Raw genomic sequence first — 69,707 nt, forward strand, 5'->3', positions numbered from 1 at the left:
ATGAGTGCGTCAGTGTGCGGACGTATGAGTGCGTCAGTGTGCGGACGTATGAGTGCGTCAGTGTGCGGACGTATGAGTGCGTCAGTGTGCGGACGTATGAGTGCGTCAGTGTGCGGACGTATGAGTGCGTCAGTGTGCGGACGTATGAGTGCGTCAGTGTGCGGACGTATGAGAGCGTCAGTGCGGACGTATGAGAGCGTCAGTGCGGACGTATGAGAGCGTCAGTGCGGACGTATGAGAGCGTCAGTGCGGACGTATGAGAGCGTCAGTGCGGACGTATGAGAGCGTCAGTGCGGACGTATGAGAGCGTCAGTGCGGACGTATGAGAGCGTCAGTGCGGACGTATGAGAGCGTCAGTGCGGACGTATGAGAGCGTCAGTATGCGGATGTATGAGAGCGTCAGTGAGCGGCTGTATGAATGTAAGAGCGTCAGCGTGCGGATGTATGAGAGCGTCAGCGTGCGGATGTATGAGCGCGTCAGCGTGCGGATGTATGGGAGAGTCAGCGTGCGGATGTATGAGAGCGTCAGCGTGCGGATGTATGAGAGAGTCAGCGTGCGGATGTATGAGAACGTCAGTGTGTGGATGTATGAGAGATGCAGTGTACGGATGCATGAGAGCGTCAGCGTGCGGATGCATGAGAGCGTCAGCGTGCGGATGCATGAGAGCGTCAGCGTGCGGATGTATGAGAGAGTCAGCGTACGGATGTATGAGAACGTCAGTGTGTGGATGTATGAGAGATGCAGTGTACGGATGTATGAGAGCGGCAGTGTACGGATGTATGAGAGCGGCAGTGTACGGATGTAGGGATGTACAGCAGCGCCGTAACTACGTGTGTGCCATTGGTAGTAGTGCCGCTGCAGCAGTCCCCTCTCCTTCAGCATTGGCTGCCCGGCGCTGCTGTGAATGCTGGGATGCGCTTCCCTCATCCCAGCATTCACAGCGGCGGCCAGCCAATACGGAAGGAGAGGGGACTGCTGCAGTGGTCTACTACCAATTACATAGCGCTGCAGCGGCTCCTGTCCCCCTCCCTCCTCCTCCTTCTTCCCAGCAGCTGCCCGGGATCTGCCACCACGAGGAGCCTGACTGCCAGCGAGGAGAGATGGTAAGTATTTATCTCTCTCTCTCTCTCTCATATGTCCTAGAGGATGCTGAGGACTCCAAAAGGACCATGGGGTATAGACGGGATCCGCAGGAGACATGGGCACTTTAAGACTTTAAATGGGTGTGAACTGGCTCCTCCCTCTATGCCTCAGTTAGATTCTGTACCCAGAGAGACTGGACACACACTAGGGGAACTTTACAGAGTTTCTCTAGAAAAGACTTTTGTTAGGTTTATTATTTTCAGGGAGCGCTATTGGCAACAGGCTCCCTGCATCGTGGAGCCGCGCCGCCGTCCCCCTCACAGAGCCTGAAGAAAGAAGCCGGGTGAGTAACAGAAGCAAAGAAGACTTCAGTGAAGGCGGCAGAAGACTTCAGATCTTCGGAGGTATCACGCAGCGGTCACGCTGCACGCCATTCCTCCCACACACAAGCGGCACTACATGGGTGCAGGGCGCAGGGGGGGCGCCCTGGGCAGCAATTAAACCTCTTTTAAGGACAGGCACAGCAGTATACAGTGCATAGCCAGTATAAATAAAAGGGGGACACTAGCGCGCCATTTAGGGGGCGGGGCTTCGTCCTCCAGCTCTAATCAGCGCCATTTTCTCTTCACAGCAAGCTGCAGAGACGCTGGTCATGGCCCTTCACTTCTGTCACAAGTAACAGGGTGCAAAAACAGGGGCGGTGCACAGCAAATTTGGTGTTGTATATATTTATATATAAAAGCGCTGCTAGGTCTGGGACATTGTATATTCCTTCAGACCGGGTGAGGCGCTGGTCGTCAGCTGGCATACTTTCTCTCTGAAGGACCTTACTGTGGGTCTGTCCCCTATAGCCCAGTGTGTTAGTGGGTGTCGGTACGTGTGTGTCGACATGTCTGAGGCTGAATGCTCTTCCCAGGAGGAAGCTGGTGTGGGGGCGGAACAGAATGTGGGAGTAAATCTGTCCGCACCGCCGACTGCTGATTGGGTAGATATCTGGAGTGTCTTAAATGCATGTGTGGCTTTGTTGCATAAAAGATTAGATAAATCTGAGTCTCAGAACCAAGCATGGAGACAATCAATGGGAGATGTTTTGTCACAAACTCAGACCCCCTCGGGGTCACAGAAACGATCGTTTACCCAGATAGCAGACACAGATACCGCCACGGATTCGGACTCCAGTGTCGACTATAGTGATGTCAAATTGAATCCTAAACTGGCTAAGAGCATTCAGTACATGATTGTGGCAATAAGGGACGTATTACATATCCCTGAGACAAGGGTCTGTATGTATAAGGGAAAGAAACCTGAGGTAACGTTTCCTCCCTCTCATGAACTGAACACTCTCTTTTTGAAAGGGCTTGGGAAACTCCTGACAAAAAGTTACTGATTCCCAAGAGAATTTCTATGGCATATACTTTTCCCTCTGAGGATAGGATAAGGTGGGAGTCAACACCCACGGTGGACAAAGCTCTAGCACGGTTGTCCAAGAAGGTGTTGCTACCGTCCCCTGACACTGCAGCCCTAAAGGATCCTGCGGATCGTAAGCAGGAAACTACCTTGAAATCTATTTATGTCACTATGGGTATGCTGCTCAGGCCGGCCGTGGCATCGGCATGGGTGAGTAGCGCTATTGAAAAGTGGGCAGATACCTTGTCATCTGAAATAGACACCATGGATAGGGATAGCGTGCATTTGAAGCTGGGTCATATTAGGGACGCAGCGGTCTATTTAAAGGAGGCTGCGAGAGATATTGGCCTCTTGGGATCAAGGGCCAATGCCATGGCAATCTCAGCTAGGAGAGCGTTGTGGACTCATCAATGGAATGGTGATGCTGACTCTAAAAAGGCTATGTAGGCTCTGCCCTATAAAGGTGGCGTTTTGTTTGGTGAAGGCCTCGCGGACCTGGTATCTACAGCTACTGCGGGTAAGTCATCTTTTCTACCTTTTGTCCCTCCACAGCAAAAGAAAACGCCTCCGTATCAGATGCAGTCCTTTCGGTCTAATAAATTCAAAAAAGGACGAGGGTCCTCCTTCCTTGCCGCTAGAGGTAAGGGAAGGGGAAAAAGATTGCCGGCTGTGGCAAGCCCCCAGGAGCAGAAGTCCTCCCTGGCTTTTACCAAGTCCACCGCATGACGCTGGGGATTCGCTGCGGGAGTCCACACCAGTGGGGGCACGTCTTCAGCTCTTCAGTCGGATCTGGGCTCACTCAGGCATGGATCCTTGGGTGCTGGAAATTGTGACCCAAGGGTACAAACTGGAGTTTCAAGACGTGCCCCCTCACCGATTTTTCAAATCGGTCTTGCCAGCTTCTCTTCTGGAAAGGGAAGTAGTGTGCGCTGCAATACAAAAGCTATGTCAACAACAAGTCATTGTCGCGGTACCCCCGTCACAACGGGGAGAAGGGTTTTATTCACGCCTGTTCGTGGTCCCAAAGCCGGATGGCTCGGTCAGACCGATTCTGAACTTAAAATCCCTCAATCTGTATTTGAAGGATTCAAATTCAAAATGGAATCTCTCCAAGCAGTGATATCCAGTCTGGAAGGGGGGATTTTATGGTGTCAGTCGATGTTAACCTACATGTCCACATATATCCTCCACATCAATCTTACCTGAGGTTTGCTGTTCAGGATTGTCATTACCAATTTCAGACGTTGCCGTTTGGGCTTTCCATGGCTCCGAGGATTTTCACTAAAGTAATGGCGGAAATGATGGTGCTCCTGCGAAAGCACGGTGTCACAATTATCCCGTACTTGGACGATCTCCTGATAAAGGCGAGATCAAAGGAGCAGTTACTAAGAAATGTTGCGCTCTCCCTGACAGTGCTGCAACAACATGGTTGGCTCCTGAATTTGCCAAAGTCACAGTTGGTTCTGACAACACGGCTGTCCTTCTTGGGCATGATTCTGGACACGGACCTGCAGAGAGTTTTTCTCCCGGTGGAAAAAGCTCTGGAAATCAAGAACATGGTCAAAGGGATTCTGAAACCGGCAAGAGTGTCGATTCATCAATGTACTCAGGTGCTGGGGAAGATGGTGGCGGCCTACGAGGCCATTCCGTTTGGCAGGTTCCATGCCAGGGTGTTTCAGTGGAACCTGTTGGACAAGTGGTCCGGGTCTCACCTGCACATGCACTGGAAAACAAGCCTATCTTCCAGGACCAGAGTTTCTCTCCTGTGGTGGCTCCAAAGTTCTCACCTCCTAGGGGGACGCAGGTTCGGGATCCAGGATTGGATCCTGGTGACCACGGATGCAAGTCTCCGAGGCTGGGGAGCGGTCACACAGAGGGAAATTTTCCATGGAAAATGGTCAAGCCAGGAAGCTTGTCTGCACATAAACATTCTGGAATTAAGAGCCATCTACAACGGCCTTCTACAAGCGGAACATCTCCTGTTGGACAACATAACAGCAGTGGCGTACATAAACCACCAAGGCGGAACAAGAAGCAGAGCAGCGATGGCGGAGGCCACAAGAGTTCTCCGCTGGGCGGAAAAACATACAGGCGCTCTCTCGGCGGTCTTCATTCGAGGCATGGACAACTGGGAAGCAGATTTCCTCAGCAGACACGATCTCCATCTGGAGAGTGGGGTCTTCATCAAGAGGTCTTTGCAGAAGTGACAAGTCATTGGGGAATTCCTCAAATAGACATGATGGCGTCTCGCCTCAACAAGAAACTTCAGAGATATTGTTCCAGGACGAGGGACCCTTAAGCCAGTGCGGTGGACGCCCTGGTGACGCCCTGGGTGTTTCAGTCGGTCTATGTGTTTCCTCCACTACCACTCATTCCAAAGGTGATAAGCCTCATAAGAAGAACAGGGGTTCAGGCGATACTCTTTGTTCCAGATTGGCCACGGAGGGCCTGGTATCCGGATCTTCAGGAACTGCTAATAGCAGATCCCTGGCCTCTTCCTCTAAGAGAGGATCTGTTACAGCAAGGGCCGGTTGCGTTTGACGGCATGGCGGTTGAACGCCAGATCTTAGCCCGGAAGGGTATTCCCGGTGAAGTCATCCCTACACTGCTTAAATCAAGAAAGGAGGTAACGACGAAGCATTATCACTGTATTTGGAGAAAATATGTGTCTTGGTGTGAAGCCAAGAAGGCTCTTACGGAAGAATTTTAGCTGGGTCGTTTTCTACATTTTTTGCAGGCCAGTGTGGATGCGGGCCTAAAGTTGGGCTCCATTAAAGTCCATATTTCGGCCTTATCGATTTCCTTTCAAAAAGAATTGGCCTCCCTTCCGGAAGTTCAGACTTTCGTGAAGGGTGTACTGCACATCCAACCTCCATTTGTGCCCCCGGTGGCACCATGGGACCTTAACGTGGTGTTGCAGTTCCTTATGTCACATTGGTTTGAACCTTTACAGAAGGTTGAGTTAAAATTCCTCACTTGGAAAGTGGTCATGCTATTGGCCTTGGCATCTGCAAGAATTAGTGGCCTTGTCTCACAAGAGTCCCTATTTGATCTGCCATGTGGATAGAGCGGAATTACGAACTCGTCAACAATTTCTACCAAAGGTGGTTTCTTCATTTCACATGAACCAACCTATTGTGGTGCTTGTGGCTACTGAAGCTTTGGCTGATTCAAATTCTCTCGATGTAGTCAGAGCTTTAAAGATTTATGTCGCCAGAATAGCTCGTATTAGGAAAACAGAGCCACTGTTTGTCCTGTATGCTCCCAACAAGATTGGGGCTCCTGCTTCTAAACAGACTATTGCACGTTGGATATGTAATACGATTCAGCATGCGCATTCTATGGATGGATTGCCGTTACCGAAATCGGTGAAGGGCCATTCTACCAGAAAGGTGAATTAGGATGGAGGCTGCGCTCACAATAGGAAAAAAGCTGCTATGAGTGCTGCTGGACCTGGAGGCGTCCTTCCTCCTATTGACTTGTATGATTTGGGATGGTCAGCGCGCTCTGGGGGGGATATAAGGGAAAAATGGGAATATAGGGTATTGCGGGATGGGAGTGGTACTTGGATAAGTGATTGTGTTGACTGTTTGCGTCTGATTGTAGGTTTTGCACCAATGATCAATCTGATATGGTTTCTATCTGAACTCTTTATTTGTAAATTAGATATGATTAGGTCAGCATCCTAATTTCAATATTGTGTTTGGTCCTTGTCCCACAGTTCCTTCACCACTGTCAGGTGTGTCCTGCAGACTACCCGTTGCAAGGTATACCTTCCTATTGGTATACCGATTGGACCCCAGCTCAGGTAAATGTCAGGTGTACCCTGTGGGTCACCTTTACCATAGGTGTGGTGGATGCCTATGTGCCCTCTGAACTGCGTCCTATTTGAATGTTTGGGGTATGACTAGTGCGGCGTCCCGCCTGTCAGTCCCCTCTCATGTGCGGCTCTGGGTTGTGTGGTCATAGGCTGTGTGTCTTACACTTACCGCCGGGGGCAGGTAACTACCTGCCGCCGGTGACCGCGTCTCTTCCTTCCACAACCTCAGGCCTGGTCCTCTGTGTCCGCGTCCTCCGTCTCCTTCAGTCCGCTGCGTCTTCCTTCTCCTTCAGTCCGCGCGCTTCTCCTGCAGCAGCCGGTCTCCTCCGTTCCCGGGTCCCGTTCTGCCACTTCCTGGTTCGCGCGTCACGTGCGATGTCACGTGAGCGCGCTGTCTGTGGTGAATGCCGCTGTGTCACCTTCTCCAGCCGGAGAAGGGAAGCTGTAAATGGTAATGGTGCGCGAACCAGGAAGTGGCAGAATGGGACCCGGGAACGGAGGAGACTGGCTGCTGCAGGAGAAGCGCGCGGACTGAAGGAGAAGGAAGACGCGGCAGACTGAAGGAGACGGAGGACGCGGACACAGAGGACCAGGCCTGAGGTTGTGGAAGGAAGAGACGCGGTCACCGGCGGCAGGTAGTTACCTGCCCCCGGCGGTAAGTGTAAGACACACAGCCTATGACCACACAACCCAGAGCCGCACATGAGAGGGGACTGACAGGCGGGACGCCGCACTAGTCATACCCCAAACATTCAAATAGGACGCAGTTCAGAGGGCACATAGGCATCCACCACACCTATGGTAAAGGTGACCCACAGGGTACACCTGACATTTACCTGAGCTGGGGTCCAATCGGTATACCAATAGGAAGGTATACCTTGCAACGGGTAGTCTGCAGGACACACCTGACAGTGGTGAAGGAACTGTGGGACAAGGACCAAACACAATATTGAAATTAGGATGCTGACCTAATCATATCTAATTTACAAATAAAGAGTTCAGATAGAAACCATATCAGATTGATCATTGGTGCAAAACCTACAATTAGACGCAAACAGTCAACACAATCACTTATCCAAGTACCACTCCCATCCCGCAAAACCCTATATTCCCATTTTTCCCTTATATCCCCCCCAGAGCGCGCTGACCATCCCAAATCATACCAGAAAGGTGGGCTCATCTTGGGCGGCTGCCCGAGGGGTCTCGGCGTTATAGCTTTGCCGAGTAGCTACTTGGTCGGGTTCAAACACTTTTGCAAAATTCTACAAGTTTGATACCCTGGCTGATGAGGACCTCGTGTTTGCTCAATCGGTGCTGCAGAGTCATCCGCACTCTCCCGCCCGTTCTGGAGCTTTGGTATAATCCCCATGGTCCTTTTGGAGTCCCCAGCATCCTCTAGGACATAGGAGAAAATAGGATTTTAATACCTACCGGTAAATCCTTTTCTCTTAGTCCATAGAGCATGCTGGGCGCCCGTCCCAGTGCGGACTCTGGGGGTCATTCCGAGTTGATCGCTCGTTGTTTTTTTTCCGCAACGGAGCGATCAGTCGCTAACGCGCATGCGCAATGTCCGCAGTGCGACTGCGCCAAGTAATTTTGCTATGCAGTTAGGTATTTTACTCACGGCATTACGAGGATTTCTCTTCGTTCTGATGATCGGAGTGTGATTGACAGGAAGTGGGTGTTACTGGGCGGAAACTGAGCGTTTTATGGGTGTGTGTGAAAAAACGCTGACGTATTTTTGAAAAACGCGGGAGTGGCTGGAGAAACGGGGGAGTGCCTGGGCGAACGCTGGGCGTATTTGTGACGTCAAACAGGTACGATACTGACTGAACTGATCGCAATGGCAGAGTAAGTCTCGAGCTACTCAAACTGCTAAGAAGTGTGCTAATCGCAATATTGCGAATCCGTCGTTCGCAATTCTAAGAAGCTAAGATTCACTCCCAGTAGGCGGCGGCTTAGCGTGTGCAATGCTGCTAAAAGCAGCTTGCGAGCGTACAACTCGGAATGACCTCCACTATCTGCAGTTCTTGCTATAGTTATTGCTTATGTTACACAAAAGTTGTGTTTCAGTTGTGATCAGCCTGTTGCTGATTTTGGTTCATTCCGTTAACTGGTATTTGGTTATGTAGTATACTGAGCACCACAAGACAATGAGCAGTGATACGGAGCACTGATGAGATTACTAGAACTGACACTGAGCAGCCAGATGCAGCACTGGACTATTAGTAATGTTCTGTAGTATACTGAGCACCACAATGCAGCACAAAACAATGAGCAGTGATACTGAGCACTGATGAGGATACTAGAACTGACACTGAGCAGCAAGATGCAGCACTGGACTATTAGTAATGTACTCTAGTATACTGAGCACCACAATGCAGCACAAGACAATGAGCAGTGATACTGGTCACTGATGAGGATACTACTGAGAACTGACACTGAGCAGGAGAGACACACTACAATTTCATCTTGCGCCTCTTTTTTTATTTATCTTTGCATCATGTGCTGTTTGGGGCTATTTTTTTAAGTGCCATCCTGTCTGACACTGCAGTGCCACTCCTAGATGGGCCAGGTGTTTGTGCTGCCCACTTGGGTCGCTTAGCTTAGTCATCCAGGGACCTTGGTGCAAATTTTAGGACTAAAAATAATATTGGGAGGTGTGAGGTGTTCAGAATAGACTGGAAAGGAGTAGAAATTATGGTTATTGAGCTTAATACTATAGGATCAAAATTACCCCAAAATTCTATGATTTTAGCTGTTTGAGGTTTTAAAAAAAAATCACCCGAATCCAAAACCCAAAAGGGTGGTTTTGCCAAAACGCGTCCGTATCCAAAACACAACTGCGGATCCGAAACCAAAACCAAAACATGAAACACGAAAAATGCCCGCTGCACATCTCTAGTTAGGGGAGAAGCATGTAGCCTTGTAGACTATGCACAGCTATATCTAGAAAAATATACGATCTAATCTTTAACCAACCAATGCAAGAAAGTATTTAATGTGAAAATACGAAACACTAGACTAATTGGAGGTGCGCCCTAAAGCAAATTACAATGTTAGGATTAGGGGGTTCGGAAAGACCTCTAGTGTATACTAGAGATGAGCGGGTTCGGTTTCTCTGAATCCGAACCCGCCAGAACTTCATGTTTTTTTTCACGGGTCCGAGCGACTCGGATCTTCCCGCCTTGCTCGGTTAACCCGAGCGCGCCCGAACGTCATCATGACGCTGTCGGATTCTCGCGAGGCTCGGATTCTATATAAGGAGCCGCGCGTCACCGCCATTTTCACACGTGCATTGAGATTGATAGGGAGAGGACGTGGCTGGCGTCCTCTCCGTTTAGACACTTGATTTACTAATTTTGGGGAGCATTAGGAGTACTCAGTAGTGTACAGTGCAGAGTTTTGCTGATAGTGACCAGTGACCACCACTTTTATTTATAATCCGTTCTCTGCCTGAAAAAAGCGATACACAGCACACAGTGACTCAGTCACATACCATATCTGTGTGCACTGCTCAGGCTCAGGCCAGTGTGCTGCATCATCTATATATATTATATATCTGTCTGACTGCTCAGCTCACACAGCTTATAATTGTGGGGGAGACTGGGGAGCACTACTGCAGTGCCAGTTATAGGTTATAGCAGGAGCCAGGAGTACATAATATATTATATAGTGAGTGACCACCAGACACACAGTGCAGTTTATTTAATATATCCGTTCTCTGCCTGAAAAAAGCGATACACACAGTGACTCAGTCAGTCACATACCATATCTGTGTGCACTGCTCAGGCTCAGGCCAGTGTGCTGCATCATCTATATATATTATATATCTGTCTGACTGCTCAGCTCACACAGCTTATAATTGTGGGGGAGACTGGGGAGCACTACTGCAGTGCCAGTTATAGGTTATAGCAGGAGCCAGGAGTACATAATATTATATTAAAATTAAACAGTGCACACTTTTGCTGCAGGAGTGCCACTGCCAGTGTGACTAGTGACCAGTGACCTGACCACCAGTATATAATATTAGTAGTATACTATCTCTTTATCAACCAGTCTATATTAGCAGCAGACACAGTACAGTGCGGTAGTTCACGGCTGTGGCTACCTCTGTGTCGGCACTCGGCAGCCCGTCCATAATTGTATATACCACCTAACCGTGGTTTTTTTTTCTTTCTTTATACATACATACTAGTTACGAGTATACTATCTCTTTATCAACCAGTCTATATATTAGCAGCAGACACAGTACAGTGCGGTAGTTCACGGCTGTGGCTACCTCTGTGTCGGCACTCGGCAGCCCGTCCATAATTGTATATACCACCTAACCGTGGTTTTTTTTTCTTTCTTTATACATACATACTAGTTACGAGTATACTATCTCTTTATCAACCAGTCTATATTAGCAGCAGACACAGTACAGTGCGGTAGTTCACGGCTGTGGCTACCTCTGTGTCGGCACTCGGCAGCCCGTCCATAATTGTATATACCACCTAACCGTGGTTTTTTTTTCTTTCTTTATACATACATACTAGTTACGAGTATACTATCTCTTTATCAACCAGTCTATATATTAGCAGCAGACACAGTACAGTGCGGTAGTTCACGGCTGTGGCTACCTCTGTGTCGGCACTCGGCAGCCCGTCCATAATTGTATATACCACCTAACCGTGGTTTTTTTTTTCTTTCTTTATACATACATACTAGTTACGAGTATACTATCTCTTTATCAACCAGTCTATATATTAGCAGCAGACACAGTACAGTGCGGTAGTTCACGGCTGTGGCTACCTCTGTGTCGGCACTCGGCAGCCCGTCCATAATTGTATATACCACCTAACCGTGGTTTTTTTTTCTTTCTTTATACATACATACTAGTTACGAGTATACTATCTCTTTATCAACCAGTCTATATATTAGCAGCAGACACAGTACAGTGCGGTAGTTCACGGCTGTGGCTACCTCTGTGTCGGCACTCGGCAGCCCGTCCATAATTGTATATACCACCTAACCGTGGTTTTTTTTTCTTTCTTTATACATACATACTAGTTACGAGTATACTATCTCTTTATCAACCAGTCTATATATTAGCAGCAGACACAGTACAGTGCGGTAGTTCACGGCTGTGGCTACCTCTGTGTCGGCACTCGGCAGCCCGTCCATAATTGTATATACCACCTAACCGTGGTTTTTTTTTCTTTCTTTATACATACATACTAGTTACGAGTATACTATCTCTTTATCAACCAGTCTATATATTAGCAGCAGACACAGTACAGTGCGGTAGTTCACGGCTGTGGCTACCTCTGTGTCGGCACTCGGCAGCCCGTCCATAATTGTATATACCACCTAACCGTGGTTTTTTTTCTTTCTTTATACATACATACTAGTTACGAGTATACTATCTCTTTATCAACCAGTCTATATATTAGCAGCAGACACAGTACAGTGCGGTAGTTCACGGCTGTGGCTACCTCTGTGTCGGCACTCGGCAGCCCGTCCATAATTGTATACTAGTATCCAATCCATCCATCTCCATTGTTTACCTGAGGTGCCTTTTAGTTGTGCCTATTAAAATATGGAGAACAAAAATGTTGAGGTTCCAAAATTAGGGAAAGATCAAGATCCACTTCCACCTCGTGCTGAAGCTGCTGCCACTAGTCATGGCCGAGACGATGAAATGCCAGCAACGTCGTCTGCCAAGGCCGATGCCCAATGGCATAGTACAGAGCATGTCAAAACCAAAACACCAAATATCAGTAAAAAAAGGACTCCAAAACCTAAAATAAAATTGTCGGAGGAGAAGCGTAAACTTGCCAATATGCCATTTACCACTCGGAGTGGCAAGGAACGGCTGAGGCCCTGGCCTATGTTCATGGCTAGTGGTTCAGCTTCACATGAGGATGGAAGCACTCAGCCTCTCGCTAGAAAAATGAAAAGACTCAAGCTGGCAAAAGCAGCACAGCAAAGAACTGTGCATTCTTCGAAATCCCAAATCCACAAGGAGAGTCCAATTGTGTCGGTTGCGATGCCTGACCTTCCCAACACTGGACGTGAAGAGCATGCGCCTTCCACCATTTGCACGCCCCCTGCAAGTGCTGGAAGGAGCACCCGCAGTCCAGTTCCTGATAGTCAGATTGAAGATGTCAGTGTTGAAGTACACCTGGATGAGGAGGATATGGGTGTTGCTGGCGCTGGGGAGGAAATTGACCAGGAGGATTCTGATGGTGAGGTGGTTTGTTTAAGTCAGGCACCCGGGGAGACACCTGTTGTCCGTGGGAGGAATATGGCCGTTGACATGCCAGGTGAAAATACCAAAAAAATCAGCTCTTCGGTGTGGAGGTATTTCACCAGAAATGCGGACAACAGGTGTCAAGCCGTGTGTTCCCTTTGTCAAGCTGTAATAAGTAGGGGTAAGGACGTTAACCACCTCGGAACATCCTCCCTTATACGTCACCTGCAGCGCATTCATAATAAGTCAGTGACAAGTTCAAAAACTTTGGGTGACAGCGGAAGCAGTCCACTGACCAGTAAATCCCTTCCTCTTGCAACCAAGCTCACGCAAACCACCCCACCAACTCCCTCAGTGTCAATTTCCTCCTTCCCCAGGAATGCCAATAGTCCTGCAGGCCATGTCACTGGCAAGTCTGACGAGTCCTTTCCTGCCTGGGATTCCTCCGATGCATCCTTGCGTGTAACGCCTACTGCTGCTGGCGCTGCTGTTGTTGCCGCTGGGAGTCGATGGTCATCCCAGAGGGGAAGTCGTAAGCCCACTTGTACTACTTCCAGTAAGCAATTGACTGTTCAACAGTCCTTTGCGAGGAAGATGAAATATCACAGCAGTCATCCTACTGCAAAGCGGATAACTGAGTCCTTGACAACTATGTTGGTGTTAGACGTGCGTCCGGTATCCGCCGTTAGTTCACAGGGAACTAGACAATTTATTGAGGCAGTGTGCCCCCGTTACCAAATACCATCTAGGTTCCACTTCTCTAGGCAGGCGATACCGAGAATGTACACGGACGTCAGAAAAAGACTCGCCAGTCTCCTAAAAAATGCAGTTGTACCCAATGTCCACTTAACCACGGACATGTGGACAAGTGGAGCAGGGCAGGGTCAGGACTATATGACTGTGACAGCCCACTGGGTAGATGTTTGGACTCCCGCCGCAAGAACAGCAGCGGCGGCACCAGTAGCAGCATCTCGCAAACGCCAACTCTTTCCTAGGCAGGCTACGCTTTGTATCACCGCTTTCCAGAATACGCACACAGCTGAAAACCTCTTACGGCAACTGAGGAAGATCATCGCGGAATGGCTTACCCCAATTGGACTCTCCTGTGGATTTGTGGCATCGGACAACGCCAGCAATATTGTGTGTGCATTAAATATGGGCAAATTCCAGCACGTCCCATGTTTTGCACATACCTTGAATTTGGTGGTGCAGAATTTTTTAAAAAACGACAGGGGCGTGCAAGAGATGCTGTCGGTGGCCAGAAAAATTGCGGGACACTTTCGGCGTACAGGCACCACGTACAGAAGACTGGAGCACCACCAAAAACTACTGAACCTGCCCTGCCATCATCTGAAGCAAGAAGTGGTAACGAGGTGGAATTCAACCCTCTATATGCTTCAGAGGTTGGAGGAGCAGCAAAAGGCCATTCAAGCCTATACAATTGAGCACGATATAGGAGATGGAATGCACCTGTCTCAAGTGCAGTGGAGAATGATTTCAACGTTGTGCAAGGTTCTGATGCCCTTTGAACTTGCCACACGTGAAGTCAGTTCAGACACTGCCAGCCTGAGTCAGGTCATTCCCCTCATCAGGCTTTTGCAGAAGAAGCTGGAGGCATTGAAGAAGGAGCTAAAAGGGAGCGATTCCGCTAGGCATGTGGGACTTGTGGATGCAGCCCTTAATTCGCTTAACAAGGATTCACGGGTGGTCAATCTGTTGAAATCAGAGCACTACATTTTGGCCACCGTGCTCGATCCTAGATTTAAAGCCTACCTTGGATCTCTCTTTCCGGCAGACACAGGTCTGCTGGGGTTGAAAGACCTGCTGGTGACAAAATTGTCAAGTCAAGCGGAACGCGACCTGTCAACATCTCCTCCTTCACATTCTCCCGCAACTGGGGGTGCGAGGAAAAGGCTCAGAATTCCGAGCCCACCCGCTGGCGGTGATGCAGGGCAGTCTGGAGTGACTGCTGATGCTGACATCTGGTCCGGACTGAAGGACCTGACAACGATTACGGACATGTCGTCTACTGTCACTGCATATGATTCTCTCAACATTGATAGAATGGTGGAGGATTATATGAGTGACCGCATCCAAGTAGGCACGTCACACAGTCCGTACTTATACTGGCAGGAAAAAGAGGCAATTTGGAGGCCCTTGCACAAACTGGCTTTATTCTACCTAAGTTGCCCTCCCACAAGTGTGTACTCCGAAAGAGTGTTTAGTGCCGCCGCTCACCTTGTCAGCAATCGGCGTACGAGGTTACATCCAGAAAATGTGGAGAAGATGATGTTCATTAAAATGAATTATAATCAATTCCTCCGCGGAGACATTGACCAGCAGCAATTGCCTCCACAAAGTACACAGGGAGCTGAGATGGTGGATTCCAGTGGGGACGAATTGATAATCTGTGAGGAGGGGGATGTACACGGTGATATATCGGAGGGTGAAGATGAGGTGGACATCTTGCCTCTGTAGAGCCAGTTTGTGCAAGGAGAGATTAATTGCTTCTTTTTTGGGGGGGGTCCAAACCAACCCGTCATATCAGTCACAGTCGTGTGGCAGACCCTGTCACTGAAATGATGGGTTGGTTAAAGTGTGCATGTCCTGTTTTGTTTATACAACATAAGGGTGGGTGGGAGGGCCCAAGGACAATTCCATCTTGCACCTCTTTTTTCTTTTCTTTTTCTTTGCATCATGTGCTGATTGGGGAGGGTTTTTTTGGAAGGGACATCCTGCGTGACACTGCAGTGCCACTCCTAGATGGGCCCGGTGTTTGTGTCGGCCACTAGGGTCGCTAATCTTACTCACACAGTCAGCTACCTCATTGCGCCTCTTTTTTTCTTTGCGTCATGTGCTGTTTGGGGAGGGTTTTTTGGAAGGGACATCCTGCGTGACACTGCAGTGCCACTCCTAGATGGGCCCGGTGTTTGTGTCGGCCACTAGGGTCGCTAATCTTACTCACACAGCTACCTCATTGCGCCTCTTTTTTTCTTTGCGTCATGTGCTGTTTGGGGAGGGTTTTTTGGAAGGGACATCCTGCGTGACACTGCAGTGCCACTCCTAGATGGGCCCGGTGTTTGTGTCGGCCACTAGGGTCGCTAATCTTACTCACACAGCTACCTCATTGCGCCTCTTTTTTTCTTTGCGTCATGTGCTGTTTGGGGAGGGTTTTTTGGAAGGGACATCCTGCGTGACACTGCAGTGCCACTCCTAGATGGGCCCGGTGTTTGTGTTGGCCACTAGGGTCGCTAATCTTACTCACACAGCTACCTCATTGCGCCTCTTTTTTTCTTTGCGTCATGTGCTGTTTGGGGAGGGTTTTTTGGAAGGGCCATCCTGCGTGACACTGCAGTGCCACTCCTAGATGGGCCCGGTGTTTGTATCGGCCACTAGGGTCGCTAATCTTACTCACACAGCTACCTCATTGCGCCTCTTTTTTTCTTTGCGTCATGTGCTGTTTGGGGAGGGTTTTTTGGAAGGGCCATCCTGCGTGACACTGCAGTGCCACTCCTAGATGGGCCCGGTGTTTGTGTCGGCCACTAGGGTCGCTAATCTTACTCACACAGCTACCTCATTGCGCCTCTTTTTTTCTTTGCGTCATGTGCTGTTTGGGGAGGGTTTTTTGGAAGGGACATCCTGCGTGACACTGCAGTGCCACTCCTAGATGGGCCCGGTGTTTGTGTCGGCCACTAGGGTCGCTTATCTTACTCACACAGCGACCTCGGTGCAAATTTTAGGACTAAAAATAATATTGTGAGGTATTCAGAATAGACTGAAAATGAGTGTAAATTATGGTTTTTGAGGTTAATAATACTTTGGGATCAAAATGACCCCCAAATTCTATGATTTAAGCTGTTTTTTAGTGTTTTTTGAAAAAAACACCCGAATCCAAAACACACCCGAATCCGACAAAAAAAATTCGGTGAGGTTTTGCCAAAACGCGTTCGAACCCAAAACACGGCCGCGGAACCGAACCCAAAACCAAAACACAAAACCCGAAAAATTTCAGGCGCTCATCTCTAGTGTATACACTACTATAATAAGAATTTACTCACCGGTAATTCTATTTCTCGTAGTCCGTAGTGGATGCTGGGAACTCCGTAAGGACCATGGGGAATAGCGGGCTCCGAAGGAGGCTGGGCACTCTAGAAAGATCTTAGACTACCTGGTGTGCACTGGCTCCTCCCACTATGACCCTCCTCCAAGCCTCAGTTAGGTACTGTGCCCGGACGAGCGTACACAATAAGGAAGGATTTTGAATCCCGGGTAAGACTCATACCAGCCACACCAATCACACCGTACAACTCGTGATATGAAACACAGTTAACAGTATGAAACAATAGAGCCTCTCAACAGATGGCTCAACAATAACCCGATTTAGTTAACAATAACTATGTACAAGTATTGCAGATAAACCGCACTTGGGATGGGCGCCCAGCATCCACTACGGACTACGAGAAATAGAATTACCGGTGAGTAAATTCTTATTTTCTCTAACGTCCTAGTGGATGCTGGGAACTCCGTAAGGACCATGGGGATTATACCAAAGCTCCCAAACGGGCGGGAGAGTGCGGATGACTCTGCAGCACTGAATGAGAGAACTCCAGGTCCTCCTCAGCCAGGGTATCAAATTTGTAGAATTTTGCAAACGTGTTTGCCCCTGACCAAGTAGCTGCTCGGCAAAGTTGTAAAGCCGAGACCCCTCGGGCAGCCGCCCAAGATGAGCCCACCTTCCTTGTGGAATGGGCATTGACAGATTTTGGCTGTGGCAGGCCTGCCACAGTATGTGCAAGCTGAATTGTACTACAAATCCAACGAGCAATAGTCTGCTTAGAAGCAGGAGCACCCAGCTTGTTAGGTGCATATAGGATAAACAGCGAGTCAGATTTTCTGACTCTAGCCATTCTGGAAACATATATTTTCAGTGCCCTGACAACGTCTAGCAACTTGGAGTCCTCCAAGTCCCTAGTAGCCTAGGCACCACAATAGGCTGGTTCAGGTGAAACGCTGACACCACCTTTGGGAGAAACTGGGGACGAGTCCTCAATTCTGCCCTATCCATATGGAAAATCAAATAAGGGCTATTACAAGACAAAGCCGCCAACTTTGATACTCGCCTGGCAGAAGCCAAGGCCAATAACATAACCACCTTCCACGTGAGATATTTCAGATCCACGGTTTTTAGTGGTTCAAACCAATGTGATTTTAAGAAACTCAACACCACGTTGAGATCCCAAGGTGCCACAGGAGGCACAAACGGGGGCTGACTCTGCAGCACTCCTTTTATAAATGTCTGAACTTCAGGTACTGAAGCTAGTTCTTTTTGAAAGAAAATCGACAGAGCCGAGATCTGTACCTTAATGGAACCCAATTTAAGGCCCATAGTCACTCCTGCTTGCAGGAAATGCAGAAATCGACCTAGTTGAAATTCCTCTGTTGGGGCCCTTTCGGCCTCACACCATGCAACATATTTTCGCCATATGCGGTGATAATGAGTTGCTGTAACCTCTTTCCTGGCTTTAGTAAGCGTAGGAATGACTTCCTCCGGAATGCCCTTTTCCTTCAGGATCCGGCGTTCAACCGCCATGCCGACAAACGCAGCCGCGGTAAGTCTTGGAACAGACAGGGCCCCTGCTGCCGCAGGTCCTGTCTGAGTGGCAGAGGCCATGGGTCCTCCGATATAAATTCTTGAAGTTCTGGGTACCAAGCTCTTCTTGGCCATCCACGAGAGAAGGCTGGTTACTGATAGTCTGGTGTGATGTGATGTCCTGACGTATGGAGTCAATTTTGGATGTGAAGTAAGTGGCAAAGTCAAGAGCAGAGAGTGAGGAAGGGAGACGAGGTGGAGGTGGGCAGAGGAGTGAGTTGAGAGTGGCAAAGAGGCGCCGGGGGTTGGAAGACTGGGAGGAGATGAGGTTCTTGAAGTATGACTGTTTAGCAAGAGAAAGGGCAGCACTGAAGGATGAGAGCATAAGTTTGAAATGGAGGAAGTCTGCCTTAGAGCGTGATTTCCTCCAGTGTCGCTCAGCCGTACGTGAGCATTTTTGCAGATATCTGGTGCATTTGGTGTGCCAGGGTTGAGGTGTTAATTTGTGAGGGTGAATAGTGGTTGGTGGAGCAACAGAGTCAAGAGCAGAAGTAAGGGAAGCATTGTATGTGGAAGTGGCTTGTTCACGGCATGAGAGAGAGAGAATAGGAGAGAGAAGTGAGTCAAACAGGGAGGAAAGGAATGTGGTGTCAATAGCTTCAATGTTACGCTTAGTGATGGTAGCCTTAGGAGGTAGAGATGGGGAAGTCGAGAGAGATAGGTTGAAGGAGAGCAGGTGGTGGTCAGAGAGGGGAAATGGGGAGTTGGAAAAATCAGAAATATCACAGCGGTGAGTGAAGACCAGATCCAGTGAGCTCCCATTCACATGGGAGGGTGAGGAGGTCCACTGGGAGAGACCAAGTGAAGAGGTGAGGTTAAGGAGTTTAGAGGCAGGGGATTGTGTGGGGATGTCAATAGGGATGTTGAAATCGCCTAGGATAATGGTGGGAATGTCAGAAGAGAGGAAGTGAGGAAGCCAGGAAGCAAAGTTGTCGATTAATTTGGAAGCAGTGCCAGGGGGGCGGTAAATGACAGCTACTCTAAGATGGACTGGTTGGAAGAGGCATATGGCGTGGACCTCAAATGTAGAGAATATAAGGGATGGTTCTGGTGGTATGAGTTGGTAGGAGTAACTAGAAGGTAAAAGGACCCCAACACCACCCCCATGGCGACCCCCAGGTCGGGGTGTGTGTGTGAATGTAAGGCCCCCAGCAGAGAGAGCAGCAGCAGAAGTAGTGTCAGAGGGCGTAATCCAAGTTTCAGTAATGGCTAGTAGGTGTAGGGAGTGGGAAATGAAAAGGTCATGAGTAGGGACCAGTTTGTTATAAACAGATCTGGCATTCCAGAGGGCACAGGATAGGGGGTATGAGTTTGTGGGAGAGATGTGAATTAGATTTTCAGGGTTGCTGTAGCGATGAGGTGGGATTAAGTTTGAGGGCAGGGATGATGAGAGAGTAGTGATGGTACGGGTGCCGGAGCTAGGAGGGGAAACTGCAGGAGGTGGGCAGGGAGGGAGGTCAGTGTGATGTGGATGGGGGTGTGGGGAGGTGACAGGGAAGGGAGAGAGGGAGCAGGGCTGAGTTGTGGGGTAGCAGGACCATGGGGCAGAGGTGAATGAAAGTGGGGTAACAGGAAAGGTGGGGGAAGGAAACAGAGGGATGGAGGGGAGACAGAGGAGGGGAGAGAGGAGGAGGTGGAGGAGACTAGGGGGGAAGGCTAAAGATACATTATTAGGTAGACACTGAGTGATGTGGGGAGTATAAGAAAACCTTGACATAGTGTTAAGTAGGTAAATAGGTTGAGGGAAAGTGGAAGTAGGAGAGGAGACTGTAAGGCAATCCGAGCAGAAGAATTGCAGAAATGCAGGTGAGAAAAGCAGTGTAGGCTCAAGGGGTGTAGATTTAGTATGAAATGAGTCAAAAGCGTAGATAAAGTGGGTGCAGAAAAGTATTTGGAGTGTAAGAAATGAAAGGATTGTGAGAGGTTTAAGAAGCAATGGTAATTATGTTAGATGTTTTAAGTGTTTGCAGGTAAAATTGCATTGGTGCAGCTGTGCTTAAAAAACAAAATTACAATAATACAGATACAGGCATTTGTAGGTGAAATGGATGGTTTATGAAATGTCCAAGTAAGGTAGTTCTGTGCTATGTAATCAGATGCAACAATCAGGAGGTGAGTGATCTGAGGAGTAAGTGACTCGCATTTGTTATTAGTTCTTCAGTTTTCTTTGTTTTGTTAGATTGGTGTGCTTCTGTTTTCCTTCTTTTTCACTTCGATTGAACGCTGATTGAACACTGCTGTTATGTGTCAATTTTATCACGCTTTGATAAAAATGCACGCTTAGATCAATAAATGCACAGCCAAATGGCTTTGCACAGCCTACACCATTGGACTTAAGTAGAAGACTATTACAAGTGAAACCAATAATTGAAATCTGTAACCACACCCCACCCCCTCAAATGCCAGGCAATAAATTACCTTAAAAACAACAACCAGGCATTCCACAAAGATTAAACTGGGTCTATATCATTCAAAACTTTAAAAAAGTACTTCAAAATCACATACTATGCAATAATGTTTCAATTTGCATTACCCAGCAGAATTAGCTTCGCATATATAGATATAGTGCAGCAGAATATATTGGTGGTTGTAGTCAATTGTAATTACTCAGCAGAATTAGCTTTGCATATATAGATATAGTGCAGCAGAATATATTGGTGGTTGTAGTCAATTGTAATTACCCAGCAGAATTAGCTTTGCAAATATATAGTGCAGCAGAATATATTGGTGGTTGTAGTCAGTTGTAATTACCCAGCAGAATTAGCTTTGCATATATATAGTGCAGCAGAATATATTGGTGGTTGTAGTCAATTGTAATTACCCAGCAGCAGCTCTACTGCACTCAACATCACCAGTGCTCACAATATATATAATGCTATATACTATGCCATAGTGGTGCTTACTATATAACACCTCCTACTGCGTTCCCCCTGGCAATGAGCATGACACCCAGAGAGTGAAACCCCTGGCAATGAGCATGACACCCAGCACGTGAAACTCTTGGCATTGAGCAGTTTTTGTAAAAGTAATTAGAAGCTTTACTGTAGGGCATAGTGTATCACAGATATTGTGGTGAGTGACATAATATGTTCCAAAGGGCATTAATGTGTGGGGCTTAACATGGTGGAAATTACTGTACTTTTTTCCCTGTGGTGGCCGAGGTCAGTTGGTGCAGGGTCAAGAACTGGGGTGTAAGGTAGTCTTTGCCTGCAAGGCTACGCCCATTTTATGGAGACCATACCCATTTTTGCGAGGTCACGCCCCCCCCCCATCCCGTCCGGAGCGCTCACGCAAATATAGTTTTTTTTATATATATATATATATATATATATATATATATATGGGGGAGGGGCACAATTTTTAATGCCAATGGTGGCGGGGGGCACGCATTTGAAGCCAAATTGTTTAGAAACACCCCTGCAAGAAAATATCTGTAAATCCAATGTTACCATAAGTGTGGCATATACCTGCGCTTGCTCGCGGGGTGAGAACATCTCCCTAATTGAATTCAGCGATATGAATAGAGGTTGTGCAGCAGCCACAGAAAGGGTTAATCTCTGCAGCTTGTCACTAAATTACATTGTTGCAATTTTAGCTGGGAGCTGCAATAATTACTCTAATATATAACACAGCCAACACTTCTATATTCACACAATATACTGCATGGTGAATATAGAAGTGGTGCTTACTAAACAGCACCTCCTACTGCATTCCACATCACCGCTGGTCACACTCATATCAGGCCCATAATGCTGTATACTATGCCATAGTGGTGCTTACTATATAACACCAGGTGCTGTGCAGTGGTCAAAACACACTAACTGGTCCCATGCTGTTGTTGAACTAAAGGCCTATACACACGATGAGATTCGGTCTATGCTAATAGGTTTAAAAAGGTTACATAAAAGCTACTTTATGTATTTATTCATTAAAGTTTTTAAGTTGTATTTTACAACCATACAATGATATGATATATAATGTATCGTATAATCATTACATAATGTTGATGGCATTGAATTGTCTCTGCCTTGACTAGTGGCAGCAGCTTCAGCACTAGGTGGAAGTGGATCTTGATCTTTCCCTATTTTACCCTCCACCTTTTTGTTCTCCATTTTTTAATGTGTGGAATTATATGCCAGTAATATATCTGGAATTAGACGGTGGTAATGTCTGGAATTAGATACCACTAGATAGATACCAGATATCACTGCATACCCTCCAACATTTTACACACAAAAATTGGTACAAATTAGAAAAAGGGGCGTGGTCATGGGTAAAGGGGGCGTGGTCACGCCCCTTTTCCTATACTTTCAATGGAAGTTTGGAGAGCCAAAAATAGGTACAGACCATGAAAAAAAGGTACTGTACCTATTAAAAAGGTACAGTTGGAGGGTATGTCACTGTGACTGGAATGATGACATATGCACAGTGACAGGACACTACCACAGCACCCTACAGCAGCCATATGCGGCACAAGACACTGGAGTATTAGTAATGTACTGTAGTATACTGAGCACCACAAGACAATGAGCAGTGATACGGAGCACTGATGAGATTACTAGAACTGACACTGAGCAGCCAGATGCAGCACTGGACTATTAGTAATGTTCTGTAGTATACTGAGCACCACAATGCAGCACAAAACAATGAGCAGTGATACTGAGCACTGATGAGGATACTAGAACTGACACTGAGCAGCAAGATGCAGCACTGGACTATTAGTAATGTACTCTAGTATACTGAGCACCACAATGCAGCACAAGACAATGAGCAGTGATACTGAGCACTGATGAGGATACTACTGAGAACTGACACTGAGCAGGAGAGACACACTACAATTTCATCTTGCGCCTCTTTTTTTATTTATCTTTGCATCATGTGCTGTTTGGGGCTATTTTTTTAAGTGCCATCCTGTCTGACACTGCAGTGCCACTCCTAGATGGGCCAGGTGTTTGTGCTGCCCACTTGGGTCGCTTAGCTTAGTCATCCAGGGACCTTGGTGCAAATTTTAGGACTAAAAATAATATTGAGAGGTGTGAGGTGTTCAGAATAGACTGGAAAGGAGTAGAAATTATGGTTATTGAGCTTAATACTATAGGATCAAAATTACCCCGAAATTCTATGATTTTAGCTGTTTGAGGTTTTAAAAAAAAATCACCCGAATCCAAAACCCAAAAGGGTGGTTTTGCCAAAACGCGTCCGTATCCAAAACACAACTGTGGATCCGAAACCAAAACCAAAACATGAAACACGAAAAATGCCCGCTGCACATCTCTAGTTAGGGGAGAAGCATGTAGCCTTGTAGACTATGCACAGCTATATCTAGAAAAATATACGATCTAATCTTTAACCAACCAATGCAAGAAAGTATTTAATGTGAAAATACGAAACACTAGACTAATTGGAGGTGCGCCCTAAAGCAAATTACAATGTTAGGATTAGGGGGTTCGGAAAGACCTCTAGTGTATACACTACTATAATAAGAATTTACTCACCGGTAATTCTATTTCTCGTAGTCCGTAGTGGATGCTGGGAACTCCGTAAGGACCATGGGGAATAGCGGGCTCCGAAGGAGGCTGGGCACTCTAGAAAGATCTTAGACTACCTGGTGTGCACTGGCTCCTCCCACTATGACCCTCCTCCAAGCCTCAGTTAGGTACTGTGCCCGGACGAGCGTACACAATAAGGAAGGATTTTGAATCCCGGGTAAGACTCATACCAGCCACACCAATCACACCGTACAACTCGTGATATGAAACACAGTTAACAGTATGAAACAATAGAGCCTCTCAACAGATGGCTCAACAATAACCCGATTTAGTTAACAATAACTGTACAAGTATTGCAGATAAACCGCACTTGGGATGGGCGCCCAGCATCCACTACGGACTACGAGAAATAGAATTACCGGTGAGTAAATTCTTATTTTCTCTAACGTCCTAGTGGATGCTGGGAACTCCGTAAGGACCATGGGGATTATACCAAAGCTCCCAAACGGGCGGGAGAGTGCGGATGACTCTGCAGCACTGAATGAGAGAACTCCAGGTCCTCCTCAGCCAGGGTATCAAATTTGTAGAATTTTGCAAACGTGTTTGCCCCTGACCAAGTAGCTGCTTGGCAAAGTTGTAAAGCCGAGACCCCTCGGGCAGCCGCCCAAGATGAGCCCACCTTCCTTGTGGAATGGGCATTGACAGATTTTGGCTGTGGCAGGCCTGCCACAGTATGTGCAAGCTGAATTGTACTACAAATCCAACGAGCAATAGTCTGCTTAGAAGCAGGAGCACCCAGCTTGTTAGGTGCATATAGGATAAACAGCGAGTCAGATTTTCTGACTCTAGCCATTCTGGAAACATATATTTTCAGTGCCCTGACAACGTCTAGCAACTTGGAGTCCTCCAAGTCCCTAGTAGCCTAGGCACCACAATAGGCTGGTTCAGGTGAAACGCTGACACCACCTTTGGGAGAAACTGGGGACGAGTCCTCAATTCTGCCCTATCCATATGGAAAATCAAATAAGGGCTTTTACAAGACAAAGCCGCCAACTTTGATACTCGCCTGGCAGAAGCCAAGGCCAATAACATAACCACCTTCCACGTGAGATATTTCAGATCCACGGTTTTTAGTGGTTTAAACCAATGTGATTTTAAGAAACTCAACACCACGTTGAGATCCCAAGGTGCCACAGGAGGCACAAACGGGGGCTGACTCTGCAGCACTCCTTTTATAAATGTCTGAACTTCAGGTACTGAAGCTAGTTCTTTTTGAAAGAAAATCGACAGAGCCGAGATCTGTACCTTAATGGAACCCAATTTAAGGCCCATAGTCACTCCTGCTTGCAGGAAATGCAGAAATCGACCTAGTTGAAATTCCTCTGTTGGGGCCCTTTCGGCCTCACACCATGCAACATATTTTCGCCATATGCGGTGATAATGAGTTGCTGTAACCTCTTTCCTGGCTTTAGTAAGCGTAGGAATGACTTCCTCCGGAATGCCCTTTTCCTTCAGGATCCGGCGTTCAACCGCCATGCCGACAAACGCAGCCGCGGTAAGTCTTGGAACAGACAGGGCCCCTGCTGCCGCAGGTCCTGTCTGAGTGGCAGAGGCCATGGGTCCTCCGATATAAATTCTTGAAGTTCTGGGTACCAAGCTCTTCTTGGCCATCCACGAGTATCGTTCTTACTCCTCGCCTTCTTATTATTCTCAGTACCTTTGGTATGAGAGGCAGAGGGGAGAACACATAAACCGACTGGTACACCCACGGTGTTACCAGAGCGTCCATAGCTATCGCCTGAGGGTCCCTTGACCCGGTGCAATATCTTTTATAGCTTTTTGTTGAGGCGGGACGCCATCATGTCCACCTGTGGCCTTTCCCAATGGTGTACAATCCTATTGGAAGACTTCTGGAGGAAGTCCCCATTCTCCCGGGTGGAGGTCGTGTCTGTTGAGAAGATCTGCTTCCCAGTTGTCCACTCCGGGAATGAACACTGCTGACAGTGCTAACACATGATTTTCCGCCTATCGGAGAATCCTTGTGGCTTCTGCCATCGCCATCCTGCTTCTTGTGCCGCCCTGTTGGTTTACATGGGCGACTGCCGTGATGTTGTCTGATTGGATCAGTACCGGCTGGTTTTGAAGCAGAGGACTTGCCGGCCTCAGGGCATTGTAAATGGCCCTCAGGTCCAGAATATTTATGTGTAGGGAAATAACCTGACTTGACCAAAGTCCCTGGAAATTTCTTCCCTGTGTGACTGCCTCCCAGCCTCAAAGGCTGGAATCCATGGTCACTAGGACCTAGTCCTGTATGCCGAACCTGCGGCCCTCTTGAAGATGGGCACTCTGCAGCCACCACAGTAGAGATACCCTGGTCCTTGGAGACAGGGTTATCAGCCTATGCATCGGAAGATGCGATCCGGACCACTTGTCCAACAGGTCCCTCTGAAAAGTTCTTGTATGGAACCTGCCTAATGGGATTGCTTCGTAGGAAGCTACCATTTTTCCCAGGACTCGCGTGCAATGATGCACCGCTACCTATTTTGGCTTCAGGAGGTCTCTGACTAGAGATGACAACTCCTTGGCTTTCTCCTCCGGGAGAAACACTATTTCTGGTTTATGTCCAGAACCATCCCCAGGAACAGTAGACGTGTCATAGGAACCAGCTGTGACTTTGGACTGTTTAGAATCCAACCATGCTGTTGTAGCACTTTCCAAAATAGTGCTACCCCGACTACCAACTGCTCCTTGGACCTCGCCCTTATAACGAGATTGTCCAAGTACGGGATAATTACAACTCCCTTTTTTTTGAAGGAGTATCAACATTTCGGCCATTACCTTAATAAAACACCCTCGGTGCAATGTACAGTCCAAACGGCAGTGTCTGGACTTGGTAATGGTAATCCTGTACCACAAATCTGAGGTACTCCTGGCGAGGATGGTAAATGGGGACATGCAGGTAAGCATCCTTGATGTCCCAGGATACCATGTAATCCCCCTCGTCCAGGCTTGGAATAACCGCCCTGAGCGATTCCATCTTGAACTTGAATTTTTTTGTTCAAGGATTTTAAATATAAAATGGGTCACACCGAACCATGCGGTTTCGGTACCCCAACCCGTGTGGAATAGTAACCCCGTCCTTATTGAAGTAGGGGCACCTTGAGTATTACCTGCTGGGAATACCGCTTATTAATTGCCTCTAGCACAGCCTCCCTGCCTGAGGGAGTTGTCAGCAAGGCATATTTTAGGAAACGGCTGGGGGGAGACATCTCGAATTCCAGCTTGTACCCCTGGGCGTGCAGGGCATGGCGGCCTTTTGCGGCAATTGGATGACCCCTAGTTCGCATTAAACACCTCCACCCTCCTTCGGTGTGGGGCTCATGTTGGCTATGCCCCAGCCCCTGAAGAATTCAAGCTGATTTCTTGCAGCAGCTAGGCACTGTAACAGCTCCAGAGCTGCTCTGTAAGGCAAGTAAAAGGGCTTGGGCCCTGCAGCACTACCTGTAGTTCGCATTGTGCGCTGGAAGGCACAAATTAAGCAGACGAGAGAAGTCAGGATAGTGCGCAAGGGCATAGAAGGGAGCGGCTCAAGAAAAAAGAAGTGTAAACAGACAGCAAACTAGGCTGGAGAGAGACATGAGACAAAGAGATCTGAATTATACGAGAGCCGACCAGGGGAAACACAAATTATGCAGTCAAGTTTCCCACATTTGGGGGAATCGCAGGAGCAGCACACCCAGAGTGCAATTGGTGAGCCTTGCCCTGGGAGAAGCACATTCATGATCATAGTATCTTACCTAGCAGGTAAGAAGGAGTTGGGCTAGAGCTGGGGAGGGTCGCTGCTCGGGCACCCCCCTGTCAAGTGAAGGAGATCCAACTGAGGCAGCACAAGGGAACTCTCGAAAGAAGAACAAGGCTAGAGGAAGATCTGAGACAAAGAAATCTGACTTTTACCAGAGCTGACCAGAGGAAAGCACAAACACAGTCCCCCACTACCACAAATAATGCTGTCAAGTTTACAACATTTGGGGAAATAACAGGGGTCAGCATACCCAGAATGCAATGAATGAACCTCACCCTGGGAGAACAATCTTCATGATCATGGTATCTCCTATGCAAAATAAGTATGATTTGGGATAGGGCTGGGGAGGGCCGCTGCTCAGGCACATCTCTGTCAAGTAAAGGAGATTCAACTGAGGCAGCACAAGGGAACTCTCATCTGGGGACAACAACTGCAGGAGGTACACATATTTTCAGATGAACATGGGAGGGCAGAAGGCTGCCTAATACTGAAGCACCCCCAAACAACAAACCAAATGCAACAACTAGTGCAAGCATTCCTGGGGGAAGGCCTGCAGCAGATGGATTTGCATATGGTGATGTCATCCAAGCAGTGGGTCAAAGTTGGCTTCAACCCTCGTCTGCATATGAAAAGAGAAAATTGGCATGCAGGGCATGGCGGCCTTTTGCGGTGCTTGGATGACCCCTAGTTCGCATTAAACACCTCCACCCTCCTTCGGTGTGGGGCTCATGATGGCTATGCCCCAGCCCCTGAAGCATTCAAGCTGATTTCTTGCAGCAGCTGGGCACTGTAACAGCTCCAGAGCTGCTCTGTAAGGCAAGTAAAAGGGTGTGGGCCCTGCAGCACTACCTGTAGTTTGCATTGTGCGTTGGAAGGCACAAAGTAAGCAGACGGGAGAAGTCAGGATAGTGCGCAAGGGCATAGAAGGGAGCAACTCAAGAAAAGAGAAGTGGAAACAGACTGCAAATTAGGCTGGAGAGTGACCTGAGACAAAGAGATCTGAATTATACGAGAGCCGACCAGGTGAAACACAAATTATGCAGTCAAGTGTCCAACATTTGGGGAAACCGCAGGAGTAGCACACCCAGAGTGCAATGGGTGAGCCTTGCCCTGGGAGAAGCACCTTCATGATCATAGTATCTCACCTGGCAGGTAAGTAGGAGCTGGGCTAGAGCTGGGGAGGGTCGCTGCTCGGGCACCCCCCTGTCAAGTGAAGGAAATCAAACTGAGGCAGCACAAGGGAACTCTTGAAAGAAGAACAAGGCTAGAGGAAGATCTGAGACAAAGAAATCTGACTTTTACCAGAGCTGACCAGAGGAAAGCACAAACACAGTCCCTCACTACCACAAATAATGCAGTCCAGTTTCCCACATTTGGGGAAATCACAGGGGTCAGCATACCCAGAATGCAATGAATGAACCTCACCCTGGGAAAACAATCTTCATGACCATGGTATCTCCTATGCAAAATAAGTATGATTTGGGATAGAGCTCGGGAGGGCCGCTGCTCAGGCACATCTCTGTCAAGTAAAGGAGATTCAACTGAGGCAGCACAAGGGAACTCTCATCTGGGGACAACAACTGCAGGGAGAACACATATTTTCAGATGAACATGGGAGGGCAGAGGCTGCCTAATACTGAAGCACCCCCAAACAACAAACTAAATGCAACAACTAGTGCAAGCATTCCTGGGGGAAGGCCTGCAGCAGATGGATTTGCATATGGTGATGTCATCCAAGCAGTGGGTCAAAGTTGGCTTCAACCCTCATCTGCATATGAATAGAGAAGAGGGGCGTGCAGGGCATGGCGGCCTTTTGCGGCGCTTGGATGACCCCTAGTTCGCATTAAACACCTCCACCCTCCTTCGGTGTGGGGCTCATGTTGGCTATGCCCCAGCCCCTGAAGCATTCAAGCTGATTTCTTGCAGCAGCTGGGTACTGTAACAGCTCCAGAGCTGCTCTGTAAGGCAAGTAAAAGGGTGTGGGCCCTGCAGCACTACCTGTAGTTTGCATTGTGCATTGTAAGGCACTAAGTAAGCAGACGGGAGGAGAAGTCAGGATAGTGCACTAGGGTATAGAAGGGAGGGGCTCAAGAAAAAAGAAGTGGAAACAGACAGCAAACTAGGCTGGAGAGAGACCTGAGACAAAGAGATCTGAATTATATGAGAGCTGACCACGGGAAACACAAATTATGCAGTCAAGTTTCCCACATTTGGGAAAATCGCAGGAGCAGCACACCCAGAGTGCAATGGGTGATCCTTGTCCTGGGAGAAGCAACTTCATGATCATAGTATCTCACCTGGCAGGTAAGTGGAGTTGGGCTAGAGCTGGGGAGGGTCGCTGCTCGGGCACCCCCCTGTCAAGTGAAGTAGATCCAACTGAGGCAGCACAAGGAAACTCTCGATAGAAGAACAAGGCTAGAGGAAGATCTAAGACAAATAAATCTGACTTTTACCAGAGCTGACCAGAGGAAAGAACAAACACAGTCCCCCACTACCACAAATAATGCAGTCGAGTTTCCCACATTTGTGGAAATCACAGGGGTCAGCAAACCCAGAATGCAATGAATGAACCTCACCCTGGGAGAACAATCTTCATGACCATGGTATCTCCTATGCAAAATAAGTATGATTTGGGATAGGGCTGGGGAGGGCCGCTGCTCAGGCACATCTCTGTCAAGAATTTATAAAGTCTATACATATATATAACCAAATGTCAATATATATATAGAACCCAGTGCTCCTATCAAAACTTATCTATTTCACCAATTTGTTGCTTATTTAATCTTTATACATCTATTAATTTTCACCATATATTATAAAATGGTGCTCCCATAGGTAGTACTGTTCTACTAATAATAAACCAAATTTTAAAGATAATCACACTTGTTATCAAGGGAGCGCAAAAAATAAAATATACAAGCTCTTTATTTTTAAAAAAATATATATAGACAGAAGAAACCCACATTCAATAAAATACAATGGAGTCAACATATATAGGCACCACTATCCATATCTAAATGTAATCAGGATCTATTTCATATTGCCCTTGATGACAACGGAATGTTTATTAAAGTGTCCAAAAAATCCTCCTGGATACAGCTGTTGTAATTTAATCGTTACTTTCCAATTGTAATTGATACATTAAATTCCTTCTTGTGGATGAACAGCAACAGTTGTAACCAACGCCTCTTATTTACTGCAGTTAAAGTTCATATGTAACTCACGTGAGTAATGAAAGAAAACAGGGGGAGAGCGCTGTGATGGTTGGTGAAACACAGCGGTATGCTACGACCCCCGTTAACCGTGGCTGGATCTTATTGGCACTCGCGGTCGGGATATTTCTTCCTGCCGTGGGTAGAGACCTCCTTTTGCTCGGTCTCAAATTGCTTTTTCCCCTTCACCGCTGTCTTTACATCAGACGTCCGCCGTGATGTAGCTCGTTCATGAACGGGCTTATATCTCAGCAATCAGAGTGTCCGGTAATCACCTTCCTTACGCGTTTCTCCGCTGTTATCCAAGAGCGGTTTCGTCAGAGGATACATCCGCAGCCTAGCAGGCTCTTTTTAAAATGCACCGGACCAATAGTATTACTAATTAGTTGATTGGATACATACATGTACTAATTGGATGCATACATGTAATGACTCACATATGGAACAACTTTCTAATTGCATTTGCACATATAAAGGCATTTCATAATATAAAAATAAGCAACATGGTGATTAAAAATAATAATAAAATAAGCAACAAGGTGGTTTAAAAAATAACAGAAAATATATAATCTATATACAGATTAACCTATAATCTTTCAATCAATACCTCATATCTATAATCACATATACATAATTCAGAGACTCAGCACTAAGGATCCCCATTTACTTATATAAAACCTTTTAGGGTAACATAAATCCAGGCCACTACTAAAGCAGTTCTTGTGGCGCAGGGGAAACATCACCTGCATTCTATGCAGCTAGTCCCATGTTCGAATCCAACCCGCTCAGCTTAACATCAATATTATTTATTTACTTTTAATGGGATCATTCTATCAATTCATTTTTACCTTTAATTTTTGTTAATATTATTTCTATATTTCATTATTTTAACCCCTGGAATAATTACATTGCTGTTTAAACAACAAAAAGAATTGAAGAAAAAATAAATATTAAACAGACAATTTAAGGATTCGAAGATTTAAATATTTAAAGATTTTAAAATTTAAAACAGGGAGGGGGGGGAGGGAGGGGGGCCTTTTGGGAGAAGGAGGGGAAAATAATAAAAATAGAAAAAAAAATATATATATAGAACCAAGAGAAAGTGTAAAAAGAGGATGGAGGAAGAAATCTGATGTTCATCATTACTAGTGGATTTTACTAAGGAACTTTAAAGAAATACACACAACAGGGTTATACAGTTTCATCCTAAGAGGAAAGCTGTTTCCAAAATAGCTACTTCTAATAATTTTGTTTATTTATTAAACATACAATAAATGGATATTCAATAAATAATATATTAGGTAAATCAATAGATAAAATCTTCAGAGACTGCCAATGTTGTTCTGTTCGATGCTCTCATTCAGACCATCAGGTGTAAGGGTACCCAAAGAAAAAATCCAAAATGCCTCCCTTGTCAAGTAAAGGAGATTCAACTGAGGCAGCACAAGGGAACTCTCATCTGGGGACAACAACTGCAGGGAGAACACATATTTTCAGATGAACATGGGAGGGCAGAAGGCTGCCTAATACTGAAGCACCCCCAAACAACAAACCAAATGCAACAACTAGTACAAGCATTCCTGGGGGAAGGCCTGCAGCAGATGGATTTGCATATGGTGATGTCATCCAAGCAGTGGGTCAAAGTTGGCTTCAACCCTCGTCTGCATATGAAAAGAGAAAAGGGGCGTGCAGGGCATGGCGGCCTTTTGCGGCGCTTGGATGACCCCTAGTTCGCATTAAACACCTCCACCCTACTTCGGTGTGGGGCTCATGTTGGCTATGCCCCAGCCCCTGAAGCATTCAAGCTGATTACTTGCAGCAGCTGGGCACTGTAATAGCTCCAGAGCTGCTCTGTAAGGCAACTAAAAGGGTGTGGGCCCTGCAGCACTACCTGTAGTTCGCATTGTGCGTTGGAAGGCACAAAGTAAGCAGACGGGAGAAGTCAAGATAGTGCGCAAGGGCATAGAAGGGAGTGGCTCAAGAAAAGAGAAGTGTAAACAGACAGCAAACTAGGCTGGAGAGAGACATGAGACAAAGAGATCTGAATTATACGAGAGCCAACCAGGGGAAACACAAATTATGCAGTCAAGTTTCCCACATTTGGGGAAATCGCAGGAGCAGCACACCCAGAGTGCAATTGGTGAGCCTTGCCCTGGGAGAAGCACCTTCATGATCATAGTATCTTACCTAGCAGGTAAGAAGGAGTTGGGCTAGAGCTGGGGAGGGTCGCTGCTCGGGCACCCCCCTGTCAAGTGAAGGAGATCCAACTGAGGCAGCACAAGGGAACTCTCGAAAGAAGAACAAGGCTAGAGGAAGATCTGAGACAAAGAAATCTGACTTTTACCAGAGCTGACCAGAGGAAAGCACAAACACAGTCCCCCACTACCACAAATAATGCTGTCAAGTTTACCACATTTGGGGAAATAACAGGGGTCAGCATACCCAGAATGCAATGAATGAACCTCACCCTGGGAGAACAATCTTCATGACCATGGTATCTCCTATGCAAAATAAGTATGATTTGGGATAGGGCTGGGGAGGACCGCTGCTCAGGCACTTCTCTGTCAAGTAAAGGAGATTCAACTGAGGCAGCACAAGGGAACTCTCATCTGGGGACAACAACTGCAGGAGGTACACATATTTTCAGATGAACATGGGAGGGCAGAAGGCTGCCTAATACTGAAGCAACCCCAAACAACAAACCAAATGCAACAACTAGTGCAAGCATTCCTGGGGGAAGGCCTGCAGCAGATGGATTTGCATATGGTGATGTCATCCAAGCAGTGGGTCAAAGTTGGCTTCAACCCTCGTCTGCATATGAAAAGAGAAAATTGGCATGCAGGGCATGGCGGCCTTTTGCGGTGCTTGGATGACCCCTAGTTCGCATTAAACACCTCCACCCTCCTTCGGTGTGGGGCTCATGATGGCTATGCCCCAGCCCCTGAAGCATTCAAGCTGATTTCTTGCAGCAGCTGGGCACTGTAACAGCTCCAGAGCTGCTCTGTAAGGCAAGTAATAGGGTGTGGGCCCTGCAGCACTACCTGTAGTTTGCATTGTGCGTTGGAAGGCACAAAGTAAGCAGACGGGAGGAGAAGTCAGGATAGTGCACAAGGGTATAGAAGGGAGGGGCTCAAGAAAAAAGAAGTGGAAACAGACAGCAAACTAGGCTGGAGAGAGACCTGAGACAAAGAGATCTGAATTATATGAGAGCCGACCAGAGGAAACACAAATTATGCAGTCAAGTTTCCCACATTTGGGGAAATCGCAGGGGCAGCACACCCAGAGTGCAATGGGTGAGCCTTGCCCTGGGAGAAGCAACTTCATGATCATAGTATCTCACCTGGCAGGTAAGTAGGAGTTGGGCTAGAGCTGGGGAGGGTCGCTGCTCGGGCACCCCCCTGTCAAGTGAAGGAGATCCAACTGAGGCAGCACAAGGGAACTCTCGAAAGAAGAACAAGGCTAGAGGAAGATCTGAGACAAAGAAATCTGACTTTTACCAGAGCTGACCAGAGGAAAGCACAAACACAGTCCCCCACTACCACAAATAATGCAGTCGAGTTTCCCACATTTGGGGAAATCACAGGGGTCAGCATACCCAGAATGCAATGAATGAACCTAACCCTGGGAGAACAATCTTCATGACCATGGTATCTCCTATGCAAAATAAGTATGATTTGGGATAGGGCTGGGGAGGGCCGCTGCTCAGGCACATCTCTGTCAAGTAAAGGAGATTCAACTGAGGCAGCACAAGGGAACTCTCATCTGGGGACAACAACTGCAGGGAGAACACATATTTTCAGATGAACATGGGAGGGCAGAAGGCTGCCTAATACTGATGCACCCCCAAACAACAAACCAAATGCAACAACTAGTGCAAGCATTTCTGGGGGAAGGCCTGCCGCAGATGGATTTGCATATGGTGATGTCATCCAATCAGTGGGTCAAAGTTGACTTCAACCCTTGTCTGCATATCAAAAGAGAAAAGGGGCGTGCAGGGCATGGCGGCCTTTTGCGGCGCTTGGCTGACCCCTAGTTTGCATTAAACACCTCCACCCTCCTTCGGTGTGGGGCTCATGTTGGCTATGCCCCAGCCCCTGAAGCATTTAAGCTGATTTCTTGCAGCAGCTGGGCACTGTAACAGCTCCAGAGCTGCTCTGTAAGGCAAGTAAAAGGGTATGGGCCCTGCAGCACTACCTGTAGTTTGCATTGTGCGTTGGAAGGCACAAAGTAAGCAGACGGGAGAAGTCAGGATAGTGCACAAGGGCATAGAAGGGAGCGGCTCAAGAAAAGAGAAGTGGATCAGACAGCAAACTAGGCTGGAGAGAGACCTGAGACAAAGAGATCTGAATTATACGAGAGCCGACCAGGTGAAACACAAATTATGCAGTCAAGTGTCCCACATTTGGGGAAATCGCAGGGACAGCACACCCAGAGTGCAATGGGTGAGCCTTGCCCTGGGAGAAGCAACTAAGTAGGAGTTGGGCTAGAGCTGGGGAGGGTCGCTGCTCGAGCAGCCCCCTGTCAAGTGAAGGAGATCCAACTGAGGCAGCACAAGGGAACTCTCGAAAGAAGAACAAGGCTAGAGGAAGATCTGAGACAAAGAAATCTGACTTTTACCAGAGCTGACCAGAGGAAAGCACAAACACAGTCCCCCACTACCACAAATAATGCAGTCGAGTTTCCCACATTTGGGGAAATCACAGGGGTCAGCATACCCAGAATGCAATGAATGCACCTAACCCTGGGAGAACAATCTTCATGACCATGGTATCTCCTATGCAAAATAAGTATGATTTGGGATAGGGCTGGGGAGGGCCGCTGCTCAGGCACATCTCTGTCAAGTAAAGGAGATTCAACTGAGGCAGCACAAGGGAACTCTCATCTGGGGACAACAACTGCAGGGAGAACACATATTTTCAGATGAACATGGGAGGGCAGAAGGCTGCCTAATACTGAAGCACCCCCAAACAACAAACCAAATGCAACAACTAGTGCAAGCATTCCTGGGGGAAGGCCTGCCGCAGATGGATTTGCATATGGTGATGTCATCCAAGCAGTGGGCCAAAGTTGGCTGGAACCCTCATCTGCATATGAAAAGAGAAAAGGGTTATGCAGGGCATGGCGGCCTTTTGCGGCGCTTGGATGACCCCTAGTTCGCATTAAACACCTCCACCCTCCTTCGGTGTGGGGCTCATGTTGGCTATGCCCCAGCCCCTGAAGCATTTAAGCTGATTTCTTGCAGCAGCTGGGCACTGTAACAGCTCCAGAGCTGCTCTGTAAGGCAAGTAAAAGGGTATGGGCCCTGCAGCACTACCTGTAGTTTGCATTGTGCGTTGGAAGGCACAAAGTAAGCAGACGGGAGAAGTCAGGATAGTGCACAAGGGCATAGAAGGGAGCGGCTCAAGAAAAGAGAAGTGGATCAGACAGCAAACTAGGCTGGAGAGAGACCTGAGACAAAGAGATCTGAATTATACGAGAGCCGACCAGGTGAAACACAAATTATGCAGTCAAGTGTCCCACATTTGGGGAAATCGCAGGGACAGCACACCCAGAGTGCAATGGGTGAGCCTTGCCCTGGGAGAAGCAACTAAGTAGGAGTTGGGCTAGAGCTGGGGAGGGTCGCTGCTCGAGCAGCCCCCTGTCAAGTGAAGGAGATCCAACTGAGGCAGCACAAGGGAACTCTCGAAAGAAGAACAAGGCTAGAGGAAGATCTGAGACAAAGAAATCTGACTTTTACCAGAGCTGACCAGAGGAAAGCACAAACACAGTCCCCCACTACCACAAATAATGCAGTCGAGTTTCCCACATTTGGGGAAATCACAGGGGTCAGCATACCCAGAATGCAATGAATGAACCTAACCCTGGGAGATCAATCTTCATGACCATGGTATCTCCTATGCAAAATAAGTATGATTTGGGATAGGGCTGGGGAGGGCCGCTGCTCAGGCACATCTCTGTCAAGTAAAGGAGATTCAACTGAGGCAGCACAAGGGAACTCTCATCTGGGGACAACAACTGCAGGGAGAACACATATTTTCAGATGAACATGGGAGGGCAGAAGGCTGCCTAATACTGAAGCACCCCCAAACAACAAACCAAATGCAACAACTAGTGCAAGCATTTCTGGGGGAAGGCCTGCCGCAGATGGATTTGCATATGGTGATGTCATCCAAGCAGTGGGTCAAAGTTGACTTCAACCCTTGTCTGCATATCAAAAGAGAAAAGGGGCGTGCAGGGCATGGCGGCCTTTTGCGGCGCTTGGCTGACCCCTAGTTTGCATTAAACACCTCCACCCTCCTTCGGTGTGGGGCTCATGTTGGCTATGCCCCAGCCCCTGAAGCATTTAAGCTGATTTCTTGCAGCAGCTGGGCACTGTAACAGCTCCAGAGCTGCTCTGTAAGGCAAGTAAAAGGGTATGGGCCCTGCAGCACTACCTGTAGTTTGCATTGTGCGTTGGAAGGCACAAAGTAAGCAGACGGGATAAGTCAGGATAGTGCACAAGGGCATAGAAGGGAGCGGCTCAAGAAAAAAGAAGTGGAAACAGACAGCAAACTAGGCTGGAGAGAGACCTGAGACAAAGAGATCTGAATTATACGAGAGCCGACCAGGTGAAACACAAATTATGCAGTCAAGTGTCCCACATTTGGGGAAATCGCAGGGGCAGCACACCCAGAGTGCAATGGGTGAGCCTTGCCCTGGGAGAAGCAACTTCATGATCATAGTATCTCACCTGGCAGGTAAGTAGGAGTTGGGCTAGAGCTGGGGAGGAGTCGCTGCTCGAGCAGCCCCCTGTCAAGTGAAGGAGATCCAACTGAGGCAGCACAAGGGAACTCTCGAAAGAAGAACAAGGCTAGAGGAAGATCTGAGACAAAGAAATCTGACTTTTACCAGAGCTGACCAGAGGAAAGCACAAACACAGTCCCCCACTACCACAAATAATGCAGTCGAGTTTCCCACATTTGGGGAAATCACAGGGGTCAGCATACCCAGAATGCAATGAATGCACCTAACCCTGGGAGAACAATCTTCATGACCATGGTATCTCCTATGCAAAATAAGTATGATTTGGGATAGGGCTGGGGAGGGCCGCTGCTCAGGCACATCTCTGTCAAGTAAAGGAGATTCAACTGAGGCAGCACAAGGGAACTCTCATCTGGGGACAACAACTGCAGGGAGAACACATATTTTCAGATGAACATGGGAGGGCAGAAGGCTGCCTAATACTGAAGCACCCCCAAACAACAAACCAAATGCAACAACTAGTGCAAGCATTCCTGGGGGAAGGCCTGCCGCAGATGGATTTGCATATGGTGATGTCATCCAAGCAGTGGGCCAAAGTTGGCTGGAACCCTCATCTGCATATGAAAAGAGGAAAGGGTTTTGCAGGGCATGGCGGCCTTTTGCGGCGCTTGGATGACCCCTAGTTCGCATTAAACACCTCCACCCTCCTTCGGTGTGGGGCTCATGTTGGCTATGCCCCAGCCCCTGAAGCATTCAAGCTGATTTCTTGCAGCAGCTGGGCACTGTAACAGCTCCAGAGCTGCTCTGTAAGGCAAGTAAAAAGGTGTGGGCCCTGCAGCACTACCTGTAGTTCGCATTGTGCGTTGGAAGGCACAAAGTAAGCAGACGGGAGAAGTTAGGATAGTGCGCAAGGGCATAGAAGGGAGCTGCTCAAGAAAAGAGAAGTGGAAACAGACAGCAAACTAGGCTGGAGAGAGACCTGAGACAAAGAGATCTGAATTATACGAGAGCCGACCAGGGGAAACACAAATTATGCCGTCAAGTGTCCCACATTTGGGGAAATCGCAGGAGCAGCACACCCAGAGTGCAATGGGTGAGCCTTTCCCTGGGAGAAGCACCTTCATAATCATAGTATCTCACCTGGCAGGTAAGTAGGAGTTGGGCTAGAGCTGGGGAGGGTCGCTGCTCGGGTACCCCCCTGTCAAATGAAGGAGATCCAACTGAGGCAGCACAAGGGAACTCTCGAAAAAAGAACAAGGCTAGAGGAAGATCTGAGACAAAGAAATCTGACTTTTACCAGAGCTGACCAGAGGAAAGCACAAACACAGTCCCCCACTACCACAAATAATGCAGTCGAGTTTCCCACATTTGGGGAAATCACAGGGGTCAGCATACCCTGAATGCAATGAATGAACCTCACCCTGGGAGAACAATCTTCATGACCATGGTATCTCCTATGCAAAATAAGTATGATTTGGGATAGGGCTGGGGAGGGCCGCTGCTCAGGCACATCTCTGTCAAGTAAAGGAGATTCAACTGAGGCAGCACAAGGGAACTCTCATCTGGGGACAACAACTGCAGGGAGAACACATATTTTCAGATGAATATGGGAGGGCAGAAGGCTGCCTAATACTGAAGCACCCCCAAACAACAAACCAAATGCAACAACTAGTACAAGCATTCCTGGGGGAAGGTCTGCAGAAGACGGATTTGCATACGGTGATGTCATCCAAGCAGTGGGCCAAAGTTGGCTGGAACCCTCATCTGCATATGAAAAGAGAAAAGGGGTATGCAGGGCATGGCGGCCTTTTGCGGCGCTTGGATGACCCTTAGTTCGCATTAAACACCCACACCCTCCTTCGGTGTGGGGCTCATGTTGGCCATGCCCCAGCCCCTGAAGCATTCAAGCTGATTTCTTGCAGCAGCTTGGCACTGTAACAGCTCCAGAGCTGCTCTGTAAGGCAAGTAAAAGGGTGTGGGCCCTGCAGCACTACCTGTAGTTTGCATTGTGCATTGTAAGGTACAAAGTAAGCGGATGGGAGGAGAAGTCAGGATAGTGCACAAGGGTATAGAAGGGAGGGGCTCAAGAAAAAAGAAGTGGAAACAGACAGCAAACTAGGCTGGAGAGAGACCTGAGACAAAGAGATCTGAATTATATGAGAACCGACCAGGGGAAACACAAATTATGCAGTCAAGTTTCCCACATTTGGGGAAATCGCAGGGGCAGCACACCCAGAGTGCAATGGGTGAGCCTTGCCCTGGGAGAAGCAACTTCATGATCATAGTATCTCACCTGGCAGGTAAGTAGGAGTTGGGCTAGAGCTGGGGAGGGTCGCTGCTCGGGCACCCCCCTGTCAAGAGAAGGAGATCCAACTGAGGCAGCACAAGGGAACTCTCGAAAGAAGAACAAGGCTAGAGGAAGATCTGAAACAAAGAAATCTGACTTTTACCAGAGCTGACCAGAGGAAAGCACAAACACAGGCCCCCACTACCACAAATAATGCAGTCAAGTTTCCCACATTTGGGGAAATCACAGGGGTCAGCATACCCAGAATGCAATGAATGAACCTAACCCTGGGAGAACAATCTTCATGACCATGGTATCTCCTATGCAAAATAAGTATGATTTGGGATAGGGCTGGGGAGGGCCGCTGCTCAGGCACATCTCTGTCAAGTAAAGGAGATTCAACTGAGGCAGCACAAGGGAACTCTCACCTGGGGACAACAACTGCAGGGAAAACACATATTTTCAGATGAACATGGGAGGGCAGAAGGCTGCCTAATACTGAAGCACCCCCAAACAACAAACCAAATGCAACAACTAGTGCAAGCATTCCTGGGGGAAGGCCTGCCGCAGATGGATTTGCATATGGTGATGTCATCCAAGCAGTTGGTCAAAGTTGGCTTCAACCCTCGTCTGCATATGAAAAGAGAAAAGGGGCGTGCATGGCATGGCGGCCTTTTGCGGAGCTTGGCTGACCCCTAGTTCGCATTGAACACCTCCACCCTCCTTCGGTGTGGGGCTCATGTTGGCAATGCCCCAGCCCCTGAAGCATTCAAGCTGATTTCTTGCTGCAGCTGGGCACTGTAACAGCTCCAGAGCTGCTCTGTAAGGCAAGTAAAAGGGTGTGGGTCCTGCAGCACTACCTGTAGTTTGCATTGTGCATTGGAAGGCACAAAGTAAGCAGACGGGAGGAGAAGTCAGGATAGTGTACAAGGGTATAAAAGGGAGGGGCTCAAGAAAAAAGAAGTGGAAACAGACAGCAAACTAGGCTGGAGAGAGACCTGAGACAAAGAGATCTGAATTATACGAGAGCCGACCAGGTGAAACACAAATTATGCAGTCAAGTGTCCCACATTTGGGGAAATCGCAGGGGCAGCACACCCAGAGTGCAATGGGTGAGCCTTGCCCTGGGAGAAGCAACTTCATGATCATAGTATCTCACCTGGCAGGTAAGTAGGAGTTGGGCTAGAGCTGGGGAGGGTCGCTGCTCGAGCAGCCTCCTGTCAAGTGAAGGAGATCCAACTGAGGCAGCACAAGGGAACTCTCGAAAGAAGAACAGGGCTAGAGGAAGATCTGAGACAAAGAAATCTGACTTTTACCAGAGCTGACCAGAGGAAAGCACAAACACAGTCCCCCACTACCACAAATAATGCAGTTGAGTTTCCCACATTTGGGGAAATCACAGGGGTCAGCATACCCAGAATGCAATGAATGAACCTAACCCTGGGAGAACAATCTTCATGACCATGGTATCTCCTATGCAAAATAAGTATGATTTGGGATAGGGCTGGGGAGGGCCGCTGCTCAGGCACATCTCTGTCAAGTAAAGGAGATTCAACTGAGGCAGCACAAGGGAACTCTCATCTGGGGACAACAACTGCAGGGAGAACACATATTTTCAGATGAACATGGGAAGGCAGAAGGCTGCCTAATACTGAAGCACCCCCAAACAACAAACCAAATGCAACAACTAGTGCAAGCATTCCTGGGGGATGGCCTGCCGCAGATGGATTTGCATATGGTGATGTCATCCAAGCAGTGGGTCAAAGTTGGCTTCAACCCTCGTCTGCATATGAAAAGAGAAAAGGGTTATGCAGGGCATGGCGGCCTTTTGCGGCGCTTGGCTGACCCCTAGTTTGCATTAAACACCTCCACCCTCCTTTGGTGTGGGGCTCATGTTGGCTATGCCCCAGCCCCTGAAGCATTCAAGCTGATTTCTTGCAGCAGCTGGGCACTGTAACAGCTCCAGAGCTGCTCTGTAAGGCAAGTAAAAGGGTGTGGGCCCTGCAGCACTACCTGTAGTTTGCATTGTGCGTTGGAAGGCACAAAGTAAGCAGACGGGAGAAGTCAGGATAGTGCGCAAGGGCATAGAAGGGAGCGGCTCAAGAAAAGAGAAGTGGAAACGGACAGCAAACTAGGCTGGAGAGAGACCTGAGACAAAGAGATCTGAATTATACGAGAGCCGACCAGGGGAAACACAAATTATGCAGTCAAGTTTCCCACATTTGGGGAAATCGCAGGAGCAGCACACCCAGAGTGCAATGGGTGAGCCTTGCCCTGGGAGAAGCACCTTCATGATCATAGTATCTCACCTGGCAGGTAAGTAGGAGTTGGGCTAGAGCTGGGGAGGGTCGCTGCTCGGGCACCCCCCTGTCAAGTGAAGGAGATCCAACTGAGGCAGCACAAGGGAACTCTCGAAAGAAAAACAAGGCTAGAGGAAGATCTGAGACAAAGAAATCTGACTTTTACCAGAGCTGACCAGAGGAAAGCACAAACACAGTCCCCCACTACCACAAATAATGCAGTCGAGTTTCCCACATTTGGGGAAATCACAGAGGTCAGCATACCCAGAATGCAATGAATGAACCTCACCCTGGGAGAACAATCTTCATGACCATGGTATCTCCTATGCAAAATAAGTATGATTTGGGATAGGGCTGGGGAGGGCCGCTGCTCAGGCACATCTCTGTCAAGTAAAGGAGATTCAACTGAGGCAGCACAAGGGAACTCTCATCTGGGGACAACAACTGCAGGGAGAACACATATTTTCAGATGAACATGGGAGGGCAGAAGGCTGCCTAATACTGAAGCACCCCCAAACAACAAACCAAATGCAACAACTAGTGCAAGCATTCCTGGGGGAAGGCCTGCAGCAGATGGGTTTGCATATGGTGATGTCATCCAAGCAGTGGGTCAAAGTTGGCTTCAACCCTCGTCTGCATATGAAAAGAGAAAAGGGGCGTGCAGGGCATGGCGGCCTTTTGCGGCGCTTGGCTGACCCCTAGTTTGCATTAAACACCTCCACCCTCCTTCGGTGTGGGGCTCATATTGGCTATGCCCCAGCCCCTGAAGCATTCAAGCTGATTTCTTGCAGTAGCTGGGCACTGTAACAGCTCCAGAGCTGCTCTGTACGGCAAGTAAAAGGGTGTGGGCCCTGCAGCACTACCTGTAGTTTGCATTGTGCATTGGAAGGCACAAAGTAAGCAGACGGGAGAAGTCAGGATCGTGCGCAAGGGCATAGAAGGGAACGGCTCAAGAAAAGAGAAGTGGAAACAGACAGCAAACTAGGCTGGAGAGAGACCTGAGACAAAGAGATCTGAATTATACGAGATCCGACCACGGGAAACACAAATTATGCAGTCAAGTTTCCCACATTTGGGGAAATCGCAGGAGCAGCACACCCAGAGTGCAATGGGTGAGCCTTGCCCTGGGAGAAGCACCTTCATGATCATAGTATCTCACCTGGCAGGTAAGTAGGAGTTGGGCTAGAGCTGGGGAGGGTCGCTGCTCGGGCACCCCCCTGTCAAGTGAAGGAGATCCAACTGAGGCAGCACAAGGGAACTCTCGAAAGAAAAACAAGGCTAGAGGAAGATCTGAGACAAAGAAATCTGACTTTTACCAGAGCTGACCAGAGGAAAGCACAAACACAGTCCCCCACTACCACAAATAATGCAGTCGAGTTTCCCCCATTTGGGGAAATCACAGGAGTCAGCATACCCAGAATGCAATGAATGAACCTCACCCTGGGAGAACAATCTTCATGACCATGGTATCTCCTATGCAAAATAAGTATGATTTGGGATAGGGCTGGGGAGGGCCGCTGCTCAGGCACATCTCTGTCAAGTAAAGGAGATTCAACTGAGGCAGCACAAGGGAACTCTCATCTGGGGACAACAACTGCAGGGAGAACACATCTTTTTTAGATGAACATGGGAGGGCAGAAGGCTGCCTAATACTGAAGCACCCCCAAACTAAAATTCTAGTTTCTCTAATGTCCTAGAGTATGCTGGGGACTCCGTAAGGACCATGGGGATAGACGGGCTCCGCAGGAGACATGGGCACTTTAAGAAAGACTTTAGTTCTGGGTGTGCACTGGCTCCTCCCTCTATGCCCCTCCTCCATACCTCAGTTTGATACTGTGCCCATTTGAAACTGGGTGCTTTTCAGGAGCTCTCCTGAGCTTTCTGACAGAAAGTATTTTGTTAGGTTTTTAATTTTCAGGGAGCACTGCTGGCAACAAACTCCCTGCATCGAGGGACTGAGGGGAGAGAAGCAGCCCTACTCTCTGAGTTGCAAGGTCCTGCTTCTTAGGCTACTGGACACAATTAGCTCCAGAGGGATTGGTACGCAGGATCTCACCCTCGCCGTCCGTCCCAGAGCCGCGCCGCCGTCCCCCTTGCAGATTCAGAAGATAGAAGCCGGGTGAGTATGAGAAGAAAAGAAGACTTCAGAGGCGGCAGAAGAGTTCATGATCTTCACTGAGGTAACGCACAGCACTGCAGCTGTGCACCATTGCTCCCATACACCTCACATACTCCGGTCACTGTAAGGGTGCAGGGCGCAGGGGGGGCGCCCTGGGCAGCAATATAAACCTCTTTTTGGCAAAAATATAACATATATACAGCTGGGCACTGTATATGTATGAGCCCCTGCCAATTTTACAGTTTAAGCGGGACAGAAGCCCGCCGCCGAGGGGGCGGGGCTTCTCCCTCAGCACTCACCAGCGCCATTTTTTCTCCACAGCACCGCAGAGAGGAAGCTGCCCGGACTCTCCCCTGCTTATACCATGGTAGACAAGAGGGTTGAAAAGAGAGGGGGGGCACATAATTCGGCGCAAATGACATACAGCAGCGCTACTGGACAAACATTAAGTTACTGTGTTATTCCTGGGTTATATAGCGCTGGGGTGTGTGCTGGCATGCTCTCTCTCTCTGTCTCTCCAATGGGCCTTGTGGGGAAACTGTCTTCAGAAAAGCATTCCCTGTGTGTGTGTGGTGTGTCGGTACACGTATGTCGACATGTCTGAGGAAGATGGCTATATTAGAGAGGAGCGGGAGCAAATGAATGTGGTGTCTCCGCCGACACCTGATTGGATGGATATGTGGAATGTTTTAAATGCTAGTGTAAACTCATTGCACAAAAGATTAGACAAGGCTGAAGCTTTGGGACAGTCAGGGTCTCAACCCATGCCTGATCATATGTCGCAGGGACTGTCAGGGTCTCATAAGTGCCCACTATCCCAGATTGTTGACACAGATACCGACACGGATTCTGACTCCAGTGTCGATTACGTTGATGCAAAGTTACAGCCAAAATTGGCAAAATCCATTCGATATAGGATTATGGCAATAAAAGATGTTTTGCACATCACAGAGGAACCCCCTGTCCCTGACAAGAGGGTACATATGTACAAGGGAAAGAAGCCTGAGGTAACCTTTCCCCCCTCACACGAGCTGAACGAGTTATGTGAAAAAGCTTGGGAATCTCCAGATAAAATACTGCAGATTTCCAGAAGGATTCTTATGGCGTATCCTTTCCCATCAACGGATAGGTTACGATGGGAATCCTCCCCTAGGATGGACAAAGCATTAACACGCACAGCTACAGCTGGAAAATCAAATTTTTTACCTTATGTTCCCTCACAGCATAAGAAAGCTCTGCATTATCAAATGCAGTCCTTTCGGTCACAAAGAAACAAGAAAGTGTGAGGTGCGTCCTTTCTTGCCAGAGGTAGGGGCAGAGGAAAAAAGATGCACAACACAGCTAGCTCCCAGGAACAGAAGTCCTCCCCGGCCTCTACAAAATCTACTGCATGACGCTGGGGCTCCACTGGCGGAGTCCGGCCCATGAGATGTCATGCAGCCGCTCTGACCACGCCTCCTGTTTCTCCGTTGCCGACCCAATATTGAAACCCTGCCCCCGCACCGCTCCATCTCTGACTTGGGAATGGAGTGTTGTTGACCCCCCTCCCCCCCCCTGCACCGATTGACTGGCAGAGGCGATCGCATTATCTGCAGGCGGATGCGTATGCTCTTAGCAATTTTTGCAGTTGGATTGCTTACTGCGATTGCAATCCAACCCGAATCAGGCCCTATTACCTATCACAATGCACTGCGGGTAGTACAATATGGGGTTAATATAGGAGAAAAACCCCCAGAGCTGTGCTCCTTAACTGTCCCTGGTGGCTAGTGGAGCAGCTGCCCAGTAATCAGTGTCCACGCCAGTGCGCACACGGCCCGCCCCCTACAGCCACGCTGGATCACAGTATAAAGCGGGCACAGAAGACCCTTACCACCCTTTCATCAGCGGCCTCGTGATCCCGGAGGGCGGTGTGTGTGTGACTGACCTTAGGAAGAAACCGGAGCCTCCGCTGCAGTGACCCAGCAACCGGGGCACTGGAGTATACTGTGCCGCTGGGAGTGATGGAGCTGCAGTAAATATGTCTATTAGACCTAGCCTGCTGCAGCCCTTGTAGATTCTTATTAAAAAAGTTCTTCTTTTCTTGTCAAAATTAATAGCTAAGAATAGGATGCCTGAGGCAGCCCCCTGTTAAGTGGCCTGCTACTGAAGGCACCAACTACAAACTGAGCTCCCTGTTCATGGAAGCGAGGTTATAGAGGAGGGGGCGCTGAGTATCTTGTGAACAGTCAAAAGCTTTGAGCTTGTTGGTGCCTCAGATCAAGATCCTACTCTACACCCCAATATGAATCCTTGTGGAGTCCAGTGTACCCCACAGAAGAAAAAAATGTGTCACAACCATTGGCAGCAACATAAGAATAGCTGCTGATGGGCACAATTGAGAAAGGAAGGGGGAAAACATTTGAATCCAGCACATATATGTAATTCGAATATGTAATTTGTACCTTCCTACTTTAAAATGTAATGGATGAACCTCACCCTGTGAGAACTATCTTCATGATCAAGAGATCTCATATGCAAGATAAGTATGTGTTGGGATAGGGCTGTGGAGGGCGGCTGCTCGGGCACACCCCCGTCAAGTTAAGGAGATTCAACTGAGGAAGCACAAGGGAACTCTCATCTGGGGACAACAACTGCAGGGAGAACACATTTTCAGATGAATGTGGGAGGGCAGAAGGCTGCCTAATACTGAAGCACCCCCAAACAACAAACCAAATGCAACAACTAGTGCAAGCATTCCTGGGGGAAGGCCTGCAGCAGATGGATCCAATAACAGCTCCAGAGTTGCTCTACAAGACAAGTAAAAGGGTGTGAGCCCTGCAGCACCACCTGTACTTTGCATACACACATATAGGACAGCATCTCTTATATGCCCCAGGGTCAATAAAATAGTATCCTTATCTAGGGTATCCATCCCCTCAGATAAGGTATCCGTCCATGCTGCTACAGCACTACACACCCAGGCCGACGCAATTGCCGGTCTGAGTAAGGTACCCGAATGTGTATAAATGGACTTCAGGGTTATCTCCTGTTTGCGGTCAGCAGACTCTTTGAGGGTAGCCGTATCCTGGGACGGGAGGGCTACCTTCTTGGATAAGCGTGTTAATGCTTTGTCCACCCTAGGGGAGGATTCCCATCTTAACCTATCCATTGATGGGAAAGGATACGCCATAAGAATCCTTCTGGAAATCTGCAGTCTTTTATCTGGAGATTCCCAAGCTTTTTCACATAACTCGTTCAGCTCGTGTGAGGGGGGAAAGGTTACCTCAGGCTTCTTTCCCTTGTACTTATGTACCCTCTTGTCAGGGACAGGGGGTTCCTCTGTGATGTGCAAAACATCTTTTATTGCCATAATCCTATATCGAATGGATTTTGCCAATTTTGGCTGTAACTTTGCATCATCGTAATCGACACTGGAGTCAGAATCCGTGTCAGTATCTGTGTCAACAATCTGGGATAGTGGGCGCTTATGAGACCCTGACAGTCCCTGCGACATAGGATCAGGCATGGGTTGAGACCCTGACTGTCCCGAAGCTTCAGCCTTGTCTAATCTTTTGTGCACTGAGTTTACACTAGCATTTAAAACATTCCACATATCCATCCAATCAGCTGTCGCAGAGACACCACATTAATTTGCTCCCGCTCCTCTCTAATATAGCCTTCTTCCTCAGACATGTCGACACACGTGTACCGACACACCACACACACAGGGAATGCTTTTTCTGAAAACAGTTTCCCCACAAGGCCCTTTGGAGAGACAGAGAGAGAGAGTATGCCAGCACACACCCCAGCGCTATATAACCCAGGAATAACACAGTAACTTAATGTTTGCCCAGTAGTGCTGCTGTATGTAATTTGCGCCGAATTATGTGCCCCCCCCCCTCTTTTCAACCCTCTTGTCTACCGTGGTTTCAGCAGGCGAGAGTCTGGGGAGCTGCCTCAGCGGTGCTGTGGAGAAAAAATGGCGCTGGTGAGTGCTGAGGGAGAAGCCCCGCCCCCTCGGCGGCGGGCTTCTGTCCCGCTTAAACTGTAAAATTGGCGGGGGCTCATACATATATACAGTGCTCAGCTGTATATATGTTATATTTTTGGCAAAAAGAGGTTTATATTGCTGCCCAGGGCGCCCTGCACCCTTACAGTGACCAGAGTATGTGAGGTGTATGGGAGCAATGGCGCACAGCTGCAGTGCTGTGCGTTACTTCAGTGAAGATCATGAAGTCTTCTGCCACCGCTGAAGTCTCTTTTCTTCTCATACTCACCCGGCTTCTATCTTCCGGCTCTGCGAGGGGGACGGCGGCGCGGCTCTGGGACGGACGGTGAGGGTGAGATCCTGCGTACCAATCCCGCTGGAGCTAATGGTGTCCAGTAGCCTAAGAAGCAGGACCTTGCAACTCAGAGAGTAGGGCTGCTTCTCTCCCCTCAGTCCCTCGATGCAGGGAGTCTGTTGCCAGCAGTGCTCCCTGAAAATTAAAAACCTAACAAAATACTTTCTGTCAGAAAGCTCAGGAGAGCTCCTGAAAAGCACACAGTTTCCACTGGGCACAGTATCAAACTGAGGTATGGAGTAGGGGCATAGAGGGAGGAGCCTCTGCACACCCAGAACTAAAGTCTTTCTTAAAGTGCCCATGTCTCCTGCGGAGCCCGTCTATCCCCATGGTCCTTACAGAGTCCCCAGCATCCTCTAGGACGTTAGAGAAAATAGGATTTTAATACCTACCGGTAAATCCTTTTCTCTTAGTCCGTAGAGGATGCTTGGCACCCGTCCCAGTGCGTACTGTGTCTGCAGTTATTAAATGGCCCTTAACTCCAGAACATTTATGTGGAGACAACTTTCCCGACTTGACCATCTTCCTTGGATGTTTTCCCCCTGTGTGACTGCTCCCCAGCCTCGGAGGGTTGCATCCGTGGTCCCTAGGATCCAGTCCTGGATCCCGAACCATCGCCCCTCTAGGAGGTGAGAACTGTGCAGCCGCCAATGGAGTGATATTCTGGTCTTGGAAGACAGGATTGTCCTCCGGTGCATGTGTAGGTGGGATCCGGACAACTTGTCCAACAGGTCCCACTGGAACACTCTAGCATGGAACCTGCCAAACTGAATGGCCTCGTAGGCCGCAACCATCTTCCCCAGCAACCGAATGCTATGGAGGCTATGGAGATCCAGAGTCTGGTCAAACAAATTCTGAAACCAGCAAGAGTGTTAATCCATCAATATGGATTAACACTCTTGCTGGTTTCAGAATTTGTTTGACCAGACTCTGGATCTCCATAGCCTTTCCACTGGAAGAAAACCTCTTCTGTGTCCAGTATCACTCCCAAAAACAACAACCGCGTCATTGGGACCAACTGCGATTTTGGCAAGTTTAGGAGCCAACCATGTTGTTGAAGAACGGTCAGGGAGAGTGCAATGTTTTGCAACAACTGGTCCCTGGGTCTCGCCTTTATCAAGAGATCATCCAAGTATGGGATAATTGTGACTCCTTGCTTGCGAAGGAGAACCATCATTTCCGCCATCACCCTGGTGAAAATCCTCGGAGCCGTGGACAGACCAAACGGCAACGTCTGAAATTGGTTTTGACAATACTGAATTGCAAACCTCAGGTAGCTTGATGCAGTGGCTAAACGGAACATGTAAGTAGGCATCCTTATGTCTACCAAAACCATGAAATCTCCTTCCTCCGGACTGGAGATCCCTACCCTGAGAGATTCCATCTTGAAATTGAATTTCTTTAGGTAGAAATTGAGGGATTTCAGATTTCAGATTGGTCTGACTGAGCCTTCCGGCTTCGGGACCACGAAGAGGCTTGAATAAAAGCCTTCTCCCTGCTGACTAAGGCCGATTTGAACAATCGGTGAGGGGGAACGTCTTGAAACCCCAGTTTGTACCCTTGGGACACTATTTGTAAAACCCACGAGTCCAGGTCCAAATTAATCCAGAACTGACTGAAGTGTTTTAGACGTGCCCCCACTGGTGTGGGCTCCTGCAAGAGAGCCCCAGCGTCATGCAGTGGATTTGGCAGAAGCAGAGGACGATCTCTGCTCCTGCGATCTTGAAGAGGCTACAGACCTCTTCTCCTTCCTCTACCTGCAAAGAAAGGGGAATCTTAACTTCTTGCATATCTATTGGGCCAAAATGACTGCGTTAGATAATGATGCGTCTTCATCCGTTGAGAGGGAACATAGGGCAAGAAGGTTGACTTACCTGCGGGAGCTGCCGAGATCAAATTAACTAGGCCGTCGCCAAACAAGGCTTCACCTTCATAGGGAAGAAACTCCCTTTCTTCTTGGAGTCAGCATCAGCATTCCCTTGGTGAATCCACAATGCCCTCCTATCCGAGACTGCCATGAAATTGGCCCGTGAACTCAAGAGTCCAATATCCCTTGCAGTCTCACACTGGTTGAGAAATCCCCTGCAGAATCTTGGAGATCCGTCAAATTTTGCTGGCGTTGGAAGATGAAGACGTGGAGCAGAAATGGGTAAGGTGGGTGGGGTTATAGCTGGAGTCACTGTGGTTGACGCACCAGACGCGCCTGATCCACGGAGAGTTGTCTGAATCCCATCCAGCCGAGTAGAGAGATCCTGGAGACAGCGGATGATGTGGCCCTGTGCAGCCTCCTGATGTTCTAGTCGGGCTGCCAGTTCTTGCATCAGCCTGGCAATGGGTGAGCCTTGCCCTGGGAGAAGCAACTTCATGATCATAGTATCTCACCTGGCAGGTGAGATGAACATGGGAGGGTAGAAGGCTGCCTAATACTGAAGCACCCCCAAACAACAAACCAAATGCAACAACTAGTAAAAGCATTCCTGGGAGAAGGTCTGCAGAAGACGGATTTGCATACGGTGATGTCATCCAAGCAGTGGGCCAAAGTTGGCTGGAACCCTCATCTGCATATGAAAAGAGAAAAGGGTTATGCAGGGCATGGCGGCCTTTTGCGGCGCTTGGATGACCCCTAGTTCGCATTAAACACCTCCACCCTCCTTCGGTGTGGGGCTCATGTTGGCTATGCCCCAGCCCCTGAAGCATTCAAGCTGATTTCTTGCAGCAGCTGGGCACTGTAACAGCTCCAGAGCTGCTCTGTAAGGCAAGTAAAAAGGTGTGGGCCCTGCAGCACTACCTGTAGTTCGCATTGTGCGTTGGAAGGCACAAAGTAAGCAGACGGGAGAAGTTAGGATAGTGCGCAAGGGCATAGAAGGGAGCGGCTCAAGAAAAGAGAAGTGGAAACAGACAGCAAACTATTATCCAAGTACGGGATAATTGTGACTCCTTGCTTGCGAAGGAGAACCATCATTTCCGCCATCACCCTGGTGAAAATCCTCGGAGCCGTGGACAGACCAAATGGCAACGTCTGAAATTAGTAATGACAATCCTGAATTGCAAACCTCAGGTAGCTTGATGCAGTGGCTAAATGGGAACATGTAAGTAGGCATCCTTTAAGTTTACCAAAACCATGAAATCTCCTTCCTCCGGACTGGAGATCACTACCGTGAGAGATTCCATCTTGAAATTGAATTTCTTTAGGTAGAAATTGAGGGATTTCAGATTTCAGATTGGTCTGACTGAGCCGTCCGGCTTCGGGACCACGAAGTGGCTTGAATAAAAACCTTCTCCCTGCTGTCTAAGGCTGATTTGAACAATCGGTGAGGGGGAACGTCTTGAAACCCCAGTTTGTACCCTTGGGACACTATTTATAAAACCCACGAGTCCAGGTCCGAATGAATCCCGAACTGACTGAAGAGTTTTAGACGTGCCCCCACTGGTGCGGGCTCCTGCAAGAAAGCCCTAGCGTCATGCAGTTGATTTGGCAGAAGCAGAGGACAATCTCTGCTCCTGCAATCTTGAAGAGGCTACAGACCTCTTCCCTCTTCTTCTTCCTCTACCTGCAAAGAAAGGGGAATCTTAACTTCTTGCATATCTATTGGGCCGAAATGACTGCATCAGATAATGATGCGTCTTTATCCGTTGAGAGGGAACATAGTGCAAGAAGGTTGACTTACCTGCGGGAGCTGCCGAGATCAAATTAACTAGGCCGTCGCCAAACAAGGCTTCACCTTCATAGGGAAGAGACTCCCTTTCTTCTTGGAGTCAGTATCAGCATTTCCTTGGTGAATCCAGATATACAGGGAATGGGGGGAAGGGGATGTGTTCTGCACCAGCTATTAAATTCTAAATATTTGTATGAAGAGGCCCCAATAAATGTCCATCAGTTATATTAAATATTAATTGTAGGACGTTCGGGGGTGCTACCAGAGACAAGTAATGTTATGCAGGAAAGGAGAAGAGAAAAGAATGTCTCTTTTGCTGGCGCACAAATGATGATTTAAAAATTTACTTTTAATAAATTCGTTAAAATTGTCTAAACACGAGATAAAGTACAATAAGTTTGTATAATGTAATTACCATATATAATAAATGGAAATACATTTATTAATATCAAGGTTCGCTACCTGTGTTGTGTCTTTATTATTGATCCAAATTGACTTTATCAATTAGTCTGATACTGAATTACTGGACACTATGTAATATTAGTTGAATGTATATTAGTAATTCACTTGACAAATGTCAGAACCTGGCAATAGTTCTACATATCATACACTTACAGCACTCTTTCCACAATATTTTCCCTTTATTCCAGATCAAATGGTATAATCCCCCACAGTAATTATTCCTGTTGTAGTATAGTACAGTATGGTTGCTGGGGACGTCTTTAATGAAAAGAGAGGGAACATCTAATGTGTCTTCTTATGGGTAAAATACTTGCAAGCTAAGTGCTATGAATAGCATCAGCATGTAGATAAATGCTGAGTGTTAGGTGAGTAATGCAGATAAATAGGGATATCTAATAATTCTATAGAATAGTGGGTGAATTATTAGATATCCCTATTTATCTGCACCTCTAAGCACACTATTTGACTGTCCACACCCTGCTGTGCCTATTACCCATCTCCTCCACCACCCTCAACACTGACCCACACATCATTCACCCACAAAGATACAATAAAGGTAGTTTGGATAAATTAGCTAAATGAAATGGATTTAACCAATTTATCTAAATGACCATTTTTGGATGTTTTCCAGTGTTTGGGAGCAAATGGTCAATTGTCATTTGCTGCCACATATTAGCATAATTTTGTTTCAACTAGAAAAAAAAATTGGACAGATAATCTAAGTGTGGATCCAGTTTAATGCTGATTTCAGAGCCAACTATAGACTTGATTGAGGTACTGTGTCCCCGGTACCAAATACCAATTAAAATAATATTGTGAGGTGTTCAAAAAAGACTGAAAATGAGTGGAAATTATGGTTATTGAGGTTAATAATACTATGGGATCAAAATGACCCCCAAATTCTATGATTTAAGCTGTTTTTTAGGGTTTTTTGAAAAAAACACCCGAATCCAAAACACACCCGAATCCGACAAAAAAATTTCGGTGAGGTTTTGCCAAAACGCGTCCGAACCCAAAACACGGCCGCGGAACCGAACCCAAAACCCGAAAAATTTCCGGTGCACATCACTACTTAATTAGAACTTCGGTCAATGTGAATTAATTATTGGACTCAACCATGGTTATCCTTAAAACCCAGGGGTCTATTTAAGATCGATCTTAATCGATGTTGGGCTTCCAGGTTGAAAAAAACACACATTTACTAACATTTTAAAATTTATATAAAAAATCATCTGTTCGTAAATGCAGTGCACATGGTTTTGCCCAACTGCTAACAAAATTCCTGCTGCGATCAACTTGGAATTACCCCCATCGATTGATGTTTTCACACTGCTCGTTCCAACCCCAAAAACTATGAAGAGGATGGGGGCATATACGCAGGGTCCATCCTGTGCATGTGCCTACATTTTCTCCGGGTGCTCCGCAGAAAATGCGAATGCCTCTGCCTGTCAATCAATAGAGGGCGTACCTTCGCAGGTATATCGCGATCATGAGCCATGTCTCCCATTTTTGTCATTATAGGTGCTCTGTGAGCTGCTGACCATACCCCAGCCCCTCTGTCTCCCGTGAATAGACATTGGGGCTTATTCAGACCAGATCGCTTCAATTTATTTTCACCCAGCGGGCAATCAGGTCTGCACTGCACATGCGTATGCGCCACAATGCGTAGGTGCGACGGTCCGGAGATCACAAGAAGATTGACAAGAAGAGGGTGTTTGTGTGGGTGGCAACTGAATGTTTCTAGGGAGTGTCCGGAAAAACACTGGAGGGACCCGGCGTTTTGTGGGAGGATTTGTGACGTCACCTCAATGGCTGAGTAAGTGCTGAGCTGTGCAGCTCTTGTGCACATGTGATCACACACCTGCACAGCAAATTTTCCCTTCCGCTGTAGGCGGCAACCACCTGATCACAGGGATGCAAAAAACACACCCTAGCGATCAGGTCTGAATTACCCACAATGTGCATATTTGCAGAGCAACAAGCTACAGGGAGCCTTCCACCCCCCCCTTCCCCATGACTATGGGACACTGGGGGGGGGGGGTTATTTGGGTTAGCTGGACATTCCCAAAAAAAGTGACTGTCCTGCAAAAATTGGGTTAGTTTGGAGGTATGTGCAAATACATTTATTGTTTTGCATGCAGGGTAAATACTGGCTTCTTTGACATTTAGCCACAAATGCTGCACAGTTGAATTACAGTATTACACTGCAATTAACAGTTATGCTAGGACATTCCTTCTCCCAAAATCTACCTCTCTCTGCATGTTACATCTGTCCCACAGTGGCGTGCGGTGAGGTCAGTGGCTAGTGAGGCACTACAGCCATAATGTCCGCCGAATCCTGCCGATGACCCTTAGCCAATGCCCGCTACAGCCTCTGAGCCGATACCCACTGCCACCGCCAATGGCTTACAAACTCTCCCACAATCAACTGACCCAGCCCTCCACCACTAATTTCTATATCAGTCCGATGCCGCCAATGCCCGCTGCCTGCCTGCTCATTGTTCTTGTGATATATTATAAATTTTTAAAGAAAAAAAAATGAGTGTTTGGGACTGGGAAGGGTGAGGGAGGAGGACATGAATGCAATTTTGTTGTCCAGGGCTTCCATTAACTTAAAGGAGAAGGGTCTGAATGGGTTAAAAAAAATGTGTGCGGTCCCCCCTCCTTAGTATAACCAGCCTCTTTGAGCCGGTCCTGGTTATTTAAATACTTGGGGAAAAATTGGACAGAGGTTCCCCGTATTTAGACAACCAGCACCGGGCTCTTAGACGGGTCCTGGTTCCAAAAAATACGTGGGACAAAAGATGTAGGGGTCCCCCATATTTTTAAAACCAGCACCGGGCTCCACTAGCCAGAGAGATAATGCCACAGCCAGGGGACACTTTTATGTAGGTCCCTGCGGCCCTGGCATTACCCCTCCAACTAGTCACCCCTGGCCGGGGTTCCCTGGAGGAGTGGGGATCCCTTAAATCAAGAGGTTCCTCCCCTCGAGGCACCCAAGGGCCAGGGGTGAAGCCCGAGGCTGTCCCCAGCACCCCTGTGTGGTGGGTGCCGGGCTGATAGCCATATGTGTAAAAAAAGAATATTGTTTTTTTGTTGTGGAACTACAAGGCCCAGCAAGCCTCCCCCACTTGCTGGTACTTGGAGAACCTCAAGTACCAGCAGGCGGGGAAATAACGGGCTCGCTGGTACCTGTAGTTCTACAACAACAAAAAATACCCAAATAAAAACACAAACACACACACCGTGACAGTAAAATTATTGAGACAGGCTGTAGCATGTGGATGCATGTAACCCTATAAAAGTGATGGATTGGGTGACTATTACAATACCCACTGTTGCTGTCTGAAAAATGATGGATATATAGATTGCTCTGCCGAGATATGTTTTTTTTCTAAAATGCACCACAGGTATGGATGGATAGTATACTTGACGACACAGAGGTAGGTAGAGCAGTGGCCTACTGTACCGTACTGCTATATAATATATTATTTATTATTATTATCCTTTATTTATATGGCGCCACAAGGGTTCCGCAGCACCAAATTACAGAGTACATAAACAAATAATCAAACAGGAAAACAGCAACTTACAGTTGATGACAATATAGGACAAGTACAGGGTAAATAAACATAGCTACATCAGCAGATGACACTGGAATAAGTATCAGGTGGCAGAAGACTGCTGGATTTGGTGCAGCTGAAGATTATTAAAGTAAGAAAAGAGTAAGCACATGAGGGAAGAGGGCCCTGCTCATGAGAGCTTACATTCTAAAGGGGAGGGGTAGACAGACAGGGGTGAGACAGATGGGGTACATAGAGAGCGTGGAACAGAGGTTTAGGATGAGATTTGGCTGGGTTTGGTGAAGAAGTGGGTCTTGAGAGCCCATTTGAAGTTTTGTAGAGAGGTGGAGAGTCTGAGGGGGAGAGGTAGGGAATTCCAGAGAAGTGGTGCAGCACGTGAAAAATCTTGGAGGTAGGAGTGGGAGGAAGTAATCCGTAGGCAGGAGAGTCGGCGTGCATTAGCAGAGCGAAGAGGACGGGTGGGAGTGTAAAGCGAGATAAGATCAGAGATGTAGATGGGAGAGGAGTGGGTGAGGGTTTTGTAAGCAAGTGTGAGAAGCTTGAAATGGATTCTGAAAGGGAAGGGGAGCCAGTGAAGGACTAGTAAGAGAGGAGAGGTGGACGTAGTGCATTTGGTGAGGAAAATTAGCCGGGCAGCAGCATTGAGGATAGATTGGAGTGGAGAGAGGTATTTGTCAGGAATGCCAGTCAGGAGGAGATTACAGTAGTCCAGTCTGGAGATGACCAGTGAGTGGATAAGAGTCTTAGTAGCATCCTGGGTCAGAAAGGGTCTGATCCTGGAAATATTTTTTAGATGAAAACGGCAGGTTTGTGAGAGGTGCTGAATGTGTGGTTTGAAGGAGAGGGAGGAGTCAAGGATTACTCCAAGACAGCGCACTTGGGGGGTAGAGGAGATAGTAGTGCCATCAATAGATAATGAGATTGTAGGAGGTGAGGTTATGCGGGAGGGAGGGAAGATGATCAGCTCGGTCTTAGACATGTTAAGTTTAAGAAAGAGCTGGGACATCCAGGAAGAGATAGCAGAGACAGTTGGAGATACGAGTGAGGAGAGTAGGGGAGAGGTCTGGAGAGGAAAGATAGATTTGAGTGTCATCAGCATAGAGATGATATTGGAAACCAAAAGAACTAATGAGCTTACCTAGTGAGGACGTATAGAGAGAGAAGAGGACCAAGGACAGAACCTTGGGGTACCCCTACAGTTAGTGGAAGTGAGGGGGAGGTGGAGTCATGAGAGGAGACAGAGAATGAACGGTCAGAAAGGTAGGACGACAACCAAGAGAGGGCAGTGTTACGCAGACCAATGGAGTGAAGGATTTGCAGTAGGAGAGGATGGTCCACAGTGTCAAAAGCAGCAGAGAGATCAAGTAGAATAAGTAGAGAGTAGTGTCCCTTAGATTTAGCAGCATGGAGGTCATTGCATACTTTTGTAAGGGCAGTTTCAGTGGAGTGGAGAGGACGGAAGCCAGACTGGAATGGGTCAAGCAGTGAGTGTGAGGAAAGAAAGGAAGTAAGGCGGTTGTAGACAATACGCTCAAGGAGTTTGGAGGCAAAAGGGAGAAGAGAGATGGGTCGGTAGTTAAAGAGAGAGTTTGGATCAAGGGTAGGTTTTTTAAGAATAGGAGAGATGAGAGCGTGCTTGAAGGCAGAGGGGACAGTGCCTGATGAGAGGGAGAGATTGAGAAGGTGGGAAAGATGTGAACAAGCAGAAGAAGAGATGTGGCAGAGGAGGCGGGGGGGTTAGGGTCAAGTGGGGAGGTGGTGAGGGAACAGGAACGAATGAGGGCCATGACTTCCTCTCCAGATGCATGGGAGAAAGATGACAGAGTTGGTGCGAGGGATGGGGAGGGTTGGTAAGGGATGGGAGAAGGCTGGTTTCTGATAGTCTGGTGTGATGTGATGTCCTGACGTATGGAGTCAATTTTGGATGTGAAGTAAGTGGCAAAGTCAAGAGCAGAGAGTGAGGAAGGGAGATGAGGTGGAGGTGGGCAGAGGAGTGAGTTGAGAGTGGCAAAGAGGCGCCGGGGGTTGGAAGACTGGGAGGAGATGAGGTTCTTGAAGTATGACTGTTTAGCAAGAGAAAGGGCAGCACTGAAGGATGAGAGCATAAGTTTGAAATGGAGGAAGTCTGCCTTAGAGCGTGATTTCCTCCAGTGTCGCTCAGCAGTACGTGAGCATTTTTGCAGATATCTGGTGCATTTGGTGTGCCAGGGTTGAGGTGTTAATTTGCGAGGGTGAACAGTGGTTGGTGGAGCAACAGAGTCAAGAGCAGAAGTAAGGGAAGCATTGTATGTGGAAGTGGCTTGTTCAGGGCATGAGAGAGAGAGAGAATAGGAGAGAGAAGTGAGTCAAACAGGGAGGAAAGGAATGTGGTGTCAATAGCTTCAATGTTACGCTTAGTGATGGTAGCCTTAGGAGGTTGAGATGGGGAAGTCGAGAGAGATAGGTTGAAGGAGAGCAGGTGGTGGTCAGAGAGGGGAAATGGGGAGTTGGAAAAATCAGAAATATCACAGCGGTGAGTGAAGACCAGATCCAGTGAGCTCCCATTCACATGGGAGGGTGAGGAGGTCCACTGGGAGAGACCAAGTGAAGAGGTGAGGTTAAGGAGTTTAGAGGCAGGGGATTGTGTGGGGATGTCAATAGGGATGTTGAAATCGCCTAGGATAATGGTGGGAATGTCAGAAGAGAGGAAGTGAGGAAGCCAGGAAGCAAAGTTGTCGATGAATTTGGAAGCAGTGCCAGGGGGGCGGTAAATGACAGCTACTCTAAGATGGACTGGTTGGAAGAGACATATGGAGTGGACCTCAAATGTAGATAATATAAGGGATGGTTCTGGTGGTATGAGTTGGTAGGAGTAACTAGAAGGTAAAAGGACCCCAACACCACCCCCATGGCGACCCCCAGGTCGGGGGGTGTGTGTGAATGTAAGGCCCCCAGCAGAGAGAGCAGCAGCAGAAGTAGTGTCAGAGGGCGTAATCCAAGTTTCAGTAATGGCTAGTAGGTGTAGGGAGTTGGAAATGAAAAGGTCATGAGTGGGGACCAGTTTGTTACAAACGGATCTGGCATTCCAGAGGGCACAGGATAGGGGGTATGAGTTTGTGGGAGAGATGTGAATTAGATTTTCAGGGTTGCTGTAGCGATGAGGTGGGATTAACTTTGAGGGCAGGGATGAGAGAGTAGTGATGGTACGGGTGCCTGAGATAGGAGGGGAAACTGCAGGAGGTGGGCAGGGAGGGAGGTCAGTGTGATGTGGATGGGGTGTGGGGAGGTGACAGGGAAGGGAGAGAGGGAGCAGGGCTGAGTTGTGGGGTAGCAGGACCATGGGGCAGAGGTGAATGAAAGTGGGGTAACAGGAAAGGTGGGGGAAGGAAACAGAGGGATGGAGGGGAGACAGAGGAGGAGGTGGAGGAGACTAGGGGGGAAGGATAAAGATACATTATTAGGTAGACACTGAGTGATGTGGGGAGTATAAGAAAGCATTCACATAGTGTTAAGTAGGTAAATAGGTTGAGGGAAAGTGGAAGTAGGAGAGGAGACTGTAAGGGAATCCGAGCAGAAGAATTGTAGAAATGCAGGTGAGAAAAGCAGTGTAGGCTCAAGGGGTGTAGATTTAGTATGAAATGAGTCAAAAGCGTAGATAAAGTGGGTGCAGAAATGTATTTGGAGTGTAAGAAATGAAAGGATTGTGAGAGGTTTAAGAAGCAATGGTAATTATGTTAGATGTTTTAAGTGTTTGCAGGTAAAATTGCATTGGTGCAGCTGTGCTTAAAAAACAAAATTACAATAATACAGATACAGGCATTTGTAGGTGAAATGGATGGTTTATGAAATGTCCAAGTAAGGTAGTTCTGTGCTATGTAATCAGATGCAACAATCAGGAGGTGAGTGATCTGAGGAGTAAGTGACTCACATTTGTTATTAGTTCTTCAGTTTTCTTTGTTTTGTTAGATTGGTGTGCTTCTGTTTTCCTTCTTTTTTCACTTCGATTGAACGCTAATTGAACACTGCTGTTATGTGTCAATTTTATCACGCTTTTATAAAAATGCACGCTTAGATCAATAAATGCACAGCCAAATGGCTTTGCACAGCCTACACCATTGGACTTTAGTAGAAGACTATTACAAGTGAAACCAATAATTGAAATCTGTAACCACACCCCACCCCCTCAAATGCCAGGCAATAAATTACCTTAAAAACAACAACCAGGCATTCCACAAAGATTAAACTGGGTCTATATCATTCAAAACTTTAAAAAAGTACTTCAAAATAACATACTATGCAATAATGTTTCAATTTGCATTACCCAGCAGAATTAGCTTTGCATATATAGATATAGTGCAGCAGAATAGATTGGTGGTTGTAGTCAATTGTAATTACCCAGCAGAATTAGCTTTGCATATATAGATATAGTGCAGCAGAATAGATTGGTGGTTGTAGTCAATTGTAATTACCTGTAGGTGACAAGAAGAGAAGAAACGTCAATTCGCAATCGATATCAGCTGAAGATAAATTAACGCTGATTGAACGCTGCGTTGTGTCAATTTTATCACGCTTTGATAAAAATGCATGCTTAGATCAATAAATGCACAGCCAAACAGCTTTGCACATCCTACACCATTGGACTTAAGTAGAAGTCTGGTGGTCAGCAAAATTTTGCACTGTCCTCCTACTATATATAGTGCGCACAACTACTAAAATACACCACAGGTATGGATGGATAGTATACTTGACGACAGAGGTAGGTAGAGCAGTGGCCTACTGTACCGTATTGCTATATATGATATACTGGTGGTCAGCAAAATTCTGCCCTGTCCTCCTACTATATATACTGCGCACAACTACTAAAATACACCACAGGTATGGATGGATAGTATACTTGACGACACAGAGGTAGGTAGAGCAGTGGCCTACTGTACCGTACTGCTATATATTATATACTGGTGGTCAGCAAAATTCTGCCCTGTCCTCATACTATATAATACAATGCAGCACAGATATGGAGCATTTTTCAGGCAGAGAACGTAGATATTTTCAGCACACTGAGCACAGATATTTGCAAGCACACTGAGCACAGATATTTGCAGCACACTGAACACAGAAACTGAGAAAACGCTGCACGTCCTCTCCCTATCATCTCCAATGCACAAGTGAAAATGGTGGCGACTCGTGGCTCCTTATATAGAATAGAATAGCTGCTGACGGGCACGATTGAGGGAGGAAAGGGACATTTGAATCCAGCCCATAGATGCAATGTGAATATGTAATTTGTACCTTCCTATCTTAAAATGTATATACAGTGTATATGTCACAACTGAGGGCCTGAGCTGACTGGAGGCAGCCTCAGTTGTAGGGGCTGAGGTGTAGTGGAACCTGGGAGGTTGTATCAGACCCCTGGACATGTAAGTTAAATGTAGAAGAATTGCCCGAAGGCGTGCCCACGACAACCAGGATAAAAGTCAATGATGTTTATTTTGACAAACTCCATGCATCACAGCAGTAATAAAAGAGAAACATAAAATCAGCAGAGAAATAATACAGTTCCTGGGTACTACAGGAGGACAAGGACCACAGGGCTCTGGTAGTATGAGACAGTTCTTATTATCTTCTAGTTGGAAAGTCCTTACCAGGCCCGACTGTAGCAATGGAGATAGCCCAGGATCATACTAGCTGGTGTTCCAGGAAAAGCTGGGCTGCTGTGGATAAAATGGCTGCTGTGGGTACTGGCTGAAACCAAACTGATGTAAGCACGGAGTGGATTGCTGGATGGAACCAGCCAAATAATAAATGAAGCTTGAGAGCGATGAAATATGATTGATATATGGCGTTTGAGAGCGGTGAAATAATAGTGCCGGTGGTGAGTGGTAATCTGCGGAAATGATACCGGCACTTTAAGAAGAGCTGATCTCTGCTGGAAGCTAGGCTGGAAGCAGGTAAATCTGTAACTGGAAACAGATGAGTCCCAGAGGACTGGAGAGTCAGGCTGCACCGCAGGTGGTAGACTAGAGCGGGTCTCTTTAGTGGAGGTTTGGAGATGGTAACTGGAACCTGGAAAACAACCACGGGAGAGAGACAAACTGGAACTAGGTTTGACAACCAAATCACTGACGCCTTCCTTGCTCAGGCACAGAATACTTATACCTGCAGCAAGGAAGGGATTGGCTAGGCAATTATGCAGATTACAATGGAAACAGCGGATTGGTGGAAATGAACAGGTGACAGAATCCAACATGGCTGCGCCCATGCAGACACTTGGAGGGAAGATTGGTTTGATAATCCATGTGGGAACTTTAACAGCAATGGCGGCGCCGGCCACAGTAAACAGGAGACGCCAGACTGATGAGTGCACATTTGAACCACGCGGGCAACAGCGGAGGCCGCGGCTGACATAAGCGCCACTCTGACATCCTGCATGCAGAAACTCAGGGATGGCGGCGGAGGCCGCGGGAGATGCCATTCAAGATGTAACATGGCGCCGCTGTGACAGCGTCTCAGAGTGACAGGAGAGGAGGCAGGAATGGGGACATCAGAATAACAGATGGGATCCGGTCCTGGAGCGCTGAGCCAGCCTTAGGAGGCATCTGAAAGGTAAGTTATGGCGTCCAGATACCCGGATCGTGACAGTATACACTAGAGGTCTTTCCGAACCCCCTAATCCTAACATTGTACTTTGCTTTAGGGCGCACCTCCAATTAGTCTAGTGTTTCTTGCTGCCTTTCCAATGAAGCAAGTTTAATTTAGTAATAGGTGAAAAACCATCCCTACAAAGGTGTTAATCAGAGACTTGGCTTTGTGGACACTTTTCAGAGAACAACTTTGTTAGCATAAAAGTAAAGCCAGAAAATGAAGAGCTGTTTAATCACTCAATTGGATTTTTTTGCCAGCATATTTCTTTTTCTCTGCAACCCACTGCTAAATTGTGCTTCCTAGCTGTTTTTATAAAATCACTGAATCAAATCTAACTCTGATTACATCAGAGAAGGCCAGGTACCCTACACCATAACAGGGGGTTTGAAATTTTGACTTGTCTACTTAAAGATCACCAAAATCTGATCACAAGGTCAATTACGTCCCTGGGTGGGATTGAACCACCAACCTTTTGGTTAATAGCCGAACACACTAACCGATTGCGCCACAGAGACACTTTGCAAAAAGTACATACTGACAAAGGCTAATAAGCATTTATCTAGAACGTTTCCTAGAAAAACTTTAAAAAGTCAATAATCTGGAGAGTTTTTGTAAGATGTTTCTTCCATCAACCAACGAAGAAACACATTGGTACTTTTCCATGATGAGTGAGTGCTTCAGGTTCTCTTGCACTTACATGTGCAGCAGAGTACTGCAATGGAAGCATGCTGGGCCCATAACCCAGAGGTAGGCAGATTGAAACTATCCTCTGCTATATGCATTTTTTTTTTGTTAATTAAAGTAATCCAAAACTGGGATTGATATTTTGGTTCTTTTATTTTTACTTAAAGTAATATAACTTTTACCATTTTAATTTGTTTTAATAGTATATTGACAGTATTGTTTTCTTTCAAAAATCCACTTAATTTTCTTTACCCTATTAGTAAAATGGTAATTGACAAAAAACAAACTACATTGTCACCAGAAGAGCAATACAAAATGTACAAGTGATATATTAAAATCATCTTTCCAGCTTGAATTTCAATGATGCATTGGGGCAACGATTTTGTTAGCAACATCTTCACCCTTAAATAAAGATTTTCTTAATTCCTTACCTGTGTGCTAATTAGATATCACCTTGTTTTCACATTAAACAGACTTCCACATGAGAAAGCAGCAAGGATGCAGTGGCGTTAATGTTTCCTGGTGTCAACCCGTATTATTTCAGTAGACATTGAAATGAGGATGCATCTTGCTGCCTTTCCAATGAAGCAAATTTAATTTAGTAATAGGTGAAAAACCATCCTTACAAAGGTGTTAATCAGAGACTTGGCTTTGTGGACACTTTTCAGAGAACAAATTTGTTAGCATAAAAATAAAGCCAGAAAATTAAGAGCTGTTTAATCACTCAATTGGATTTTTTTGCCAGCATATTTCTTTTTCTCTGCAACCCACTGCTAAATTGTGCTTCCTAGCTGTTTTTATAAAATCACTGAATCAAATCTAACTCTGATTACATCAGAGAAGGCCAGGTACCCTACACCATAAGAGGGGGTTTAAAATTTTGACTTGTCTACTTAAAGATTACCAAAATCTGATAACAAGGTCAATTACGTCCCTGGGTGGGATTGAACCACCAACCTTTTGGTTTATAGCCGTACACACTAACTGATTTCGCCACAGAGACACTTTGCAAAAGTCCATACTGACAAAGGCTAATAAGCATTCATCTAAAACGTTTCCTAGAAAAACTTTAAAAAGTCAATAATCTGGAGAGTTTTTGTAAGATGTTTCTTCCATCAACCAACGAAGAAACACATTGGTACTTTCCCATGATGAGTGAGTGCTTCAGGATCTATTGCACTTACATGTGCAGCAGAGTACAGCAATGGAAGCATGCTGGGCACATAACCCAGAGGTAGGCAGATTGAAACTATCCTCTGCTATATGCATTTTTTTTTGTTAATTTAAGTAATCAAAACTGGGATTGATATTTTTGCTCTTTTATTTTTACTTAAAGTACAATAACTTTTACCATTTTAATTTGTTTTAATAGTATATTGACAGTATAGTTTTCTTTAAAAAATCCACTTAATTTTCTTTACCCTATTATTAAAAGGGTAATTGACAAAAACAAACTACATTGTCACCAGAAGAGCAATACAAAATGTACAAGTGATATATTAAAATCATCTTTCCAGCTTGAATTTCAATGATGCATTGGGGCAACGATTTTGTGAGAAACATCTTCACCCTTAAATAAAGATTTTCTTAATTCCTTACCTGTGTGCTAATTAGATATCACCTTGCAGGCCTGTTCAAGTACAATCGGACAACGCCACCACGGTAGTGTACACAAATCATCAAGGCGGCACTCGAAATTGCATAGCAAAGCTGGAAGTATCAAAAATCCTCAGTTGGGTAGAACGTCATCTGCCAGCAATATCGGCAGTGTTCATTCCCGGAGTCCTCAACTGGGAAGCGGATTTCCTCAGTCGTCAGGACGTTCACGCTGGAGAGTGGAGAGGCCGCAGCAGAAATGTCTGCACTGGTGTCAGTAGGTGACTGAGGCAGGGATGACTGGGAGATAGTGGGTGACTGAAGCATGTATGAGTGGGAGATAGTGGGTGACTGAGGCCGGGGTGACTGGGAGATAGTCAGTGACTAAGGCAGGGGTGATAGGGATATAGTGGATGACTGTGGCAGGGGTGACAGGGACAGTAGGAGACTGAGGCAGGGGTGACAGGGATAGTGGGTGACTGAGGCAGGGGTGATATGGAGATAGTGGTTGACTGAGGCAGGGGTGACTGGTATAGTGGGTGACTGAGGCAGGGGTCGCAGGTATAGTGGTTAACTGAGGCAGCGGTGACTGGGAGATAGTGGGTAACTGGGGCAGGGGGGACAGGGAAAGTGTGTGACTCAGGCAGGGGTGATAGGGAGATAGTGGGCAGCAGATCACTGCCTTGCTGACAGCAGCACATCCCTGCTTCACTGACAGCAGCACATCCCTGCCTCATTGACAGCAGCACATACCTGCCTCATTGACAGCAGCACATACCTGCCTCATTGACAGCAGCACATACCTGCCTCACTTATAGAAGCACATCCCTGCCTTACTGACAGCAGCAGATCACTGCCTCACTGACAGCAGCAGATCACTGCTTCACTGACAGCAGCAGATCCCTGCCTCACTGGCAGCAGCAGATCCCTGCCTCACTGGCAGCAGCAGATCCCTGCCTCACTGGCAGCAGCAGATCCCTGCCTCACTGGCAGCTGTATATAGGGCCTAATTCAGACCTGATCTCTGCTGTGCATATTCACACAACAGGAGATCAGGTCTGAAGTGTGTGTGTGTGCTGGTGCCGCAGTGCACCGGCACATGCCAGAGATGCGATCAGCATCTCTGCCCAGTGAGCGCCTCTGCCAACACATACTTATCTTGCATATGAGATCTCTTGATCATAAAGATAGTTCTCACAGGGTGAGGTTCATCCATTACATTTTAAAGTAGGAAGGTACAAATTACATATTCAAATTACATATATGTGCTGGATTCAAATGTTTTCCCCCCTTCCTTTCTCAATTGTGCCCATCAGCAGCTATTCTAATGTTGCTGCCAATGGGTGTGACACATTCATTTCTTCTGTGGGGTACACTGGACTCCACAAGGATTCACATTGGGGTGTAGAGTAGGATCTTGATCTGAGGCACCAACAGGCTCAAAGCTTTTGACTGTTCCCAAGATGCTCAGCGCCCCCTGCTCTATAACCTCGCTTCCATGAACAGGGAGCTCAGTTTGTAGTTGGTGCCTTCAGTAGCAGGCCACTTAACAGGGGGCTGCCTCAGGCAGCCTATTCTTAGCTATTAATTTTGACAAGAAAAGAAGAACTTTTTTTATAAGAATCAACAAGGGCTGCAGCAGGCTAGGTCTAATAGACATCTTTACTGCAGCTCCATCACTCCCAGCGGCGCAGTATACTCCCGTGCCCTGGTTGCTGGGTCACTGCAGCGGAGGCTCCGGTTTCTTCCTAAGGTCAGTCACACACACACCGCCCTCCGGGATCACGAGGCCGCTGATGAAAGGGAGGTAAGGGGCTTCTGTGCCCACACTATACCGAGATCCAGCGTGGCTGTAGGGGGCGGGCCGTGTGCGCACTGGCGTGGACACTGATTACTGGGCAGCTGCTCCACTAGCCACCAGGGACAGTTAAGGAGCACAGCTCTGGGGGTTTTTCTCCTATATTAACCCCATTTTGTACTACCTGCAGTGCATTGTGATAGGTAATAGAGCCTGATTCAGGTTGGATTGTAATCGCAATAAGCAATCCAACTGCAAAAATTGCTAAGAGCATACGCATGCGCCTGCATTTTCTGTGGCACCCCGCAGATAATGCGATCACCTCTGACTGTCAATCGGTGCAGGGGGGGGGTCAGCAACAATCCATTTCAAAGTCGGAGATGGAGCGGTGCAGGGGCAGGGCTACAAAATGGGGTCGGCAACGGAGAAACAGGAGGCGTGGTCAGAGCGGCTGCATGACATCACATGCAGCCGCTGCGATCACAAAAATGGTGGCGGCTTCCTGCGCACACGTACAGTCTGCACTAACAGGAGGCTAACCCATTTTTTATGATCACGCTGAACTGCACTGAGACTGCAATTTCAGCGTGGTCAAGAAGGGAGGCGGCATGCTGGGTGGCCATGCCCTGTGATGGGTGGCCCCAGCATGCGAACCAAAGGATTGCAAATTCTGTTACTTAGCAGAATTTGCAATCCTTACTGAATTAGGCCCATTGATTACAAAATTGTAAACAATATTTGAAGTTTTTCTTCAGGGACTAACACAAAAGATGCTTGGGGCTACTAACACATGGGTAAGCCACGTAAAGCTTCCCATGGGTCAGTGGCATCACAACAGGGTTGCGGCACACACCCGAGTGTCACCCGCCAAGGGCGGTGACACCAAAGTGCCGGCTCTTCTTCAGTGACAGAATATGGGTGTTTCATTGTGACATTACGTGCAACACCCAGTTTCTGTCACTGTGCAGGAGCCAGCACCACTCACACACTAGTCCCCGGGTGCAGCCCCCAACCCCCGGGATACCCGGAGCAACAAAATGGTGATTCAGGCCACGCCCCTACCTATGAGACCATGCCTCCTTTTTACCATTGCGCTGCTTATCTGCGCGCACTGCATTACAATCTCCTTCGCCACCTCTCTGGGTGTCACCAGTGATAGTGACACCTCTGCCATGCTTGTAGCAGCTGGTCCTAAGATCTACGCCTCCAGCCCTGAGTGTTTGCCCATGTGACTTGTTGATCATCATAGCGAAGCAGATGCTTACAGAAAACTGCAGGGGCTTAGATTGAAAAGAAAAACATTGATGAACCCATCATTTCAGCGACAGGGTCTGCCACACGACTGACTGAAATGACTGGTTGGTTTGTGCCCCCACCAAAAAAGAATCAATCAATCTCTCCTTGCACAAACTGGCTCTACAGAGGCAAGATGTCCACCTCATCATCCTCCGATTCCTCACCCCTTTCACTGTGTACATCCCCCTCCTCACAGATTATTAATTCGTCCCCACTGGAATCCACCATCTCAGATCCCTGTGTACTTTCTGGAGGCAATTGCTGGTCAATGTCTCCACGGAGGAATTGATTATAATTCATTTTGATGATCATTATCTTCTCCACATTTTCTGGAAGTAACCTCGTACGCCGATTGCTGACAAGGTGAGCGGCTGCACTAAACACTCTTTTGGAGTACACACTGGAGGGAGGGCAACTTAGGTAGAATAAAGCCAGTTTGTGCAAGGGCCTCCAAATTGCCTCTTTTTCCTGCCAGTATACATACTGACGTGCCTACCTGGATGCAGTCACTCATATAATTCTCCACCATTCTTTCAAAGGTGACAGAATCATATGCAGTGACAGTAGATGACATGTCAGTAATCGTTGCCAGGTCCTTCAGTCCGGACCAGATGTCAGCACTCACTCCAGACTGCCCTGCATCACCGCCAGCGGGTGGGCTCGGAATTCTTAGCCTTTTCCTCGAACCCCCACTTGCGGGAGAATGTGAAGGAGGAGCTGTTGACGGGTCACGTTCCGCTTGACTTGACAATTTTCTCACCAGCAGGTCTTTGAACCTCTGCAGACTTGTGTCTGCCGGAAAGAGAGATACAATGTAGGTTTTAAATCTAGGATCGAGCACGGTGGCCAAAATGTAGTGCTCTGATTTCAACAGATTGAATCCTGGTTAAGTGAATTAAGGGCTCCATCCACAAGTCCCACATGCCTAGTGGAATCGCTCTGTTTTAGCTCCTCCTTCAATGTCTCCAGCTTCTTCTGCAAAAGCCTGATGAGGGGAATGACCTGACTCAGGCTGGCAGTGTCTGAACTGACTTCACGTGTGGCAAGTTCAAAGGGTTGCAGAACCTTGCACAACGTTGAAATCATTCTCCACTGAGCTTGAGTCAGGTGCATTCCCCCTCCTTTGCCTATTTAGTGGGCAGATGTATAGGCTTGAATGGCCTTTTGCTGCTCCTCCATCCTCTGAAGCATATAGAGGGTTGAATTCCACCTCGTTACCACCTCTTGCTTCAGATGATGGCAGGACAGGTTCAGGAATGTTTGGTGGTGCTCCAGTCTTCGACATGCGGTGGCTGAAGGCAGAAAGTGGCCCGCAATTCTTCGGGCCACCGACAGCATCTCTTGCACGCCCCTGTCGTTTTTTAAATAATTCTGCACCACCAAATTAAATGTATGTGCAAAACATGGGACGTGCTGGAATTTACCCAGATGTAATGCACGCACAATATTGGTGGCGTTGTCCGATGTCACAAATCCCCAGGAGAGTCCAATTGGGGTAAGCCATTCTGCGATGATGTTCCTCAGTTTCCGTAAGAGGTTGTC

The 69,707-nt window shown here is 47.5% G+C and overlaps 22 non-coding genes and 2 pseudogenes across 22 annotated transcripts; all 24 read right to left on the bottom strand.

Moving 5' to 3' along the window:
* Positions 1-27,334: 27,334 nt before the first annotated feature.
* On the bottom strand, positions 27,335-27,497 carry LOC135028092 (U1 spliceosomal RNA). The gene has a single exon (XR_010224446.1). It is a non-coding gene; the product is annotated as a U1 spliceosomal RNA (small nuclear RNA).
* A 152-nt stretch (positions 27,498-27,649) lies between these two features.
* LOC135028133 (U1 spliceosomal RNA) lies at positions 27,650-27,813 on the bottom strand. The gene has a single exon (XR_010224487.1). It is a non-coding gene; the product is annotated as a U1 spliceosomal RNA (small nuclear RNA).
* A 671-nt stretch (positions 27,814-28,484) lies between these two features.
* LOC135028080 (U1 spliceosomal RNA) lies at positions 28,485-28,647 on the bottom strand. The gene has a single exon (XR_010224435.1). It is a non-coding gene; the product is annotated as a U1 spliceosomal RNA (small nuclear RNA).
* A 152-nt stretch (positions 28,648-28,799) lies between these two features.
* Positions 28,800-28,963, bottom strand: LOC135028130 (U1 spliceosomal RNA). Its single transcript, XR_010224483.1, has one exon. It is a non-coding gene; the product is annotated as a U1 spliceosomal RNA (small nuclear RNA).
* Positions 28,964-29,645: 682 nt separating this feature from the next.
* Positions 29,646-29,799, bottom strand: LOC135028083 (U1 spliceosomal RNA; annotated as a pseudogene).
* Positions 29,800-29,950: 151 nt separating this feature from the next.
* LOC135028117 (U1 spliceosomal RNA) lies at positions 29,951-30,114 on the bottom strand. Its single transcript, XR_010224470.1, has one exon. It is a non-coding gene; the product is annotated as a U1 spliceosomal RNA (small nuclear RNA).
* A 2,624-nt stretch (positions 30,115-32,738) lies between these two features.
* Positions 32,739-32,901, bottom strand: LOC135028090 (U1 spliceosomal RNA). Its single transcript, XR_010224444.1, has one exon. It is a non-coding gene; the product is annotated as a U1 spliceosomal RNA (small nuclear RNA).
* Positions 32,902-33,053: 152 nt separating this feature from the next.
* LOC135028124 (U1 spliceosomal RNA) lies at positions 33,054-33,217 on the bottom strand. Its single transcript, XR_010224476.1, has one exon. It is a non-coding gene; the product is annotated as a U1 spliceosomal RNA (small nuclear RNA).
* Positions 33,218-33,891: 674 nt separating this feature from the next.
* On the bottom strand, positions 33,892-34,054 carry LOC135028063 (U1 spliceosomal RNA). The gene has a single exon (XR_010224419.1). It is a non-coding gene; the product is annotated as a U1 spliceosomal RNA (small nuclear RNA).
* Positions 34,055-34,206: 152 nt separating this feature from the next.
* On the bottom strand, positions 34,207-34,370 carry LOC135028100 (U1 spliceosomal RNA). The gene has a single exon (XR_010224454.1). It is a non-coding gene; the product is annotated as a U1 spliceosomal RNA (small nuclear RNA).
* A 956-nt stretch (positions 34,371-35,326) lies between these two features.
* Positions 35,327-35,490, bottom strand: LOC135028107 (U1 spliceosomal RNA). Its single transcript, XR_010224460.1, has one exon. It is a non-coding gene; the product is annotated as a U1 spliceosomal RNA (small nuclear RNA).
* A 956-nt stretch (positions 35,491-36,446) lies between these two features.
* LOC135028112 (U1 spliceosomal RNA) lies at positions 36,447-36,610 on the bottom strand. Its single transcript, XR_010224465.1, has one exon. It is a non-coding gene; the product is annotated as a U1 spliceosomal RNA (small nuclear RNA).
* Positions 36,611-37,281: 671 nt separating this feature from the next.
* On the bottom strand, positions 37,282-37,444 carry LOC135028069 (U1 spliceosomal RNA). The gene has a single exon (XR_010224424.1). It is a non-coding gene; the product is annotated as a U1 spliceosomal RNA (small nuclear RNA).
* Positions 37,445-37,597: 153 nt separating this feature from the next.
* Positions 37,598-37,761, bottom strand: LOC135028108 (U1 spliceosomal RNA). The gene has a single exon (XR_010224461.1). It is a non-coding gene; the product is annotated as a U1 spliceosomal RNA (small nuclear RNA).
* Positions 37,762-38,432: 671 nt separating this feature from the next.
* LOC135028076 (U1 spliceosomal RNA) lies at positions 38,433-38,595 on the bottom strand. The gene has a single exon (XR_010224432.1). It is a non-coding gene; the product is annotated as a U1 spliceosomal RNA (small nuclear RNA).
* Positions 38,596-38,747: 152 nt separating this feature from the next.
* On the bottom strand, positions 38,748-38,911 carry LOC135028097 (U1 spliceosomal RNA). Its single transcript, XR_010224451.1, has one exon. It is a non-coding gene; the product is annotated as a U1 spliceosomal RNA (small nuclear RNA).
* A 674-nt stretch (positions 38,912-39,585) lies between these two features.
* Positions 39,586-39,748, bottom strand: LOC135028060 (U1 spliceosomal RNA). The gene has a single exon (XR_010224416.1). It is a non-coding gene; the product is annotated as a U1 spliceosomal RNA (small nuclear RNA).
* A 152-nt stretch (positions 39,749-39,900) lies between these two features.
* On the bottom strand, positions 39,901-40,064 carry LOC135028120 (U1 spliceosomal RNA). The gene has a single exon (XR_010224473.1). It is a non-coding gene; the product is annotated as a U1 spliceosomal RNA (small nuclear RNA).
* A 674-nt stretch (positions 40,065-40,738) lies between these two features.
* LOC135028070 (U1 spliceosomal RNA) lies at positions 40,739-40,901 on the bottom strand. Its single transcript, XR_010224425.1, has one exon. It is a non-coding gene; the product is annotated as a U1 spliceosomal RNA (small nuclear RNA).
* Positions 40,902-41,053: 152 nt separating this feature from the next.
* On the bottom strand, positions 41,054-41,217 carry LOC135028098 (U1 spliceosomal RNA). The gene has a single exon (XR_010224452.1). It is a non-coding gene; the product is annotated as a U1 spliceosomal RNA (small nuclear RNA).
* Positions 41,218-41,888: 671 nt separating this feature from the next.
* LOC135028058 (U1 spliceosomal RNA) lies at positions 41,889-42,051 on the bottom strand. The gene has a single exon (XR_010224414.1). It is a non-coding gene; the product is annotated as a U1 spliceosomal RNA (small nuclear RNA).
* Positions 42,052-42,203: 152 nt separating this feature from the next.
* Positions 42,204-42,367, bottom strand: LOC135028102 (U1 spliceosomal RNA). Its single transcript, XR_010224456.1, has one exon. It is a non-coding gene; the product is annotated as a U1 spliceosomal RNA (small nuclear RNA).
* A 682-nt stretch (positions 42,368-43,049) lies between these two features.
* LOC135028056 (U1 spliceosomal RNA) lies at positions 43,050-43,201 on the bottom strand (annotated as a pseudogene).
* A 152-nt stretch (positions 43,202-43,353) lies between these two features.
* Positions 43,354-43,517, bottom strand: LOC135028110 (U1 spliceosomal RNA). The gene has a single exon (XR_010224463.1). It is a non-coding gene; the product is annotated as a U1 spliceosomal RNA (small nuclear RNA).
* Between the last annotated feature and the right edge of the window lie 26,190 nt (positions 43,518-69,707).

This window comes from Pseudophryne corroboree, unplaced genomic scaffold, assembly GCF_028390025.1.
Source record: "Pseudophryne corroboree isolate aPseCor3 unplaced genomic scaffold, aPseCor3.hap2 scaffold_473, whole genome shotgun sequence".
NCBI classification, from domain to species: Eukaryota; Metazoa; Chordata; class Amphibia; order Anura; family Myobatrachidae; genus Pseudophryne; species Pseudophryne corroboree.